The sequence below is a fragment of the Glandiceps talaboti genome, chromosome 8, assembly GCF_964340395.1.
Source record: "Glandiceps talaboti chromosome 8, keGlaTala1.1, whole genome shotgun sequence".
In the NCBI taxonomy this organism is placed as follows: Eukaryota; Metazoa; Hemichordata; class Enteropneusta; family Spengelidae; genus Glandiceps; species Glandiceps talaboti.
This window is the reverse complement of record NC_135556.1, coordinates 10,206,680-10,275,007: the sequence shown is the minus strand read 5'-3', so window position 1 is coordinate 10,275,007 and position 68,328 is coordinate 10,206,680. Positions and strand designations below refer to the sequence as shown.

General features: G+C 36.9%; 8 protein-coding genes across 8 annotated transcripts in view; 3 read left to right on the top strand and 5 right to left on the bottom strand.

Moving 5' to 3' along the window:
- LOC144439169 (beta-1,4 N-acetylgalactosaminyltransferase 2-like) overlaps positions 1–125 on the bottom strand; it is a 1,630-nt gene extending 1,505 nt beyond the window's left edge. Inside the window, exon 1 of the mRNA XM_078128440.1 lies at positions 1–125. This exon is cut by the window's left edge and continues 327 nt beyond it. Within this exon, the coding sequence (XP_077984566.1) occupies positions 1–125 (125 nt within the window).
- Positions 126–12,849: 12,724 nt separating this feature from the next.
- On the bottom strand, positions 12,850–14,556 carry LOC144439168 (beta-1,4 N-acetylgalactosaminyltransferase 2-like). The gene has a single exon (XM_078128438.1). The coding sequence runs from the start codon at positions 14,554–14,556 to the stop codon at positions 12,850–12,852; it is 1,707 nt and encodes a 568-aa protein (XP_077984564.1).
- Positions 14,557–20,883: 6,327 nt separating this feature from the next.
- LOC144439167 (beta-1,4 N-acetylgalactosaminyltransferase 2-like) lies at positions 20,884–22,596 on the bottom strand. Its single transcript, XM_078128437.1, has one exon. It carries the CDS (start codon positions 22,594–22,596, stop codon positions 20,884–20,886), a length of 1,713 nt encoding a protein of 570 aa, XP_077984563.1.
- Positions 22,597–22,755: 159 nt separating this feature from the next.
- Positions 22,756–25,504, top strand: LOC144439166 (COMM domain-containing protein 8-like). The gene is made up of 3 exons (XM_078128436.1): positions 22,756–22,760; positions 24,753–24,900; positions 25,337–25,504. Exons 1-3 carry the CDS (start codon positions 22,756–22,758, stop codon positions 25,502–25,504), a joined length of 321 nt encoding a protein of 106 aa, XP_077984562.1.
- Positions 25,505–28,456: 2,952 nt separating this feature from the next.
- LOC144439165 (dual serine/threonine and tyrosine protein kinase-like) lies at positions 28,457–33,663 on the top strand. The gene is made up of 5 exons (XM_078128435.1): positions 28,457–28,501; positions 28,884–29,527; positions 30,126–31,495; positions 31,943–32,201; positions 32,569–33,663. The coding sequence occupies exons 1-5, from the start codon at positions 28,477–28,479 to the stop codon at positions 33,052–33,054; spliced, it is 2,784 nt and encodes a 927-aa protein (XP_077984561.1). The 5' UTR covers positions 28,457–28,476; the 3' UTR covers positions 33,055–33,663.
- A 4,755-nt stretch (positions 33,664–38,418) lies between these two features.
- LOC144439164 (dual serine/threonine and tyrosine protein kinase-like) lies at positions 38,419–42,822 on the top strand. The gene is made up of 4 exons (XM_078128434.1): positions 38,419–39,141; positions 39,321–40,705; positions 40,910–41,132; positions 41,537–42,822. Exons 1-4 carry the CDS (start codon positions 38,419–38,421, stop codon positions 41,948–41,950), a joined length of 2,745 nt encoding a protein of 914 aa, XP_077984560.1. The 3' UTR covers positions 41,951–42,822.
- Positions 42,823–47,949: 5,127 nt separating this feature from the next.
- Positions 47,950–54,420, bottom strand: LOC144439163 (uncharacterized). Its single transcript, XM_078128433.1, has 6 exons — positions 53,821–54,420; positions 51,084–52,549; positions 50,247–50,466; positions 49,321–49,510; positions 48,437–48,538; positions 47,950–47,963 (listed from the first exon to the last, which is right to left on the bottom strand). The coding sequence occupies exons 1-6, from the start codon at positions 54,418–54,420 to the stop codon at positions 47,950–47,952; spliced, it is 2,592 nt and encodes an 863-aa protein (XP_077984559.1).
- Positions 54,421–61,497: 7,077 nt separating this feature from the next.
- LOC144439162 (dual serine/threonine and tyrosine protein kinase-like) lies at positions 61,498–66,610 on the bottom strand. The gene is made up of 4 exons (XM_078128431.1): positions 65,960–66,610; positions 63,434–64,977; positions 62,810–63,029; positions 61,498–62,124 (listed from the first exon to the last, which is right to left on the bottom strand). The coding sequence occupies exons 1-4, from the start codon at positions 66,608–66,610 to the stop codon at positions 61,837–61,839; spliced, it is 2,703 nt and encodes a 900-aa protein (XP_077984557.1). The 3' UTR covers positions 61,498–61,836.
- Between the last annotated feature and the right edge of the window lie 1,718 nt (positions 66,611–68,328).

Below are 68,328 nucleotides of genomic sequence, written 5' to 3'. Positions count from 1 at the left end.
ACGATAAACCCATCGTGATTTTTCATCACCTCTGATACGATAGAAGACCATGGTGATATGAAATACAGAATGCTCATCAACAAGAAAAGAAGTGGAAAGGCAATATATAGAGGACTTCCCCTCATGATGACTCTGCCGGTTATACTGTATTTAAAAAGGAAAACATCGACAGAAAATGATTAGTGGTGATTTTCCGTTGGAAAGTGTATATGACATGAAATATCATGGCTAGACTATATATTCACATGCATTACCAGATAATCTGCTATTCTACAATCACTAGAAGAGAAATGTGGTAAGAAAGTCGTATACATACGTGACTGTGTGTTACAGCTTCGACAAGTCTCCTGAACAACAATTCACTATATACGTGTCTGTTGCGAACCCTCTAGCTCTCTGAAATCTGCAATGGTAGTTACCAATGTTTCACCTAAAATACACTTCAATTCAAAATATATGATGTATAGATTTTTTAAAGGAAGATCGAAATAAAATGCATATGTGTACTCCCAAACTGATCAACATTATTTACTACTTGTGAGAAGTACAACAAGTATCAAATTCTTGAACTCCTTTCACTACATCTCTACCTTCAGAAATCGATTGTGTTAATTTGAGACTTGGCTAACTCAGGTCAGAGCGTGTCTGTAGTAGACGATTGATAACTAACTTAAGGGGTTCTGATATTTCTAGTCGGACTGTTAACATAAATTCTATACCACTGATACTGCGCGGCTATAATGACTCTTACCGAATTGAAATTCCTGTCTCCTGTACATAGCTTGCCATGGCTAATGATAAATTAGCATCAGTACATGAACCACTAGTTACATTAGATTTAGATTTACAAGAAGAACAGGGTAATAAGTCAGTTTCTGTGGAAATGAATGAAGGCAAATTGAAGAAAATGATAACTTAATTAGAAACAGCAAACAGGGTTAGTTTATATACAATACATTTGTATGTGATTGTTAACAGCTGTCAGTCAACAGTAGATGAAAATGATAAAATGAGAAACTGAGTAAACAGATTAGTGTACACAACTGTTACATTTGATTGTTAAGCTGGCTCAGCTGTGGATGAAAACTGAAAGTACACAAAGTTATTATTATATACCATATACTATATACTTAATAATTATTATAAAAGAATTTAGTCATTTTTAACTGAAAATTATAACGTCGTTAGAAGCAGCAAACAGGTCAGTCTATATAACATTTGAGTGTTACAAGTGCTATGGATGAAAATAATAACATAATTAGGAGGTGGAAACCAGTCTAGTGTATGTAAAATATTTGATTGTTTACTCATCGGACGGTTATTTTAGATATAATAATGTTAGCTTTTATGCATCACATTCGCACGCATTGCTGTCACTAAACCAATGTATGACATCATTAGTACACAGTATACCCTGAAAACAATAGTAATGTGAAGCATCCACAAAATATTTAGACAAACACCAATTACAGTCACATGTAAAAGAAAAAAACAACACTCAAGACTGTAATAAAATGACTGCAGAAGCTTAATGAAACAGGTAGATAAACTCAGTCTTTTAGACTTTTGATGTATTTGTACATATAAACTTGATTTACTGATAAAAATCTGCCATTTAGGGTGAATCTTGTACTTCTTGCAAAAAATTGATTCATTGTATTTGAGATAGAGATAATTATTTTCCTTATCAAATCCTTATATTTGTCTCTTTCAGGCTGTGTTACAATTGAAGTCATAGAGAATATCTCCATAGCAACAGAAAGACTTTATTTTGAAGAAATGTTTTCCTTTTCTCTTTTATAAATTAGAAGAATTACAGTAATAGACAATGAAATGAAAACAGTTTCTGTTCTGTATTTTCAAATATAAAGATTTACTATAATTTAAGCATACATACATGTATACTCTCTTTTAAGTTTAGTCATGTTTTTTATTTGGATTTAAAGTGGCCATATGGATGAGGGTTGGGTTTTATTTTGGATTTTTAATTTATAAAACAATTTTATCATGGCTTCCTACTTGAATGTGAAACTAAATATTCCAAGTCCGTTTTTGTAACTCAATAAATTGAAAAAAAACCATAATAAATGTGTAAAATGTTTGTTATTGTACGTACAATAACAAACTTTTTACACTATTTTTTTTTAGCTTTTTGCAATGTATTGAGTTACGAACACAAACTTAGTCAATGTTGTTTCACATTGATTTTTCAAGTAGGAAGCCATGATAAAATTGTTTTATAAATTAAAAATGCAACATAAATACACAATCCCTAATAGTGTTCCCTCTAAGGTTTTGAGATTGAGTAACTTAAGGTGAATGAAAACAATGGAAAGGGTAACATGGGGGATAGTCCAGAAGGGGTGTATCCCCCTTTTGGCCGAAGGCCAGAAGCAAAAACATACGTTATTATTTACAATATGAAGCTAAAACTTTTTACCTGTTCTTGGATGCTGAATAGAAAGAAATAAAAGTCTATTACAACATTTCATTTTATCATTAATTATGCTTTATTTGTATATATATTTTCTGTTTCGTTCTTGATACTTGAATATAAAGTTGCACAAACCATGAAATTTGACTGTGAGGGCAGACAGAGACCTTGCACAAGTAGCGCACAAGTAAGCCTTAGCGAGGACACTGATTCTTATCCATATTGCCACTTTAAAGGCATCAAAATTATCTGAATAAACCAGTAGTAAATAGCGACTACAGTACTTGGTAGATCCTGTATATTTACTAAATTTGTTGGTGTATGTATTTACCAGTACATGTGTGAATGTGAGTTGTGTGGATGCCTATGTGGCTGTATTTTTGTTCATGTGTTAATCTGTTTGTTAAGAAGACATCTCAATAAGTTGTAGATGGATTTAATTGAAACTCTATAATTCTCTTTTTTTCCAATGGCCAAAATATTGGCCATTATTTTGATCAATTTTCCAATGCTTAAAATAATGGTCATTATTTTGGCCATTTCAAAAATAATGGGTCATTAATTTGGCCAAAGTTGATTTTCTTTGAAATGTGAAAAATCAGCTGACATTGTCATTAATCTGGAAGGTGATAGCAATAATTAGAACAACGACAATGACAAAATTCTGGAATAAAAGAACGTTTTATTTTTTATTGCCCAATAAAACAAAAACATCGAACAACCATATCGCCTAAAGTTATAGAGATTTGATAATTAATCCATTTAGGTGTTGGACTGCTCCCCCACTAGAGGGCAGCCTATCAACGCAGTGGCCCACAATCTTTATAGTATAAATGCCCCACACTACACTTATTTTGTGTAAACACATTGCCAATGGACAAAATTATAATTGACCTATTGTGATTTTGTACAAAAAAAACACAACAAAAATAAAATAAAATAAAAAGGAACACTTTTTATACCTTGTCACTAATGGTGACAGAGTAGAATGTAATAAAACATCACGAAACCATGAAAGCTATAGAAACATACACACGATTGGATGATATAATTTGCCTTTGTGTTCTAAAAAGTTGAGAAACCCTTAATAAAACTATACATACAATACCAGAAGACAATTATAATGTCACAGAAGGTATATGTATTACATATACATTAACATTATACCAGAATAGCTTAATAATGTTTTTAGTTTGAATCATTTTTCCTAAATCTTCCAAGTAAAATATCTCATAAACTTACTATATATTTCCAGAATCATGCAACTGTGAAGGAAATGATATCCCAGAGTACGTTGAAACTGTAGTTTAGTATCAGTCTTAAGTTAAGGTCTATGATATTGTGCTACCCTCAATTCAAAGCACCACTGAGAGCGCCACCACAGTTGACGACTTTTAGCCTGCTATGGAATTGTTCCAATTTCATACTTTTACAGATACTAGTAAAAAGCGGCCAAAAATCATATGCTAAAATGTAAACGAATCCCTGATACCAAATGTTGAGATACAGATATTCATTAAATGTAAAACTCATGTAACTGTTTGTACATTGCGAGTTTCTACAGACCGTCACTTGTGTCCAGTGATTTAATCGAAATGCATGTGCACGAGATTGACGGATGGGGCAAAAGAAAATACATTACAAGGATATAATAATATGAGGTACTAGGACCGCAAAATTCAGTTTTTATCCCTGAATACTTAAATTTCCTGATAACTATTTATATTTATTTATATTTATTTATTTATTGCATCCCTTTTGTATCAGGCGCCCAGTAAGCATGTTATGAGCAGCTGCACTAAACAGAAAATTAAAATACATACACTACGGAGAAATTAGAGAAGATATAACTAGTCACATATAGAAACAAAATAATAGAAAATAAAACAAACCAAAGAGAGACATGCCAGAAAACTCATAAAACGGATATGATAATTATTGATTTTTAACGTCTTTTAGTCAGTCTGACAGGTGTAATATCTATTGATTATACAATGTTGCATTCATTATTTACTTTCGAAAATAACGATCATTCTACAATAACGCAATAACCACCAATATTGACCATTCACTTGTCAAGAATATACGTACTTCGCCGTCTTCAGGTAGGCTACACCTATGATTTACGTTGCCGTCAATTTAAATCGGTTTCAAAACATTGTAAATAATGTTTGAAAGGAAGATATTGCGCAACCATATAGAAGTAAGCTGAAGCTACCAGATTGTTCCTGTATTTTCTGTACTTCTCATTGTGGGATTGGTGATGATTTGCGATGAAATCCGAACATGAGGCAACCCGAAGATACCCGTAAGCATCCAAGAAAAATTCCCAATGTCCAACTCGTTCGAATTGTGGATCGAACCCTATATTTCTGACAGATAATGTTTTGGCCATGAAAAAATTAAGCACAATGTTTGTCACGTGACACTGAGGATAATTCCGTAGTTTTCTGTGCACACCAGGTTTCCCGTATACGCAAAACCCCATATCACCATTCTTGATTTCCAGTGTTTTGTCGTAATTATACACTTTAACATGTCTTCCATAGCCGATGGAAAGGACGCCACCTACAATATCGATATTTTCTTCGTTGTTTTCCAATTTTTCGAGACACTTACTAAGATTAGTTAAGGCTGTGAATTCGAAATCATCATCTACCCACAAAAAATATTTGGTTCGTACTTGGCTTACTGCCAAGTTCCGTCCAGCGAACCACCCCTCTGCAAAAGGCATGGTGTAATGCTTGATGTTGTCACCATGGATAGCAACTGGTTGCTTTGAATCATCAGCTATCACTATGGTTACACTCGGATAGTACTTTCTGATGCTTTTGATGAGGTTAAGCACAGAATCTGGGCGTTCGAAAGTTTTAGTTACTATAGTTACCTTATTGGCGATATCGTCATCAGAACTGGTGTCATACAGGCGAGGTAAAGCGTTTTCTTTGATGAGAACGTTTATTTGAAAAGTGAGATTCAGAAAAGTAACGTTGATGACGTCACGATTGAATACGTCATAGTAGATATTGCGGTAATGGATATTGTTTAATACTTCGTTGATAGCTTGAGTGACGATATCAGATCGCAATCGGTCCATCGATGATTTTAGCATACCGACATTGAATGCCATTGATATCCTTAAATCACTGGTATGGTTGCCATCAATTCTGAGCCGTGCCAAACTAGATGACGTTGGCGAAATGAACATGACCGCTTTCCCATCACCGCATCTGAAGTTCAACACTGATTTTTTGTCTTGGAAACTAAATCCATGGATAACTGTTAGGCATTCCACGGCCATGGGATCGATGTATAACGATTTGATGGGAACTGATTTTCCAGGTTGGACGGTCAATCCGCCCGCAAGATAACCAAAAGGGGACATCGAAGGAATGTAAATCAAGGGTTCCCTTTTGATGTCCTGTTGTCTTTCCCATTCTATGAACTCTTTATGTCTTCTCTGCAAAGAGGTATTTTCGTATTTCCCGAACTTTTGCGGACCCTTTTGGCAAGAACACTTTTTCGTGAGAGTGTCTCCTTCGTATTGGATTATGGTAGGCGCTGTCTTTTCCTTCCACAGACGGCGACAAAAGTGATCAAAACCAACACTTTTCGTTTCTCCACCGGTTCGTGGCGCCGATGGGACGGTAAATCCAAGATGATATTTCTTTACCTCTGGTACGATAAAAGGCCATGGTGGTAGGAAATATAGGATGATCATCACCAAGAAAAGAAGTGGAAAGGTAACATATCGAAGACGTCGCCTCATTGTAACTGTGCGAGTTGTACTGTATTGAAAAACGAAAGCATCGACATAAAATTATTAGAGGTTATTTTCCCTTCAGAAAATGTATATGACGCAACATATCATGGCTAGACTAAATATTTACATGGAATAACAGATAATTTGTTATTATATACAATGGCTAGAAGAGAAATGTGGTAAGATAGTCGTATATGTACGTGACTGTGTAGCTACAGCTTCAACAAGTCTCCTGAACAACAATTCACTATGTGTCTGTTGCGAACCCTCTAGGTCTCTGATACCCACAATTATATATGGTAGTTATCAATGGTTTCACTTAAATACACTACCGTAACAGTTCAAATATATGATGTATTGTTTTTTTAAAGGAAAGTTAAAATAAAATTCATACATCTACAACTCCCAAACTGGTCAATTAAACATTATGTATTGCTTATGTAACAAATAGAGAGGGAGACCTCTAATGTTAACGTAACCCTCCTCCAATGTTACTCTCTCTCTCCAATCCGTACACGGGATCGACTTCGACTTTTGGGAAGTAGCTCAGACTACACATGATGTTCACGGTTAACCTGGATCATTTAGAAGTGGCCCAGTCAGGGAGCAGATTTACGCTCTTGTGTCTCAGACCGTCTCTTCCAAAGAAAGAATCCAAACTTTATTATTCCATTATATTCTTATAAACATAAAATATACAATACTCAAATGATTGGATGATAAAATAATCAGCACCGTAAATGAATAAAACGGAAGTGTTGCCGTCGCCTTAATTCAAATACGAGAAGTATTTTTTTTTTACTTTTTTTTCTCCACGATCAGTTTCTAATAATTATCATTGTTGTTTTTCTTGTAATGACAAACATGGTTTTAGCATCGATGAGACATCAATGGTTTGACAAAACGCGCACAAACAACCAAATAATTGACCTACTGCTTTGACCCCATCAATCGTCCTCTAGCTTTGGTGACACTGCTGACCTATTGAGCGATATGCTTCCAAAACGACATGTATGTGTCTGTTGCGAACCCTCTAACTCTATGAAAATGCAAATTCAAAATATATAATGTATTGATTTTTTAAAAGAAAGTTGAAATAAAATCATGCATGTCCTCCCAAACTGATCATTGACAAATACATATTGCTCATTGTTTGTGAGAAATTATGTCAAGGTGAGACTGGGTGAGCTAATGACAGAGCGTGTATGCAGTTGACAATAGATAACTAGCTTAGGGGGTGGGGGAGGTGTCAAATTAAAAAAAGTCGATAGATTTTTCTTATACTTTGCATACCTAAGCAGTGATATCTGAATATGTATAAAATGCAAATAAAATACTATGTCGACACCTTTGTTTTCAAGATAATGACCGTTTCCTGTATCTACACATATTGTTTTGGGTCAAAATAAGTAGATTTACAACAATTAACTACATCATAATTTTTGACAGTTAAAGATTGTCCCTGGAGCACTTAATGAACTCACATATTTTAGTGCAATGTGTATTATGTCCAGACATATTTGTTTGTAATTTCTTTTCATTATTTCATAAAATACTATGTTATTTTATCCCCAGCTGCTTTACGATTTTTAAAGAAAAATGGAAGAAAACTGCAAAAAAGGATAAACGTCCATGATAGATTTTTTTCTGTTGTATGTGTACAATGTATTATTCCAGCTATCTATCAATGACAAAATAATAGTGGGTCACCACCAGTGAGAGAGAGAGAGAGTTGCCGTTTCCATGTTGTACCATCCCTATTATCAAAAATAACATTTCACATGGATCTATTCAAATGGTATGATATTACTAAGGGAGCCTTCGGTATTTACAGGGGGGGGGGGAATCGAGAGTGGGTCAAATTTTACAAACCTGGGGAGGGTCATATTTTGCATTACAATGTTTTGGGGCGGGCCACATTTTACAATCCGTAGTTTTGTGACCAAATTGAAAATTCAAATATTGTCAATTTGTTTTGTGTGTTTTGAGACGTAAAAATGTATGAAAGCCCGTTAGGGATATTTACAGAATAAAAACATAAAAAATTCTCGAGATAATGAGATAAGTTCGCGAGATACATTCTGCTACGGTACATAACTTATGTGTGTTCATTGACGGCTGTGTGTAGACAAAAAAGGAAGACGTTATGTACATAAAGCAGAATGTATAGCCAACGACTACTATTACACCCAACGATCCTTCTGGTGAAACGGTCCATAGTGTAAATCCATAATGTAATATCAGACTTGTCTTTCATTTTTATGTATGGTAGCTCTCCAAGGTGATTGAGTACTCTACTTGGCGAAAGAAGAATGAAACTATATATATATATATATATATATATATATATATATATATATATATATATATATATATATATATATACATACATAAAAATGAAAGAAGACGAGTCTGATATTACATTGTGGATTTACACTACGGACCGTTTCACCAGAAGGATCGTCGGGTGTAATAGTGTAGTATTCGTTAGCTATACATTCTGCTTTATGTACATAACTTATGTGTGTTCACTGACGGCTGTGTGTACACAAAAAAAATTGACAACAAAGGTTACGTATTATTAAGTAAGAATTTGTTAGCGTGTCGGCATTCAAGTTCGTTGATTTGTCGGCAATTATAATAAAATATTTTTCCCACAGACATAGTTGACATCGTTTGGTAACATTTGAGTATGAGGAAGCCTGCTTGAGAACTGACCAGTGTATGTCGTAATTACTTTTGCTGTCTTGTAGGTGCCAAATGTATTTACTGAGCGCAGTGTCTTTCTTCTTGTGGTCAAGTTTAAATGAAGACTTGTGGTTGTTAAACCTGCTTTTGAATTCTGTGTCACTAACACCTATGTATGATTTGTGATCTTGGTTAGTGGTGACTGTTGCTTTTTAAACAACGCTTTTTATGAGGCATTTTCCTGCGAGAGGTCACTCCTTTGGTTTTCTGCAGTTACAGGTACTTTGTTGTGTTTGCTTAGCTTTTGAAAGTATGGCTTTATTGTGATCGTTGATTAATTTACCCATGTTGTCCATGCAACTATAGCTCACTTTAGTATTATTACGGTTGAAGATTTTATGCAGTACACTGGATATGGGGAAATGCTTGTCGAAGAGGTTGAGAAATTTTCTACCGATGTTTGTTGAAACGTGTTTACTGTAAGGTGGGTTGAACCAAGTTATATTACGGCTGCGATTCCGCTTGCGTTGAGTGTGTTTTGTTTGGTCAAATTTGAGGGTGTGATTATATCCTGCTTCATTGAGTGCATCTTGGTAGGATGATGTAGTGGCGTCGAATAGATGTTCATCACTGGAAATGTTGGATAGTCGTTGGTTTACCGAGCTGGGTATGGTCTTAATTATGTCTTTAGGATGGTTTGATTTCTTGTTGACGTAGTGGGTGGTGTTATTTGGTTTTGTGTACGGTCGGTATGACTCGTCACGCAAGTTGAAGGTGACATCAAGGAAGTTGACAATTTTGATACCTTGGTCGGTGGTGATTCTAAGGCCGAGTTTCTTAAATTCTGAAGTTAGCTGCTTGGCTTTTCTGTTGGCTTTCGATGGTGAATGGTTACGGAGTACAGCTAGGCCATCATCCCTGTATAATCCTACCTCATTATCAAACATATGTTTGACTTTACTAAGTAAGTAGATGCCTATAAGTTCGCAAGTTTCTGCTCCGTCATAGCAGCCCATAGTATTATCAAATAGGTAGGGCGGGTTAGACTTGTGCCATGGTGAATCATCGTGGAAAAGTAGGGTTTTCTTTGTATGCATAATTATTTCCTTTTCTTCGTTCTTGATATCTGTAAAATTTGATGCGAAGTCAAGTGCTTCATCTAGAAGTTTCTGGGTGATTGATGGGTAGAATTCAACTACATCAAACGTATACATATGTATATATATACACACACACGTATATAAGATAGTTTTTCGAGATAACGAGAAATTATGTCGAGATAACGAGATAGTTTCTCAAGATAATGAGATAATTTATCTTTATCTCGAGAATTTTTTTCATTTTTTTCTATTCTGTAAATGTCCCTAATGGGCTTTCATAAAAGTGATATGAGCACTCAACATTTATTTTTACGAGTACTTTACATGCAAAAATACAAAAATAAAAATACATATATTGTAAGAAAATGGTTTAAGAAAACGATGCATGTTGTTGAGTGTACCATCTCACCTTCTCACTCACACTGTCCGTGAATGTTGTTGTTAAAATATGATGGTGATGGTAGCAGTGATGATGATGATGGTGATGATGATGATGATGATGATGATGATGATGATGATGATGATGATGATGATTTAGTTTTGAATGTTATAGAGAACACGGACAGTGATACATGTACTGACTCAAGTAGTACCAGTGAGTCAGATTAGAGTGACACTGATAATGGCAATGGCAATACTGAAGGTGAAGGTGATGATGATGACAATGATATCAGGAAACTTTTGCAAGTTTTCCAGATCAGACAGAGTATGCACAACATGGAAAGCATGTTTTAGATATTCACTAGATTGTGTATGATTATAAGAGAAAGGCAACTAGTCAGCGTTTTACTGTTTTCATTTTATATGTACAAATATTGCTTTCTAATACAGAGTCAACATAATTTAATTTGTATGTATACATATAATGGGACAATTATTTAACATTCAGTATATGCAATTGTCATGGGTCATGTTTTAGAAAATGGGACAAAGGGGAGGGCCACTTTTTACAAATGGAGAATGGGGGAGGGAGGGTCATGTTTTACTTAACAGACCAAGTGTGAGTTCCTCCTGCCCTCCCACTTGTAAATATTGAAGGCTCCCTAACTATCATTTCCGAGTGGCCAAAATATTGGCCATTAGTTTGATCAATTTTCCAATGCTTAAAATAATGGTCATTATTTTGGCAATAAAGTAATGGGTCATTCTTTTGGCCAAAGTTGATGCTTGCTTTGCTTTTAAATGTGAAAAAACAGACGTTTTCTGAAATTAATCTTGAAGGTAATTGCAATAATTAGAACAACGACAATCACACAATTCTGGAATAAAAGAACGTTTTATTGTTTATTGCCCAATAAAATAAAAATATCGAATGACCATATCGCCTAAAGTTATAGAGATTTGATAATTAAACCATTTAGGTGTTGGACTGTTCCCCCACTAGAGGGCAGCCTATCAACGCAGTTGCCCACAATCTTTATAGTATAAATGCCGCACACTACACTTATTTTAAGTAAACACATTGCCAATTGGCAAAATTATAATTGAGCTATTGTGAGTTTGTAAATAAAAACAACAAAAAGAAAACAAATTAAAAAGGAACATTTTTTATACCTTGTCACCTATGGTTACAGAGTAGAATGTAATAAAATCATAATCTTGAGTTTATGATCTAAAAAGTTGAGAAAAACTTAATAAAACTATACAATGCCAGAAGTAATTGTAATGTCACCGAAGGTACATGCATTAACATTAACATTATACCGGAATAATTAAATAAATGTTTTTAGTTTAAATAATTTTTCAAAACTCTTCCAAGTAAAATATCATATAAACTCAGTTTTTGAACCACTATGTATTTCAAGAATTGTGCAAATGTGAAGGAAATGATATCCCAGTTTACGTTGAACTGTAGTTTCGTATCTGTCGTAAGTTAAAGTATACGGTATTGTGCTACCTGCAATTGAAAGCAACACTGAGTGCGCCACCACAGTTGACGACTTTTAACCTGCTGTGGCATTGTTCCAATTTCATAGTTTTACAGACACTAGTAAAAAAAGTGGCCCAAAATAATATGCTAAAAAGTAAACGAATTCCTGATACCAAATGTTAAGATACAGATATTCATTAAATGTAAAACTCATGTAATAGTTTGTACATTGCAAGTTTCTACAGACCGTCACTTGTGTCCAGTGATATGATCGGAATGTAATCAATTGTCATGAGATTGGCGGATGTGGCCAAAAGTAAGGATATAATAATATGAAGTACTAGGACCGCAAACTTCAGTTATTACCCATGAATACTTAAATTTCCTGATAACTATTTATATTTATTTATTTATTTATTTTTTTTTGCATCCCTTTTGTATCAGGGGCTCACTAAGCATGTTATGAGCAGCACTAACAGAAAATTAAAATACATACACTATGAACAAATTAGAGAAGATATGACTAGTCAAATTCAGAAACAAACAAAACAAAACAAAACAAAACAAAGCAAACGGATAGACATGCCAGAAAAGGCATCAAACGAATATGATAATTATTGATTTTAACGTTTTTAGTCAGTCTGACAGGTGTAATATCGATTGATTATACAATGTTGCAAAGTTTAGTAAAAAGAACACTCTAGTAGATTGTTCTGACCTGGAGCGTTATACTACTGTACCAGTGAGTGCCCCGCTGAACCTATCACAGACCCATCAATAGCATGATTTTAAGCCCAGGTTAAATTCACAATTTGCATTCACACAAAATTACATGTATGTCATTAACGATTGATTTATAAGCATTCATTATTTACTTTCGAAAATAACGATCATTCTACAATAACGCAATAACCACAATACTGACCATTCACTTGTCAAGAATATACGTACTTCGCAGTCTTCAGGTAGGCTACACCTATGATTTACGTTGCCGTCAATTTAAATCGGTTTCAAAACATTGTAAATAATGTTTGAAAGGAAGATATTGTGCGATCATATCGTAGTAAGCTAAATTCACCAGACCGTTCCTGTATTTTCCGTATTTCTCGTTGTTTGATCGGTGATGATTTGCGATGAAATCCGAACATGAGGCGACCCGAAGATACCCGTAACCATCCAAGAAAAATTCCCAATGTCCAACTCGTTCGAATTGTGGATCGAACCCTATATTTCTGACAGATAATGTTTTGGCCATGAAAAAATTAAGCACAATGTTTGTCACGTGACACTGAGGATAATTCTGTAGTTTTCTGTGCACACCAGTTTTTCTGTATAAGCAAAACCCGTTATCACCATCCTCGATTTCCAGTGTTTTGTCGTATTTACTCATTTTAACATGTCTTCCATAGCCGCTGGAAAGGACGCCACCTACAATATCGATATTTTCTTCGTTGTTTTCCAATTTTTCGAGACACTTACTAAGATTAGTTAAGGCTGTGAATTCGAAATCATCATCTACCCACAAAAAATATTTGGTTCGTACTTGGCTTACTGCCAAGTTCCGTCCAGCGAACCACCCCTCTTTGAAAGGCATGATGTAATGCTTGATGTTGTCACCATGGATAGCAACTGGTTGCTCTGAATCATCAGCTATCACTATGGTTACACTCGGATAGTATTTTCTGATGCTTTTGATGAGGTTACCCACGGCATTTGGGCGTTCGAAAGTTTTAGTTATTATAGTTACCTTATTGGCGATATCGTCATCAGAACCGGTGTCATACAGACGAGGTAAAGCGTTTTCTTTGATGAGAACGTTTATTTGAAAAGTGAGATTCAGAAAAGTAACGTTGATGACGTCACGATTGAACACGTCATAGTAGATATTGCGGTAATGGATATTGTGTAATACTTCGTTGATAGCTTGAGTGACGATATCAGATCGCGATCGGTCCATCGATGTTTTTAGCGTACCGACGTTGAATGCCATTGATATCCTTAAATCACTGGTATGGTTGCCATCAATTCTGAGCCGTGCCAAACTAGATGACGTTGGCGAGATGAACATGACCGCTTTCCCATCACCGCATCTGAAGTTGAACACTGTTTTTTTGTCTTGGAAACTAAATCCATGGATAACTGTTAGACATTCCACGGCCATAGGATCAATGTATAACGATTTGAGAGGAACTGATTTTCCAGGTTGGACGGTCAATCCGCCCGCAAGATAACCAAAAGGGGACATCGAAGGAGTGTAAATCAAGGGTTCACTTTTGATGTCCTGTTGTCTTTCCCATTTTATGAACTCTTTATGTCTTCTCTGCAAAGAGGTATTTTCGTATTCCCCGAACGTTTGCGGACCCTTTTGGCAAGAACATGTGTTCGTGAGAGTGTCCCCTTCGTATTCCAACATGGTAGGCGCTGTGGTTTTCTTCCACAGACGGCGACAAAAGTGATCAAAGCCACCACTTTTCCTTTCTCCACCGGGCGGGACTGTAAATCCATCGTGATTTTTCATAACCTCTGATTCGTTATCAAAAGCACCACTTTTCCTTTCTCCACCGGTTCGTCGCGGGACGGTAAATCCATCGTGTTTTTTCATCACCTCTGATACGTAAAAAGACCATGGTGGTATGAAATACAGAATGATTATCACCAAGAAAAGAAGTGGAAAGGCAACATATCGACGACGTCCCCTCATTGTGACTGTGCGAGTTGTACTGTATTCAAAAAAAAAAAACCATCGGCAGAAAATGATTAGGCCGAAAAAATAATTGTTTGGTTCCAGTTACCCGACCCCACCCAGCTTTTCACGGCTGACCCTAAACTTTTTTTGAAGTCTCACAAGAAACACTGGATGCGAAAACTGTCATCAACTCAAAAGGACACTCTAAAATTGTTCTTCTAATCTGTAATGGCTTTAATCTGATAGGATGAAGTAAACACCATAGAGACCATTTGAAAAACAAAACTCACAAATGAAAAAAATGTATAATAATAAAAGTTATACGGTAGTTGTTTAAAAGCATTATGTAGAGGTTTGACCCACCTCTTTGAATGCACGTACGACTTTTGACCCCATATTTGAACAAGGTTGTTTCCAAGGGTTGTTGTCAGTCATCTTTATCGGATGTAGGCGCTCCTCCCCGGCCCCCAGGCAGCCAATGAACTATCGATGACTGAAGCATGCACGTTTCACGTGAAAGGGTATGAAAAGTGTTCAAAACTCATGATATTTCTGTTTGTTGCTAAAATGTAGACTTTAGACCCTTAGTTTTTGAATTTTTTGTAGCATTTGTTGTTCTAATTTTTGTCCACCACGGTACATATATACCCATTACCCATCCGAGTATTCCCCCCGGGATATTTACATGCTTTACCAGATAATTTGCTAACATATACAATCACTAGAAGAGAAATATGGTAAGAAAGTCGTATACATACGTGACTGTGTAGTTACAGCTTCGACAAGTTTCCAACCACTGTCACTATGTCTCTCTTGTGAACCCTCTAGCTTTCTAAAACCCGCAGTTATGGTAGTTATTAATGGTTTCACCTCAATACACTACAGTTCAAATATATGATGTATTGGTTTTTTAAAGGAAAGTTGAAAAGAAATTCATGCATGTGCTTGTGAAAAGTACAACAATAAATTCAAGACCTCTTAAACCTACATCTCTACCTTCAGAAATCCATAATAGATCGATTATGTTAAGGTGAGACTGTGTCAGCTCAGGTGAGAGCATGTCTGTAGTTGACAATATATAACTAACTTAGGGGGTTTTGGTATTTCTAGTAGGGTTTTAACATATATTTCATACCATACGGCACGGCTACATTGAAATGGTATGATATTACTAAGAGCAAAGACCAGCACAGAGTTACAGCATGTGTCTGAGTGATGTGAAGGGGAGGGGAAGGGGTATCCACACCATATTTTTGCATTGCATTGTCTTACTTTTTCATTTTAAATGATTGCTACTTTGATCACGTAATAATGGAAGACCTAGTCTAGTTCCTATACAGTATCGTTACAATTTATACCTTCACTCACAGTATAGTCAATACCCTGCTGAAAGGTGTTAATTATGGTTCATCCCCATGGCAAGGAAAGCTCGAACAGAGCATGTCACTAGTAATAAAGGGCTGTGGTCATCGCTCATTAAATATTCATATGGTACAGCTGTTTTGACTATGTCTAATGTCCAACCAGGACTCCATTGACAGTCCCTTAAATTATATGATGTGGGGACCCATCAACATAATCATGTTTATATGAACACAGCAGGAGGGAACACAGGAATGTGTGCTGATTGAGGGCATTTGACGAACAACAGGCTGGTCGTCTAGACTATGGAAGACCCTAACCCCATATTTTGCCACACAATCTCAAAGTTTATGGGCTCAACTGGATGTTTATTGCATGCTTTTTATTTTTATTACAGTTTACAAACAAATGTAGCCGATATGTATGAGTCCAAAAAATGTCATCATAATTCACTTTGATGATATGTCCTTGTCAATTACATAATGACTGACGACTTTACTGTGACTTCAAAACACAGCATAGTACCATTGTCATGATACATGTAGTGATCTGAACAAAAAACACATAGATTTTCCACAATGGGCATATTTATTAAATCCCTGATATCATGAGAATGGATTCTTGAGACATTTTCTGAAGTCACACTCATCGCTTCGATCTGCTATGTTTTCTGAGCAAATGTAACATAATGACAATTTGGGTAAGCTGGTCGTACAGTGTGCTGGTATATAATTATTAGTTCTGTGTAAATATCAGTCAGTCAGTCAGTCAGTCAGTCAGTCAGTCAGTCAGTCAGTCTGTCTGTCTGTCTGTCTGTCTGTCTGTCTGTCTGTCTGTCTGTCTGTCTGTCTGTCTGTCTGTCTGTCTGTCTGACTGTCTGTGTGTCTGTCTGTGTATGGATGTGTGTAAACGTATAAGCCAAAAACCACTTGGCCGATTGCAGTGAAACTGGGGGGGGGGGGATTACTTTAGGTGTCAAGCTGGGGTGTTCAAATCAAAATGTTCGCATCACAGGGGTGTGATGTTTGAAAAAATGCTATTTTTTGGTAATAGGTTTATGGGATGGTGCAACATGGCCCATATGTAAGGTAACGGCAAGATTGTATGAACTGTCAAGTTACTGAGCGATCTTCAAAACATTGCTGGCATTTATAGTCACACATGCACAAGAAGGTGTTCATTTATATCTTTGATATAACTACTTCTCAGGTTTCAGGGAAAATGAATGTGTAATTTATATCTAGTTATGAAATGAATATTGGTATCACATAGTTTTAAAAGCGCCTTCCACTTGTGAGCTAATATTCTATTCAAATATGGTCATAATACAAAATAATGGCGTTATTAGGTATTTACGAATATTCAAAAAATACCGTGTCGGCGTAACCGCGGGTGTTTGCAGCGAAAAACAATATCGATAAATTGGATGCAAAAAATCGGTGACGGTATTTTTTGTTTAAACATTAATAGTAAATAAGTTCATGAGCAACACACAAACATTAACATTTAGGAGCGTAGTCTTATTATAAAATTGTATACGACGGATAGAAAATTATTGTGCATAATTCATGTCTTCCTCACGCTCAGAACATATTTTCAGTCTGAGGACAAATGTCTAAAACACCTTTATTTATTATTTTTTAAAACTAAATTTCGTGCCATATACCATGTTTTCCTAAACTTAAGTACGGAATGTACGTACTGTCATGGTGTTAGCACCCGAAAATACAATGTTTAGTATATATGTCTAGGTATTTAGTAGCTCTGGAAATCGGAGTGAACGGAGCGCATATTTTCAGCTATATATTCGGCGTTAACACAGCTTTGGAAATATATTCCCCGGGCAATATATCGCTACCAATTATGACCACCACACTGACAATGTTCTGCTATTAATCAATTGCAACTGGTTCCAATTATAATGATAGATGCGTACCAAGAGTAGTTAACTGACATATTTGCTGTGAAAGATGCTTTGCTCGAAGGTTATATAATCTACTCCGATTCTTCGTTGATTTCTCAAAATGTGATGTGTGATAGTTTTGTGACTGTTTGTCATTTCTTCGATCTTACAAAATTAAGAATCATGGGAATCAAATAAATTCGATGACTTCTGTGACATTAGGCATCCCGCGTCCCTGTTAAAACTCGGCGTCGAGTACCACAAACCACGTGACAAAAACTTTAGTTTGTTTGACATATATTGAGGAGTTACGCATTGATTGACCCTAGCCTGCCAATATCATTAAAAATACAAAAATACAAATGTTTAGGGAACGTATCAGATATCGTTCTCCAAAAATCTGGAAGATTTTCGTCCTTGCAGGATGAATTCTAAAAGTCATATGCCAAGTCTTACTAATACACAACCGTTAAAACACAACAACTCGACGAATTAGCACGGTATCCAACGAAGCGATGTCTCCTGGCGAATGATTCGACCTCAAGGTTCGATGAACTTTTTATCACAAGAATTCCTATGATAACCATTAGTTTCTCAGAGTCACATTATAATTTTAAATACCATTTTGTTTTTAGAGTTTACACTTTCAAGTTGTAATCATTGTTTCAAATTATAATGTCTAGTTGTTATAATTTCAGATTCATTGTGGTTCTCACATACCAGATAATAAAATCTTCCACCAGAGTTATGATTTGCAATTTGCATTGATATTCAGAGCTGGTGTTTTACTCTTTAGACTAGGGACATGGCTGTTTGACTCGACATATTGGCTCATGTTTTGGCGACAGGCACTGTCAAGCCAGTCAGCCAATTCTCTGGGTAATACTGGTGTATAGATTTAGAAATATAATTGAAGGATACTTTTAGTTTTAGCGGAGTAATTCCGAAATAAGAGAACAATATCTTTTTTCTGAATAGAATTCTTGGATCACGTGGTTATCAAATGTCACTGTATGTACAGAAATGAGCGAGTTGCGCAACAAAGTCACAAAGTAAATCATACAATACCATCATCACGTATAGTGTTTCATACATGTGGATTTACTTCCTTTACATACATGGCCAAACCAAAGCGATGAGTGTGTTTTAACTGTGATAAGAATGAAGAAAGACTGAACATCAGCTTTCCGAAGTTTTGGATTTATAACTGAGATTTAGATCCATGGTTCAACCGATTGCTATTCACATAAAAGATTTTATGAACATTGGAGGGAATTTGAAACCAGAAATGTGACAGGACGTTGTGGTAGTGCCAATGGATGACGTCATATCAGTTGGATGCTGTGTCCAATCAGTTGACTTCTGTTCTATATGGTCACCCACACCCCATTGCGGAAGTAGGCAAGCCCGCAATGGAATCTGGGTAACCGAGACTAATTAACTGCTAGTTTTCCGGAGTTATTAGCATACACCCATTGCAATAATCATAAAAAATAGGTTCATAAATACAATTTACAATGTCAAATAGATCCCTCCTTTAATTCAGGGCGAGTATGTCCGCTACCAGTATGATTGTCACTTCATGGTCTTGGGAAGGTTGGCGTCTGATATGATCGAAGCACTGACACTACAGGGTATGCAAGTAATCTGGAGTGTTGGAACATGGTGCACAACAAAACCAAAGCCTGAATCGATTGATTGATGTGATTTCAACATAAAACATTTTTATTCTGGTTTCAATACTTTCATTGTGATATGCACAGTGGTACACATGTATAGACAAAATGTCTCTAAAAACAAATATTAATGTAAGCTAGGCTAGGATTTATTACAGTTTGTGTTACTTGCGCGGAGTTTTAGTGCACACAATGAAGTATATTTGAAATATGTATGCTGATACACTGTGATGAGGCTGTAATAAAGTTTTTTTAAAGACTTTATTCATAAGTGAGCGTGTATTGATTCACACTGAGCACATCTTGAATCATGAGTGTTCGTGCCTCACCACGAAGAAAAAGGTCTAAACCAGTATCTCCAGATATCAATTAACGTTCACCAAATATTATTGTAATATACCATTCACCAGTAAATCTTGTGTAAATTCACCAATATCAAACATACAATTTTGTCATAGTTTGACTAGCCTTAGTGAGCCCTCAGTAATTACAGGGGGGGGGGTAGGGCCGGGGAAAAATTAGGCACGGACTGTTGTGTAAAATGTGACCCTTCCCCGACTCCGTCGTCCAAATAAGTGACCCTCCCTCGATTTTCTTTTCTCTAAAACATGAGTGACCGTCCCCTATTCAAAACATGAGTTATTAATGCTGTGAAAGGACTTGAGTCCCAGAATCAATGGTATTAGGACTTCATTGTTCATTCCACTGCTGCCACCAACGTTGAAAGTTTGAAAGGCATTGGATAATTTCCCACGAGTACCGTCATGTGGATGTGTGTGAAGGCACTGCATTAATAAATACCTGTGGTTGGATCTCATTGGCTGAGCTGAAGGCCACAATTCAACTCCCAATGATTAGATTGACACACTTCTGTCATTAATTGTCTAGATCAGATATCAGAACACACACTCAACTAACAATATTTAATGGCTTTATAAAATGCTGAAGTCTGGGACATGCAAGAAAACCCATAAAAAGAATATAATATTATTGACTTTTAACATCTTTAGTCAGCAATAGTTACTGCTTATACAATTTTGCAAAGTTTAGGGAACAGAATAGATTTAAATTTTCCGACCTGGAGCGTACTACTGTACCGGTGAGTGCCCCGCCGAACCCATCAATCAATAGCATGATTTAAAGTCGAGGTTAAATTCACAATTTGCATTCACACAAAATTATGTCATTCACGATTAATTTATAAGCATTCACCATTCATGTTCGAAAATAACAACCATTCACCAATAACGCAATATTCACCAATTCACCATTCACACATTTAAAAAAAGATGGGTTCACCGTTCACGCGTCAAAATATTAACGAATCACGTAGATAACGCGTCAAGAATATACTCCCCCGTCTACAGGTAGACTACACCGATGATTTACGCTGCCGTCAACTTAATTGAGTTCAAAACATTGTAAATAATTTTTGTAAAGGATATATTGTACATTCCTGTGTTCGTCAGTGGGATCCACCTGTCTGTTCCTGTATCTCATGTATTTTTTAGGCCTGGAGGGGCGATGATTTGCGATGAAATCCGAACATGTGGCGACCCGAAGATACCCGAAACCATCGAAGAAAAATTCCGAGTGTCCAACTCGTTCGAAGTGTGGATCAAATCCTATATTTCTGACAGACAACGTTTTGGCCATGAAGAAATTAAGCACAATGTTTGTTACGTGACACTGGGGATAATTCCGTAGCTTTCTGTGCACACCAGATTTTCTGTATACGCAAAACCCCATATCACCATCCTCGATTTTCAGTGTTTTGTCGAATGTACTCATTTCAACATCTCTTTCTTTGCCGATGGAAAGGACGCCACCTACAATATCGATATTTTCTTCATTGTTTTCCAATTTTTCGAGACACTTACTAAGATTAGTTAAGGCTGTGAATTCGAAATCATCATCTACCCACAAAAAATATTTGGTTCGTACTTGGCTTACTGCCAAGTTCCGTCCAGCGAACCACCCCTCTGCAAAAGGCATGGTGTAATGCTTGATGTTGTCACCATGGATAGCAACTGGTTGCTCTGAATCATCAGCTATCACTATGGTTACACTCGGATAGTACTTTCTGATGCTTTTGATGAGGTTAAGCACCGAATCTGGGCGTTCGAACGTTTTAGTTACTATAGTTACCTTATTGGCGATATCGTCACCAGAACCGGTGTCATACAGACGAGGTAAAGCGTTTTCTTTGATGAGAACGTTTATTTGAAAAGTGAGATTCAGAAAAGTAACGTTGATGACGTCACGATTGAATACGTCATAGTAGATATTGCGGTAATGGATATTGTGTAATACTTCGTTGATAGCTTGAGTGACGATATCAGATCGCGATCGGTCCAGCGATGATTTTAGCGTACCGACATTGCATGCCATTGATATCCTTAAATCACTGGTATGGTTGCCATCAATTCTGAGCTGTGTCAAACTAGATGACGTTGGCGAGATGAACATGACTGCTTTCCCGTCACCGCATCTGAAGTTCAACACTGATTTTTTGTCTTGGAAACTAAATCCATGGATAACTGTTAGACATTCCACGGCCATAGGATCAATGTATAACGATTTGAGAGGAACTGATTTTCCAGGTTGGACGGTCAATCCGCCGACAAGATAACCGAACGGGGACATCGCAGGACTGTAAATCAAGGGTTCCCTTTTCATGTCCTGTTGTCTTTCCCATTCTATAAACTCTTTATGTCTTCTCTGCAAAGAGGAATTTTCGTATGGCCCGAACGTTCGCGGACCCTTTTGGCAAGAACACGTTTTCGTGAGAGTGTCCCCTTCGTATTCCATCATGGTAGGTGCTGTGTTTGTCATCCATAGACGGCGGCAAAAGTGATCAAAACCATCACTTTTCGTTTCTCGACCGGTTCGTGGCGCCTGCGGGACTGTATGCCCATCGTGATTTTTCATCACCTCTGATTCGTTATCAAAACCACCACTTTTCCTCTCTCCATCGATTCTGGGCGGGACGGTAAATCCATCGTGATTTTTCATCACCTCTGATACGATAAGAGACCATGGTGGTATGAAATACAGAAGGATCATCAGCAAGAAAAGAAGTGGAAAGGCAACATATCGACGACGTCCCCACATTGTGACTGTGCGAGTTATACTGTATTCAAAAAGGAAACCATCGACAGAAAATGATTAGTGGTGATTTTCCGTTGGAAAATGTGTATGATGTAAAATATCATGGCTAGCCTATATGTTTACATGCATTAACAGATAATATATACAATAACTAGAAGAGAAATGTGGTAAGAAAGTCGTATACATACGTGACTGCGTAGTTACAGGTTCGATAAGTCTCCTCAACAACAATTCACTATGTGTCTGTTGTGAACCCTCTAGTTCTCTGACACCTGCTATTATGGTAGTTATCAATGGTTTCACCTAAATACACTACAATTCAAATATATGATGCATTGATTTTTAAAGGAAAGTTGAAATAAAATTCATGCATGAACTCCCAAACTGATCATTGACAAATAAACTCATTGCTTGTTAGAAGTACAACAAGTAACAAATTCTCGAACTCCTATTACTACATCTCTACCTTCAGAAACCCATAATAGAACGATTATGTTAGAGTGAGAGCTAGCTGAGGCCAGCGTGTGTTTCTAGTTGACGATAGATAACTAACTTAGGGGGTTCTGGTATTTCGTATAGGACTTTTAAGTATAGCATACTGTGCGGCTACATTGAAATGGTATGATTTAATACTAGAGCAAATCTACAAAGTGTTTTGCATGTTGTTCTCAATATATACATCACATGCTTGCTGTGTATTATAGAACAGCATTTGTTAATATTAGTACAACCACCGTGCGTGACACGTCGGTGAACTGAGATTCTAGAAAAATATCTGTCTTGTCTATGTTTGTTTACAACCCTCAAATGTGATTGGGTGACCAAATATTTGATATTAGGCTAATCGTTGCATATCGGTTCAAACTATATTAATGCAGTCGTTGTTTCTCCTAGTGCACCTGTAGACTTGAAGGGCTAATGCTATTACACTATTTCAGCTATCCCAACTGCGATTTTGATTTTGGAAATTCAAATATTCAAAATGGCAGTAACGATAGATGAAATAGTGTAGCTGCTGTAGCATTCTTTAGTTCTTCAAGTCTACAGGTAGGCTACGGTTGTCCGGGTGTTCATATTATGTAGGCCTAGTAATACATGTACTACGAATAATCTGGTATAGGAAGGTGGTATGGGTAGATGTCTCTCACAGTCGTTCAAACAAGAGATTAGGCTGGGGTCAGCGAGGCGAATGTATTTGTGTATCTCTCTCTCTCTCTCTCTCTCTCTCTCTCTCTCTCTCTCTCTCTCTCTCTCTCTCTCTCTCTCTCTCTCTCTCTCTCTCTCTCTCTCTCTCTCTCTCTCTCTCTCTCTCAGTGAATACCCAAGCAAATGTGTGTGCCTGCCAAAATATCCCTGAATAGGTAAGTTAAAGTGTAGATAATATAACAATACAGTTGTATAATAATGTAGACTCGCTTAAAATTGGGGTATTGAAGACAATTTTCAAGTACTCTATGGCTTTCGGCTTGAAATTTTATGCCATTAAATGGCCTCCTACAGGTCCTTATTTTTTTTGAAAAAGTGCTTACCGTGGGAGGGGGCGTCCCCTACGATATTCTCCCCACTAGCCATCATGGGAGTGTTGTTTCTGCCCAGAATCAAGATTGATGTGATTGAATATGTGTGATTCGAATCTGATGGCTTTGTGAAATATGTTAGAAGTGATGCTCTTTCCTATAGAAATCAGTCGACATCAAACGATTCTGGCTCAACAAAAGTCTTACTAAAGATTGCTTCTCTTCACTCACACGACCCTTTTCTTGTGTATCAAGCACATTTTTGAAGGTGACTGATAAAATCTATATATGTAGATAACATTGGACACATAATTATCTTTTGACTGAAGGATGGCCATATTTGTCTGAAAAAATATACTTTTAGTACACTAGTTGGATATGTCTTCGACGAAGAATTTTTTTTTTCTTTTTGGAAAGATTGTCATAAAGGAAGACGTCCCTTGATAATGAGAAAAACACAACAGATTTGTAAAGCTGAGAGCTGAGATATCCATTTATCAACAACACTCTCAATTTACCAGAATTCTGGAAAATTCTTGGTTTGCAATGACCTGGAAGTTGAAATTAGCAATAGCTCAGAGATGACCCCCAAAAAAGTTGGCATACCTGTATTCACATTTGTTTTTATTTAATATATTTCAGTATTGTAACAGAAAGTGTTCCTACAGACCATCAGAAGATAATTGTAAATTGCTATAATGTACGAAAAGATGAGATCAGAAGAATGCTTTTAGAAAATACAGCAGCTATTTCACAAGCACATTTCACAGATTTTGACTGGAAACTAAAGGTAAGGGTAGCATAGATGTCAAGCCAGTGTATGCAGTACCATTAGATGTTATTCCCCAATAGTTTTCTTCATTCAGTCAAGGAAAATACGAGTGACCTAGGGAGCTTTGTCACTATGAGTCGAAAGACTCGTACTGACAACCCTTAACTCACGAGTATTTTCCGACTGAATGAAGAAAAATATTGCAAAATAGCATAATTATACCAGTGCCAGTAATATCGAAGAAAAATAGGTGAAAGTAATGGTAATTTTTAACATTTTGACTCATATTTTGAGCACAACAGAACCAGTGACGTAGAAACACGTTGTTGTGACATAGACGCGTGTTGTCGTGACGTAGAACGACCAGAGTATATATTCCATATTTTTGTTCAAAATGGCCTGTGCATGATATAATGTCTCTTACCGAATTGAAATTCCCATCTCCTGTACATAGCTTGCCATGGCTAATGATAAATTAGCATCAGTACATGAACCACTAGTTACATTAGATTTAGATTTACAGGAAGAACAGGGTAAGAAGTCAGTTACTGTGGAAATGAACGAAGAAGAATTGAAGAAAATGATAACTTCATTAGAAGCATGTTGTTGGGGACATCTCTAGCACTGGATTCCAAGCCTTCAAAAACCGGTCGCATGGTTTCCTTCTGACTAGGTCATAACTGATTGTTCTTTTATTTTGCTTCATTTGAGCTGCAGTGAACCACTTGCTTGGCCTACTGGAACATCACTTATGTTTTGGTGGGCTATTGTTAACATGTGCATATTATATACAAAAAATTAGCAAACAGGTTAGTGTATACAATGTGCATTTGATTGTTAATTAGCTGTCCGTCAGCTGTGGATGGAAAATGATAACACCCGAGGCAGCAAACAGGTTAGTGCAAACAACATTTGATTGTTACAAGCTTTAAGCTGTCTGTCAGCTGTTGATGAAAACTGAGACCAAGCAAAGTTAGTGTACAGTATGTAATATAATATATATTTAATTGTTACAAGTATTTGGTCACTTTTCGATGATAATGATAATAGAAGCAGCACAAACAGATTAGCGTTACCAGTACTATATTTATTCATTTTTGTATGAAAATGAGGAGCAATTAGGAGCAGAAAACCGGTTTAGTGTATACAATATATTTGAATGTTTACTCATCGGCTATTTTTCGATGTAATAATGTTAGTTTTAATACCACACGTTGCTGCCACTAACCCGATGTACGACATCATGATTGCGCAATGTACTCTGTAAGTCACAGTAATGTGAAGCATCCACACTGATGAATATCTCGGTCTAAAATGTAGAGAAACAGCAATTACAGTCACATGTAAAAGTAAAGAAGCACATACATGACTTTAATAAAATGTCTGCAGAAACTTACATTTTGCAATGTATTGAGTTTTAAACACAGACTTAGTCGATGTTGTTTCACATTGATGTTCCAGTAGGAATCGAAGCCACGATAAAAGTTGATTTATAAATTAAAAATAAAATGAAAACCCGATCCTCATCCATATGGCCACTTTAAAGGCATCGCGGAGTCATGGTTAGAGTGGCCGGCTTTGAATCTGCAGGTTCAAACCCCATATTGCTGCCGTTTGTTGCTGAGTGGTTAACGTCCTTGGGCGAGATTTGAACCATGATTGTGCCTCAGTCCATCCAGCTGTATAAAATTTGGGACCTGGTAGGATAGAGTTTACAATGTGAATCATTTAATCCTACGCGCATTATTTTCATCACTTTCCAATGGTCAAAATAATAGCTATTATTTTGGCCACTGGAACAATATTGGCCATTTTATTTTGGACAAAGGTAATTCTTGCTTTGATTTGAAATGTGAAAAAACAGACGTTTTCCGAATTTAATCTGGGAGGTGATAACAATAATTAAAACAACGACAATGGCAAAATTATGGAATAAAAGAACAATTTATAATTTTAATGCTCAATAAAACAAATATCCTATGATAGTAATCAATTTAGGTGTTGGACTTTTCCCCCACTAGAGGGCAGCCTCAGTATCAACACGGTTCCCCACGATCTCTATAGTACCAATGCCGCACACTACACTTACATGTATGTTGTGTAAACGCATTACGAATGGGCAAAATTATAATTGCGCTATTGTTATTTTGCAAAAAAAAAAAATAAACAACAAAAAAAATAAAACAAACTAAAAAGGAACACTTTTTATACCTTGTCACCTATGGTTACAGAGTAGAATGTAATAAAACATCACGTAACTATTACAGCTATAGATACATACAAACGATTGGATGGCATAATTTGCCTTTGTTTTCTAAAAAGTTGAGAAACCCTTAATAAAACTATACATACAATACCAGAAGACAATATGTAATGTCACTGAAGGTATATGTATTACATATACATTATACCAGAATAGTTTAATAAAAAATATTGTTTAAATCATTTTTCGAAAATCATCCGAGTAAAATATCTTATAAACTCAGTTTTTGAACCACTCTGTATTCCCAGAATCGCGCGTGCGAATGTGAAGGAAATTATATCTCAGTTTACGTTGCAACTTTAGTTACATATCTGTCTTAAGTTAAGGTCCCATGGTATTGTGCTACCCGCAATTGAAAGCACCACTGAGTGCGCCACCACAGTTGACGACTTTGAACCTGCTATGGAATTGTTCCAAATTCATAGTTTTACAGACAAGTGCAAAAAAGTAAACGAATCTCTTATACCAAATGTTGTGATACAGATATTCGTAAACGTAAAACTCGTGTAATAGTTTGATTGTACAAGTTTCTACAGACCGTCACTCGTGCCCAGTGATATAATCGAAATGTAATCAATTATCACGAGATTGACGGATGTGGCCAAAAATACATTACAAGGATATAATAATATGAGGTACTAGGACCGAAAAAATCTGTTACCTATTTCGTGATAACTATTAATTAATTAATTAATTAATTAATTAATTAATTAATTACACCCCCTTTATATCAGGGGCTCACAAAGCATGTTAGGAGTAGCACTGACATAAAATTGATACATATGCTATTATGAAATTATAGAATATATGACTAGTATTTATAAATCACAAACAGAAAAAAACAACAAAGCAAACAAACCAAAGGGAGGAAAGAGATAGTTTACTATTGACTATAAACAACAATGTTATTGATACTTTACAAAATTCGAAAACATGGCGTCAGTCACTGACGAATGTACACTATCAGTCACCTATGACGTCAGGTCAGGTCAAAAATGTTGTTCTCAGCTATCAATCACACTCTTATTTGCATATCTATTCAACATTTGCAGGGCAGAGAGAGGTTTAAGCTTGTTCCACTTTTACAGGTGAGGAAGCTTTGATCACAGCGAAATCGAAAAAAAACCCCAATCAACTCCCATCCATATTGTTGTAAAATGGAACGGTCCAAGTATTGGTTGCTCATGTGTCTATGGTAGTCGTGCATCGCACATTTTATATGGCTGGTAATTCGTGAAACGAGTAAGCCGTATAGCGTACACTCGGTATCGGGATTGTACGATAGACCCATAAATTTCGTCACCTCGAAACCTGCTCTCGTAGAAATTGCAATGGCGGAGACTAATAAGCCTGTCGGTACGTATACCATTTTACATTACATCGAGTCTGAGTATTGACAACACACTGCAAGTAGTCGCAGTCTACTTGCCTCAAATATTACTGTAAACTTACGCGGTCTTTTAAAATGGCAGCACGCTATTGTAAGAATTCTCTTCCTAGCGTCGTGAAATAAAATCGCCACATTCGTCAAGTGTATTTGTATTGGTTGGTTCTAGACCCCATAAAAAATACCTTGGATGCTGGAATTGTTGAATAGCTAGAATATGTGTGGCCAATCTTAAATGAAGCAAGCGAGTATATACAGTATTCATTCAACGTCAACGTTCATAGATGATGGCCCTGGTTAAAATCAAGTTGTAAATAAAAATTAATACAGACAACATTTCTTACTTCACAGATTCTCCCGTCAATACTTTAATCAACAATTTTGACAAATTCAATGATTGGAAGAAAACTATAAAGGGGGCTTATGATGAAACAAAAAGTTGTTTCGACGATCTTGTTAAAGTATGTGCACCACAGACACAACCGAAATTGAAGAAAGCATTTCTAAATGAAAAGGATCGGTCGCTGCTAGAATTATTCATCCAGAAGCAAAACGTTCCAAAAATTTTGGTTATCGGTCACAACAATAGCGGGAAGACGTCGTTCATCAATGAGTTATTGGGTTACCGGGCACTACCGACCTCAGATATTTCGACAGCAAGCAGAACCGTGAAGCTTCAGCATAGCGAGACGCAATATGCCCAAATAGTTGACTCAAAGAGTAAAAAAATTAGATATTGTGAGCTTAGTCCTTCACAAACCGTTCCTAACGACTTTATTGTATTACCCGAAGAAGACGGCAAGGTGAAACACACTGAAAGGACATCAGTTGAGGTCGGTCTTGATCACCAGCTACTAAAAAGTGGACTGGTATTATGCGACGTCCCAAGCTTCGACAAGAGTAATATTCTAGACCTAGTAAACCACGAGAGTGTCCAAGGAGTGCTACCACTCGTTATGTACGTTATTGATGGAAACTATGGCGTCCGTTTATGGGTGAGTAGTACACTGGAACTAAACCATATTAAAAATAAAATAACCAAAGATATATTCTCTAAAATTTGCGTGATAACTTAGTTTGAATCTTCAACAAAGGCTCAGTTTTAAATCTGTGAAAACTGTACAAGTTGTAACTGGAGTATAATTTTTCGTTCAGACAACCATAATATTCACTGAAAAATTGTTAAAATACCAACAATTAGACATGTGTTAGTCAGTGGTTGATATTATCCATAAGCAGTACATAACGGGTTGAAATCGGGATCACTGTTAAGGGCGCTGATATTTGGATACGAAGCCAAACAATCAATTTGAGTTGATTTATCGTGACGGTGTATAGAGCTACACGAAATACATTTATTCATAGATGATGTAATGCTCTTCAGGGTGTACTATAGTAATTTCCACAGCTACACATTTTTAATGAAAAAAAAACGTTCCAGGAGCAGCTTTAAGCTTTAGCTGTCTGTCTGTCTGTCTTCATTTTATTCGAATCAAAGCAAATCAGACGAACAGGAATGTTGATATGTGTGAACCACCCTTCCATCATATAACAATAGCTAAGTACTGTTCTGCTCATGTTTACTTTACACAGGACCAGGATATGTTGTGTTCACTTTACAAATTATCACCTCAATTGAAGATATTCTACATCTGTTCTAAAGTTGATATTGACAGAGTGGCTGAAGAAATGGACCAGCCGTCAGAGGACGAAGAAGAAGATGACGAAGATGACATTACATTCTCCACCGATAAGATGAAACGAACATACAAAGCACTTGTTGCGTTTGGCTTCTTTAATGACAAAGAAGATATGCATTCTAATACATATTTTCATGGCGTGTCAGTCAGAGAAGTGGCTACTTCTAGAGAAAATGGTTCAAAATCAGGTCGTTATGCTGATGATTTTGACAGAATAAAGAGAGACTACAATCAGCTTGCTATGGAATTGTTGAAACGGCGTTCGTACCGCGTGGTCTTGCCTCTTTACAACGCCCAGGCTCGATGCTGCAAAGCCCTCTTGGTTCCCAGCCTACAAACGAGGGACGTCGTTGAGTCAAAATCTACACAGAACTTAGAGTTACTGAAATACCACGTTCAAGCAGCTCGTAGACTTGTGGACAGTTATACAGTCGATATAGAGGCAGCGATTAGTGCTGCCATTGCGGTGAGTATGCCACAAATCATCACGACAGCACGAGAGATGCAGTTCAGCCCTATTGAAGTTCGTACATTTGTCCATAAAGACGAAATGATGAGACAACTTGAAGACCAAGTTCGCAACATGGTCACCATGAAACTGACGCAGAAAATCAAAGAGAAATTAACAGAGGCAATTAACATAGATAACTTGGTTGCTGAAATTAGTCAGACACTGAATATCGTAGAACCGACTGGACTTCAACATATTTCGATACAACCACAGTTTGACGGAATACAGGATAAAATAAGATGGCAGATTAACAATCATATTGTTTCCAATCGCCTTAAGAACATTCTGAAGAAAGCGAGCCATCTACTTTCCGGTACTACAGTTGATGCAAAGTGGAGAGAAGACATCGCAAAAGAGGCGCTTCACAGAATAAAACCATCAGATATCAGAGAAATAGTTTGCAACGAATTGTATCAAAAAATTGACGAATTCCAGGAAGATGTGAAAACTTTCATTCAATGTGTCGATGACTTAGCTGTGATAAGTACGGTTGGATGTGATGCCACAAGAAGCACCCCACCGAAGTTAAGGTCCCTCTGTCTTCACCATTTTCGAACGGATGCCCTGATACACAGCATTCAGAATAGAGTAGTGAAACTGAACAAGACAAACGACCTTTTCGATGAAGGGGAAAGAACTCGAGTATTCTACCAAACAAAATGGCCGTTATCGGAGGGACCAGTCGGACTGCGAATTGGAAAACGAACACAGAATATGAGCAAGGATGTCGCTGTACTATTGGCCATAGGAAGGTATGAATAAGTTCATATATATTATTGTCGTTATGTAGCAATAAATATGTGGTCTGGTGACACTTCGATGCATTAATATGTGGTTTGGTGACACTCCGATGTATAGAGTATTTTCACATAGATGTGTGTCCAATATTTACTGTTTTACAACAATGAAAAGAAAGGTGTGATGTTTCGAAGTATCGGTTCTGAACAGAAACTTTGACAACAAATTTGAAATTACAAATGTACTTGTTTTTGTTGGGAACTCATACGAGGTCTCGTTTATGAATAAATAAATACAGATTTGCATATTTTATGAAAATGCGGCACAAAACTAGCACTCTTTTGGAAGATCATTCCACACGCACAAATTTCAATCTCATAAAACCAACAAGATAGTTCAACTGCATTTCATTGTCACCCACTGTGAAAAATTAATCATCTTATATTTCTCCACAAAAAAAGGTTCGATGGAAGTCCACCATCTGCAAGTGTATTGCCTGTCCTGGCGATGGCAGACGTCGAACTTGATAGGAATAAATGTGTTGCTACTGTGGTCCCACGAATGGACGGCGATCTGTGGTCAGAACTGCAATCAGGAGGCTTGGCGGAGAGTTTCACTATAAAGGAACGACTGCAAATAGCTTGTGATATTGCCACTACGTGTAAAACACTGTCGGCAACTGGTTTTCCTGTACAGGACTTACGCGTTACTAATATACTGGTAAGTGTATGTATATATATATATATATATATATATATATATATATATATATATATATATATATATATATAAATATATATATTCATCGTTGCTTATTAACAGATGGTGTATAGTTTCACGTTTGACATCATTGCTGGTGATGATGAAACGCGAAGAAGAAGACTTTGTTGAAATACCGTACACCATGTTTTATCGACGGTCGTATAACAAGAATATAATAATGTAGATACATGTAAGTGCTTACTTTGTGTAGTCAAATTGCTTCAGGTTGATATCAAAACAAAACATTTATTAAACCGAATGCCAGTTCTGCCTAAGGTTGAAAATGTTACGATAAAAAAAGACGTTCTCAATGTGTTTATTACAGATAAAGAAATCTACACAGCTTAGACAATGGAAAGGCGTAATAAACACGCTTAAACCACGTGACGACAAAATCTCTTACCCTGATCACAAGCCTCCGTTTCACATCGCCCCCGAAGACTACAGGGATGACAATAAGGGCTACCGAAACGACAACGATAGCAGCAACGTGTATGCTTTCGGGGTGTTGCTATGGCTACTGATTGCGGGAAAGTTCATCAGACCGTCGTATGCAGAATCTATAGAAAAGTTACGTGTAGCTGTTGTAAATGAGCATAGAGTTCCTGATACCACCGAGTCACTATGCAACACATTGGCTGACAGAAAGGAGAAGCAAATAATTATTCCCTTGATTGACAGTTGCTTGTCGTATGAAAAGTCACAGCGACCAACATGGGACAAAATCTGTGCTGACATCGCGCAGTGTATCAATATACCAATTCATCCCCAGTCCAGTTCCCCTCTTCCTTTAAAGGTGACTCGAGTATGAAGTGCATTGGACCAAATATGTGCTTATATCACGTGCATGCATGCAGTGTATCACAAGTTAATCGTCAATCAAGCCCCACTTCAATTCAAAGTGTCTTGAGTATAACCAGTGAAAGGCAATACGCATGCGCAGCTCGTTGCCGATGACGGATTATGAATTGTTTGAAGGTGAAATACATGACTGTAATCACAGACAAGTAAGAAGAGTGCTGAAATGAACCTAATAAGACTACTATCATAGTACCATCGCGTTGTTGTAAATAATATGATTAATTTTAAATCACTTCGGCCATGGTTACACAACAATGTGACAATTTTACTTTTTGCATTTTAGGATTTTTTTTATTAATTGCCCTAAGGTTGATATACAAGTTCTCGCCAAGTTTTAGAAAGCGAAAATAAAGTACGGTTGTATTCTTACTTACTCATTCTAAATATGCTATCCACTTCTTTAGAAAAGGGAGTATAGTTTGATTTTTCTTAGCAATGAAGTTTTCATACTGATAAACTATTTTGACATGATAGATAAATTCTCTTTCAACCAGTTTACACAAATAAATGTCCTTAACGCTTATTAGCTGAATAACAAGGTTGGTTTATGTTCCACTGGATCCGAGTGAATGGTGCACTATTTACTGGGTGGTGTACGTGACAATTTCGTCGACAATGGTATCACACATTGTTACAACGGTCCACAGTCTCAACGGCAGTATTATAACGTTTTTATGTGCTTTGCGAAATTCAGTTTCTTCAAATAGATTACTTATTTGGTTTTAACGGTGTTAACAAATATATATTACTGCAAGCTCTCATCTGTTGAGGTTACTGTATCAAAATGGAACTTAAACTATTGAAACACTATGCACAATTGAACGGTATATAAGTGAAAACCAAACTGGTCCACACCCGTTGACTTATTCACCAGTCTGATGTGCTGGATTGAGCGCATGACTCAACACTGGAATCGTGTGACAAAAGAATGAAATGCCAGATGTGAGAAAGTTGAAAACGAACCCGTCCTTGTTGAAATCAGGTTTACACTTTCTGTTATAGATCGCGTCCTTAACACCACGTTTAAACCAACGTTGGTGCTAGTCAAGTACTTTAATATTATCCCTTGCCAGTACGTGACCTGGGCACTGTTTGAAACTTCTGAATTTGTGGTACTTAGTCGCCAGTGTTCCGGTCCGCGAACCGGGCCTGTACATTTATCTGTGGAAATCCTTGCAGCTAAACCCTATCAGTCCTAATTTAGCACACCTATATGACACCAACGTTATAATTCATTATTTTTCTGTAAAGAGCACGAATACTTCTGGTGGTCAAGCATGGGTGGTAATGAGAAATGTAGACAATTTGAATTGTAATAAATCTTGTAGGCCATAAATAAAGTGGGGTAGGGTGGTGGTATATTTTTCTCTCGATGGTCGAACAAATCACATCATATGCGACAGAAAATGTTATGTTTTCAATCAGTAGGAAAGAGTGAGTGAGTGAGTGAGTGAGTGAGTGAGTGAGTGAGTGAGTGTGTGTGCACGCGTGTGTTTATGTACTTATGTACTTATGTATGTATGTATGTATGTATGTATGTATGTATGTGTGTATGTGTGTGTGTGTGTGTGTGCGTGCGTGCGTGCGTGCGTACGTACGTACGTACGCACGCACGCACGCACGCACGCACGGATGTATGTATGTATGTATGCATGCATGCATGCATGGATGGATGGATGGATGTGTGTGTGTGTATGTGTGTGTGCGTGCGTGCGTGCGTGCGTGCGTGCATGCATGTATGTATTGTGTTGTGTGGAGCAATGGTGTATACCCTGACTTCAAAATTGCCATTATAGCACCAGATAACACGTATTCATTATAATAATACATGTACGTACTTCATTGGTACATGTGTGTCTTGTCATGCATCTGTGTTCGGAGATCTTCAGTTCAGCAACCCACACACACGTTTGATGACCATAATGATAAATGAAACTTTGTCTACAACGTCAGTTGATTCACAGTGATCTCTACATGAGCAGGACGCCTATGCCTTTCTATGAAAAGGCCGTGTATTAGCTTGAATGCAAAATGAAGTTAAAAATGGTCGCACACAGTAATTTAATAGTTGGACAATAACAACAGTACAGTTGTGCTGTGTTATCAATGTACAGTTGTGATAGCATAGTTCTGCTACTCTGCATCGCTTAAATGGTCATAGGTCACGCACCTGTGCCACTATTTTAACCTAAATGTTAAAACACGTCTTATCTGTACCTTGAAATGAGTAACATATTTCAACATAGAATTCACTGGTTTATGTATATGTATTCCATATTGTGTGTATTTCCACATAACTGGTTGATGTATATGTATTTCCATATTGTATGTATCTCCAAATAACTGGATTGTGTATATGTATTTCCATATTGTGTGTTTCTCCACATAACATGTTTATGTATATGTATTTTCATATTGTATGTATCTCCACATAACTGGTTGTGTATGTGTATTTCCATATTGTGTGTATTTCCACATAACTGGTTGATGTATATGTATTTCCATATTGTATGTATCTCCACATAACTGGTTGTGTATGTGTATTTCCATATTGTGTGTATTTCCACATAACTGGTTTATGTATATGTATTTCCATTTTGTGTGTATCTCCACATAACTGGTTGATGTATATGTATTTCCATATTGTGTGTATTTCCACATAACTGGTTTATGTATGTGTGTTTCCATATTGTGTGTATTTCCACATAACTGGTTGATGTATATGTATTTCCATATTGTGTGTATCTCCACATAACTGGTTGATGTATATGTATTTCCATATTGTGTGTATTTCCACATAACTGGTTGATGTATATGTATTTCCATATTGTGTGTATCTCCACATAACTGGTTGATGTATATGTATTTCCATATTGTGTGTATTTCCACATAACTGGTTGATGTATATGTATTTCCATATTGTGTGTATCTCCACATAACTGGTTTATGTATGTGTATTTCCATATTGTGTGTATCTCCACATAACTGGTTGATGTATGTATATTTCCATATTGTGTGTATCTCCACATAACTGGTTTATGTATATGTATTTCCATATTGTGTGTATTTCCACATAACTGGTTGATGTATATGTATTTCCATATTGTGTGTATCTCCACATAACTGGTTTATGTATGTGTATTTCCATATTGTGTGTATCTCCACATAACTGGTTTATGTATATGTATTTCCATATTGTATGTATCTCCACATAACTGGTTGTGTATGTGTATTTCCATATTGTGTGTATTTCCACATAACTGGTTTATGTATGTGTGTTTCCATATTGTGTGTATTTCCACATAACTGGTTGATGTATATGTATTTCCATATTGTGTGTATCTCCACATAACTGGTTGATGTATATGTATTTCCATATTGTGTGTATTTCCACATAACTGGTTGATGTATATGTATTTCCATATTGTGTGTATCTCCACATAACTGGTTGATGTATATGTATTTCCATATTGTGTGTATTTCCACATAACTGGTTGATGTATATGTATTTCCATATTGTGTGTATCTCCACATAACTGGTTGATGTATGTATATTTCCATATTGTGTGTATCTCCACATAACTGGTTGATGTATGTATATTTCCATATTGTGTGTATCTCCACATAACTGGTTGATGTATATGTATTTCCATATTGTGCGTATCTCCACATAACTGGTTGATGTATGTATATTTCCATATTGTGTGTATCTCCACATAACTGGTTGATGTATATGTATTTCCATATTGTGCGTATCTCCACATAACTGGTTGATGTATATGTATTTCCATATTGTGTGTATCTCCACATAACTGGTTGATGTATATGTATTTCCATATTGTGTGTATCTCCACATAACTGGTTGATGTATGTGTATTTCCATATTGTGTGTATCTCCACATAACTGGTTGATGTATATGTATTTCCATATTGTGTGTATTTCCACATAACTGGTTGATGTATATGTATTTCCATATTGTGTGTATTTCCACATAACTGGTTGATGTATATGTATTTCCATATTGTGTGTATCTCCACATAACTGGTTGATGTATATGTATTTCCATATTGTGTGTATTTCCACATAACTGGTTGATGTATATGTATTTCCATATTGTGTGTATTTCCACATAACTGGTTGATGTATATGTATTTCCATATTGTGTGTATCTACACATAAATGGTTGATGTATATGTATTTCCATATTGTGTGTATCTCCACATAACAGGTTGATGTATGTGTATTTCCATATTGTGTGTATTTCCACATAACTTTTTTTATGTATTATGTATTCCATATTGTGTGTATCTCCACATAACTGGTTTATGTATGCGTATTCCATATTGTGTGTATCGCCACATAACTGGTTTATGCATGTGTATTTTCTCTACAACTTGGTGTCAACGGCAATTTTGAGTCCACCAAGTCAGGTGATTGAATCATTTATTCAATTTGTCTAACTGGTCTACTTCATATCTCATAGTTATATGCTGCGATTAAACATGTCTATCTTCAGATGAAATCAAAATAATGTCGAGAAATGTTCGGATCTAATATCCCATTAATGCAGAATATTTTGGTTGACACGATGATATCGGACACTTTGTGACTATGGAGGTCAGTGATAGGTGACATTTGACATAAATTCCACCAACCATGACTAGGATTTTGTCGAATCGAGAGAGAAAATCAATCAAAACAAACAAATAAACCAGTAACCAACCAACCAACCAACCAACCAACCAACCAAACAAACAAACAAACAAGCAAGCAAGCAAACAAACAAACAGACAATCAATGTTTTGTATTATATTGCGTTGTCATAGTGCATAGTGACGTCACAGTATGTGCGATAGTAGAAGGAAGTTCACTGGAAACCATAGACCATCCACGAGGGTCTATGTAGAAACATATAAATAATGACAATGAAATTATTTACAGGAGTTAAAAAGAAATGTGAGCATTGTAATAATTTTGGTTTATTGAAGAAGTTGTAATTTCATCACTACATGAAGACACATGATTTTGGTATTTGCATCGAAAACAAAATACTTCGTCACTTACAAGTCAACGTAGGTCCCTATAATCGTGTACATGATTTATTGCCGATAAAGTAAAGTACAATCGATTCCTGACATAGTCAAACTCTATAGAAGTCACTGCACTGCGCATGAGCCACAACCGTGACCTATTCTCAATAATTATTCTCTGTACGCTCTCTGCTGTGCGCAAACAGCGAAAACGCATTGTAATGACAGTAGCAAGTCCGTGTGTATCAGAACCCCCTTTTTGTCTCAGTTGCCTCGTATCAAAATGGCTACTGCTACCATATCAAGTTCTTGGAGTAGTGAAGGGATAAGACATAGATCAGCGGGAACCGAACCAAAGGGTGTTGTAACTAAAATCGTGTCACTAAAAGATGAATTTTCAGCATTTTCACGCGATTCCAAGACTATACAGCACATAACACAACAGACCCAGGGGAAATACCGGGAAATGAAACAAGCTCTCTCTGAGAAATTGCGCAAATCAATGAATGATTACAACGTTAGCTTCCTCAGCAGAGAACACGTGGAGAAAATTGACAAAGTTAAACATGGACCAAATCTAATCGTCATCGGACAAACTAATTCTGGAAAGAGTTCCTTAATAAACGAGTTACTTCAAGGTACGGTGCTTACAATGCGACAGATCCCGTGTACAGCACGGCTAGTCAAAGTTAGATATGGTAAACCACAGCGAGTAATGGTGGTCTCACAAACTGGGAAGGTCTTAGAAGAGAGAGCGCTGAAGAAAAAGGCAATTCCAAAAGATCTGGTTGAACTAACAGAAGAACAACGCCGTGATTCGAACGTAATCGGTAGCTACGTTTTGGCAGAAATTGACAACGAATTTCTAGCGAGTGGGATAGAAATAGTGGACTCTCCTGGATTGCAGGAAAACGAGAAACTGGATGAACTGGTACTGAACGAGTTGGTGAAAAGTGTGCCCTTTGTTGTTTATGTACTTGACGGCAAGAACCAGTTTACAGAACAGGTGAGATCGGTAGATTTGTATTTGTTTTTGATAACTGAATAATTACCAAAACAGTCTTTTTCTTTTTAAAAAAAATCTTGTTTTTTTTCAGAAAAAAACCCACCTAAAATGTATATCAATAACCGCTCGTTAACACAAATTATGTCGCTGACACACAACTTTCATTTTGTAATTGTTAGGATCGAAGTGATATCAGGAAGATACACAGTAAATCTAGCGCCATATTTTATGTTGTTACCAAAGTTGATCGTGACCAAGACGACCCAAACGACGAGATGTCCGTAGTAGCTGAAAAGAAGAACCGTGCTTACAACAGCTTGGTTCGGGAGGGTCTTCTACCAGATGATGTACCCATGGAAGAATGCGAGTACTTCCATGGCATCTCAAATTGGAAGGTTAAGGAATATCGCAGAAAGAAGCAGACGGGTCCTAATCCATTCGTCAATGATTTCTTGAGATTTCAGCGGTGTCTCTGTAACTTTGTATGTACGTCTTTGAATGCCATCATTCTAAGCGCGAGTAATATTCTTCTGACTTCACACACTGGTTGTTTGAACTTCTTCATCGACGCCGCAACGAAGGCAAAAGAAAGAGAAGATCGCACTGTTGAACAGGCTAGACTACTAAAGAGGTGTGCAGATATTGAAGACAAAGTGTTTACGGAGGCACAGGAAAAGCTGAATGGCGAGAGATCAGAGATGAAATCGTCCATTAAGAGTGTGATGAAAACTCAGGAACACAACATCATTTCACGAGTCAAAAAGTACAAGTTCAGAGATATACCAGCCGATCAAGTTGTCAAGAAGGGGGCCATGTATGAAAAATGTGTCACACAAATTGAAGAATTTGTCTTCGACTGCATTGGTGTCAACGTTGTTTCAAATCTTCGTAAACGGTTTGAAAAACAAGACAAAATCTTGACAAAACTGGCAAGAAGCATTGCACAGATAGGCAGGGATACTGGTGACCCACGAGTGGCAGCTGTATTGAAGAACTGCACTATGGCTTCATACAAAGCAGAAACTATAAAGTTTGTAAAAGATCAAAACACCTCTTTGCTGTCAAAAGTGAAAACCTGGTTGAAAAATGTCTTCGTCAACCCACTACGAGCCTTCCGTTCAGAAATTAAAATCGACGAGAAATGGAAGGCCACTGTCGCGGAGAAAGCCCTGGAGGGAATTGATATTAATAGTGTTACTGATCAGTTGATTGCTCAGGCTACAGACCATCTCGAACATTGTCGATGCCAGTTCACGAAAGCCACTGAGAACGTCGCAGCATTACTGAACTCTGTTCATGTATGCAACGAGGAAGACAAAACACAACTTCGTAAATTCGCCCCAGACGTAGCGTCCCTCGAACTCGCTATGTACACAATCATCGACAGAAGAGAATTTGGAATGCCCACCCTTGATGGAAAGAAGATTGGTGAAGGTGGTCAAGGAAGTGTATATGAATGTGGGAGAATGGGTACACCTGCCATTGAATGTGTGGTGAAAATTGTGAACATGAAACCTGGTGCTCATATCAACACAGACGTGGCCATGGAAGTACACTACACAAGGTAAGGAAATATTGGATGTAACAATCGTGAAATGCGCATTGACGAATTGCAAAGACGAATTGCTGTTTTGGTGTTTTCTCTCTCTCTCTCTCTCTCTCTCTCTCTCTCTCTCTCTCTCTCTCTCTCTCTCTCTCTCTCTCTCTCTCTCTCTCTCTCTCTCTCTCTCTCTCTCACACAAAGTGTTATTAATATTCCAAACTCCAGGTCCATTGAACATGAACGGATATTGCCACTCTTGGCTAGCATCAAAGTTGACGACACTCTATATCTGATTACTCAGCGGATGAAATGGGATTTGCAGAAAGCACTGCCCCATTGCAAACGACCGAGAGATAGACTGAGAATAGCACTTCAGATTTCTGAGGGACTTGAATACTTACACAGTCGAGGACTTGTCCATAGAGATATCAAGACACCAAATATTCTGGTAAGTCAATGCCACGGCACATTTAGCCTCATTTTGGCTTATCTCTTAAGGACTCGACCGAGACTGAAGGCCTTCTGATACAAATTGTCAAGATTTCATTTGGTGTTTCTATATCGTTGGAAATTTAAGTGCTGGATATAAAGAGAGAAGTTGGTCGAGGAGCATCTTCAGTTAGTCTACTCAACTGGTTCTCAACATCTAGATTTTGTATTTCCGGCCGCATTAAAGACAAACCTTTGGAATAGTGTCGGGTTGTAGTTTTGAATGCATCTTGCTTTGAACAGGGTCACTTACGTTCTCTAGATAATGTAGAATTTATTTAACTTGAAGTTAAGCAGGTTTTGATATATCAAGTCACCATACTTATTTTACATGAATGTAATTTGTTTCGTTTTGTCTTTTAGTTAGATGACCGAGGCCGTGTGAAAATAGCTGACATGGGCCTTTGTAAAGCAGAGGCGTTGATGAATGCCTCTATTGTGGGTTCACCCCTTCATATGCCACCCGAGCAAATGCTTGGCATGCGTTACGACAAATCCGTGGATGTGTATGCCTTCGGTATACTTCTATGGTTTATTTGTGACGGTACGGGACAATTACCGACAAAAATGGTAGCAGGTATGATGGTGTGTCCTCAATTGATGAGCGCGGTGGGTTGCCGTCCAGAGAAACTACCCCACTTTGACGAAAGAAGTTGGAAACTGATGGAAAGTTGTTGGACGGGAGATTGGTCCGAGCGACCGACTTTTACACAAATCACCGAAGAACTCCGATCAATATTGGGCCTCCGTAGTTCAAAAATGGGACAAAAGAACTAGTGGGTCAAACAGTACACCCAAAAATGAATATCCAGAAGATAATTTCCAACATTTTGTGTGTGGTTTCCCAACCAAAGTGAAATAACTGAAATTACCTGAGACTCTGAGGTACATTTTTCATTCAAATATGTATTTTTGTTCCAAAATTGAAAGAAAATATATAATATGATCACGATTTAAGAAACACAGTCCGAACCTCTATACTTTCCAAAACTTGCAGTAGTAACATGTTTTCTGGCCATTTAGTAGTGGGGTCGCCACTAGGCCATGTGATTCGCGAGAACATTTACCAGGAAATGACATAATGAGAACGTTGAGAATGTAATAATGACACAAATCCTGCCAAATTACCAGAATTAAAAAAAAAACTCTCTTGAACGGCAAAAGTTAAAATTTAGACCAAACATTCACACGTCTTCGATTATATCCTTGGAGCATGTCAGTTCACTGACAGCTAAATGATTATCGAGGAGCTCGAGAGAACTGTAAGAGCTGATAAATTTGTCTGAGGATTTCCACTAGGCCATATACGTCATAAAAGCTTAAGAGTTCAAGAGGTCAACACAGACAGGTGAACTTGTTGTAAGTACCAGGCAGCATTTTACAATGGCATGATCTCATCGATCGATCAAATCGGCGTCAATAGGGTCGACAAAAGTTGTATGTTGCCACATCAGTGATTGGGATTGTATGGCAATTTTGCACAGGACATTCGAGATGAGAAGTTGAACTTTGACGTCGTTTATAATTCATTGCAAGTGAGACGGCCGCTGTATTTTGTCACTTGAATATCAGTTATTTACAACGGTACACTAAGTCTTCAAGTATTTACGACGTCACCAGACATTCTTTCATCAAAACATTTATTAGGAATAAACGAATATTAAACATCAAGAAATGTTCAATGTACTTCTTACTTTTCTTTCAGAAAGCGTGAATAGAACTATATCTACAATGGCCAAGTTTCTTTGACGAATGTTTTGCTTGCAGTGGCCTACTTGTAGTCTTGAAGGATGGCTGACTCTACTACTATTTCAGCGATCCTAACTGCCATTTGTGACGCGTTTTTTTTCTTCAAATTTAGCCCATCCTTCCTTCAAAACAACAAGTAGGCCATGTTTGCATATATCGAATATACGTCTAGAAATGTTGGCAATGATTTACAAGGAGTTCACTGGGTAGTGGTTACTTACATGAACGAACAAATAAAGTTGTTCAGGACAGTTAAATATGCCTATATTTAGATATGTATGTTTTGGCCGAGATGTACAACAGAACAAAAATATGTGTTCTCATTGAGTGGCTGCCAATTTGTCTCGTTATTTGACCCCTGACTTCAATGATCTCTTGACTAACACAACGCATGACCCCCGGATCGACGATCCACCAAAGGTAGCCTTGTTTTAACGATGCAAATTTATTAGCTTTGTAGCATTTGATTTGGGTCACAGTGTTTGATCTCAGACTAAAAAGATCTTCTATTGTTTTTGACTGTACTTAGGCAACGTTAGCCCAACCGCCCCGGGACGAAGGCATACATATTTTGCCAAGACTTATTTTTGACAGATATGAATTGACAGCTGTCTTATTATCACAATTATTAACCTACCTGTAGACTTGAAGGACTAATGCTATTAGGGCTACACTATTTTAGCTATCCTAACTAAAATCTTGACATTTCTTTTAATTTTCGCCTGAAATTAATAAAAAATCTAAATGGCAGTTAGGATAGCTGAAATAGTGTAGGCCTAGTAGTATTAGTCCTTCAAGTCTACAGGTAGGCTACACAATTATCTATCTGGATCAGTGAAGTTATTAGTGGGTCGACATCTTTAAAATGGTCGAATTGAGAGAGAGAGAGAGAGAGAGAGAGAGAGAGAGAGAGAGAGAGAGAGAGAGAGAGAGAGAGAGAGAGAGAGAGAGAGAGAGATGTACACATATAAAAATAAATGGGAATTGATAGGACTGAGTTGAAAAAGAGTAATACTACATACCGAGGTGCTACTAGGATCGTATAAATTCATTTATTTCATATACATTGTGACAATGCTACGATTTATCGGTGCTTGTGATGTAGGAATCCCTGAAGCCCACGACGTAATGAAATAAAACGACGAATAGACTCTTCCCAAGTACTGGAATTTCCCCCAATTCAGTTATTAGCCTTAAAACAGAAAGAACTTTCATTTTTATATACAAATGTTATTTTCAGAATCACGACACGCTTTCTTCCGTTTGAAAATGGTTAGTTTCACTCGCGCATGTATCTTTTTCTTCTAAAATATAAATTGCATCGAAATGTCACTTGTAACTATTCCAGTAGTTGTACTTTCATATGTGAGCACATGTAGCCTTGGATTATCGAAAGTGAAAGTGTAGAAGCCACTAAATTACTCTACTGATACAGGTAAGTCTGAACCGAATTAGTTAACTACATTCCGGTGTTTTGTAAAACTACCCCCTCCCCACAAACTATTAAAATTGTGTTTACAGTGTTGCATGTCGATTTGATAAGTTATATGGTGTCTTGTAGGAATATTGTTTATTTCTAATATGTTAAATCAGAAAACAATCGAGTATACTTTTTGTAAACATGTAAAATGTTCATGATCCAACAAAGTTATAAAGTTACATCATAGATTTCCTACACTTTCAGTAGCGTGAGGATTTAGCTTTTTTTCGTTTCTTTTTTTACTTTGTACTTTGTTGGTCCGAGGACATTTGATTTTAAATCATGCATATTCATTGAGTCGCACAACAAGCACATAACACACCGCATCACGATTTGTTTGTTACCTCAATGGAGTCTGGGAGCTCAGTCTGTTTACCTCATGCTCTACCTTTAAGACTGGGAAAAACTGTTTGGGTGACCCCCACAATTGACCTACTATATAACCCAAAGAAATATGTAATGTATATGACATTCCTGTCGTGACCAGTCAGTATCTGTATCCTGTAGATAAGCACCATTTGCATTAATATCAATTCCCCAAACTATTTGGTTAGCTTACCCCACAAAGAAACAGTTCTACGAATATTCGATCGTATATAATAGAATTGACTTCTATTTGTATACTCCATTGATAATGCTATGATGTAGTACGTAGTGTTATTATTATTATTCTAAGCATGTACTGTAACAAGCTAGACTATCATAAAGTATTTTCCATGTACTAGAATTCAACGAATAAGCATTAGTCACACACATAGAAAGAGCTTTCACTTTCGATTCACTTTTACTGTACATTGACAAGTTTTTAATTTTATTTATGTGGCTGAACCTATCTAACCTCGAGATATAGGAAGTGACAGTGTAGACGACATAGAATTACCCAACTCTTGTATGAACGCAAATTGCTTAGGTGTTGTTTACTGCATTCCACTTCGTTCTAAAACAGTCATCTGTCTGCAGTGACCTTGCCAATTAATAAATGGCCACCCTGACCATTTGTGTTTTGTTTCACGCATGACAATACAGAAATCAGCATCTAATCTAACCAGATCTTATTTAAAATCTTCATTTCCTCTTATGGAGTTCACTCTTGGCATATAGATGGGGATTTGATATTTATTTTATTTATTTATTTTATTTATTTTCACCAGAAATTGTACAAAGGGTACATAACTGAAAAGAAAAGGAGCAGGAAAAGCAAATAAGTCAATAAGCTACAAGTTCTGACAAAATTACTTCCAGCTAATAATTACACTAAGACTAAACGAAAACACACAAAAAGAACAAAATATTCCTGGTGAGGCCCATGGATATAATCCACTAGGGACTAATCTAGTCCATAGTCCTAAGTTAATATATATATATATATATATATATTTATTTATTTATTTTGGAATTTTAATGTGTAAAACTATTTTATAGTAGTTTCCTATTTGAAAAATCAATGTTAAACAATATTGACTAAATCTGTGTTTGTTTGTAACTCAGTACATTGCCACAAGCTTAAAATGTGTAAAAAGTTTGATATTGTACGTACAATAACAAACATGTCAGATATTTGTTATGGTTTTGCAATTTATTGAGTTACACATTTATATTAATTTATATTGATAAAAATATTGATTTTTCAAGTACGAAGCCATGAGTAATATTGTTTTATTAATTAAATATTAATTAAAAAATTAAAATTAAATACCCAAGCCTCATCCATATATGGCCACATCAAAGTGTTAAAGAAAAATTTGATAACGCATAGTGCATCTGCACTTATTTATTAGTAATTTTAGCTTTTCACTGCAGAACAGCCATGCAACATATTATTAAACCACGTTTTCTGTTATATAATTTCCTCGATCCGAAAGCAGTTATTAGCCATGAAACCAAAAACGCTTTCACTTTAAACTGTAGTCTTTATAAAATTATATACATTTTCGTTTTAGCAACGGTTGTCATTATTTTCGTCCATTTTGCCTTGAAAATTCACTTGTACGGTACTAGTTAGTTTCATCGACATGTGTGGGAATGTGGTGTGACTCTAGGGTCATCGAAAGTTAAAGTGTGATGTATTTTTCATCTTCACAATTACCAAACTCTAAGTATGAACACAGGAGATTTAGTCTGTGTAATTCTGTTGACATTATCGTCCGCCTTATGTAACCGTGTCAGGTAGTACATACCGATGCCATCACTTGTGCAGGGTCTTACAGAAATATTGACTTGTTTCAAGTGACACTACCAACCCATATAAAGTGAACTTTACTAGACTTGATAGAAACCTACACATCTTATTTGATATGAAATTTTCTCTTGCTTTCGTAAACAAAAGGATCGAAAAGGTTTCTCTAGACCATGCTAAAGAGGATTCCTCAATGAATGAATGAATAAATGAATGAATGAATGAATGAATGAATGAATGAATGAATGAATGAATGAATGAATGAATGAATGAATGAATGAAATGAAATGAAATTTTTTTTTTCATTGTGAACAATGGATGAAATTGTAGTTGCATAAATACCCCAGTTGGCATTATTACACATGGTCGGTTGTAATGTGAAGACTGTGTTTTCTCTGGAATGTACTTTTCTGACAATGGTCACTATATTTTTTCCAAAGACACTCATTATCTATTCTTCAGATTTTAATATTAGTTGTTTTCATGATGTAGACTAGCTATTAATGATCATCTGTGAGTCAACGAAGGTGACATTTGACCCCACCAGAACAATTTTCACTCTACACAGATTAAACAGAACTGTATCAGCATACAGTCTAGTTGTAACGCATGACCAGACTTAGCCACCATTTTCAGAGTTTATATCTGAATTTTTTAGCACTGTTCTTATTATTTTTACAGTACCATTTAGCGTATGAGTATTTTATGTATTTGTGACATACAAGTCACATACTAAACATACTATTTCGATACAAGAAAACGAGCTGGTTGCCTTGGTAATTGAGTAACCATGACACTGGCTGACAACTTATGCTCTGATATCCATCGTTACACCATATTTACATATGAAATGACACCATTTTAAAGATTGTAATTTATATTATACTGATATCCACACTATACACACTCAATGACTTTCCAATATACTTTTCAAAAGTGAAAGTTTAGTGTAATATGTGACATTAAAATACCTTATTTGTTAATAGTGTATTATATGCCTGCTAAAACTACTGTACTGTGACCCAGACTGTGTGACCTACACAGGTGCACATATTTTGAGTTTCCATTGTCATCAAATGTCTGTCGTGCCTGACATACATATGACCTATTCTAATGTAGTATTATTTCCAAATTATTGCTCAGAAAGTGTCAATTTGCTGGGAATACTATCCTTCAAATTATCATATATCTGGATTAGAGTAAAATATCTCAAAATAATCATAAAAAAACAAAACGTGGAAATATTCATAAAGAGTTCAATTATATTGTTACTATGTACACAGTGTGTGACACCCACAAACGTCAACATACTTCTAGTCAAAAACCAACAATAGATGTAGATTAGATACATCCCCACCCCCTGAGGAAATACTAACTTTCATACTCTGTTGATACATAATGGAAGACATAGTGACACTGAACCTAGAAACGTCTTCTGCATTTGTTTGTATGACCAAATAGTTAATGAAAATCATTTAAACATTTATTATTTTCCTATTAACAGCGCTGTAATACTGCCAATTTATTGGGTCACATGCACACTGCATTGTAACATTACACCATGCATGCTTGCATACAAAACATGAATAGTATTATTTCCACGTACGTCCTTTTCGCTGAAATGTCTCGATTTCATTTTAATTGGAAAAGGAGATTAGTGGCAAACTATTTTAAGTTTTAGTTCCAGTCGTCTGAATTGTCATCTTTTTTTTACTTGAGTCAAAGCCGATGAAAAGAGAAACAAAAAACGAATAAAAAACCCTCTGGCTTTTTGCCATCATCCACATAAAATCAAGTGGAGATATTGTTTGTAGGGTCTGCAATGTCAGTGACCTTTGGACTATTTCTACTACATTACCTTCTTGAACACATGAGTCCTCAAGACTTTTGTGTTTCCCAACAGTGGCATTAATTGTACTAAACCATCGCATTGATATTTCAGCCACTGAACCCCGACACACTGCAGGATTACAAAAAGTACACAGTTAACTAGAAATGTGAAATTTAGAAATCAATATTCTCGGCATAAATTATATGTCTTTGGACACTTCTGACAGCAGTCATGTGAATTACTTGTACACTGCGAGTTACTTTGACACTGGAAATCTGACATGGGTCATAAGACCATTGTTAGAATGTAAACACACTGATTGATTGATTTTTGTTCCACAAGGTTGGTAAATAGTAATTATGACCTTCTCTAGCTCTAGGTCAAGCTGTTGTTAATTTTGATTACTTTCATGTGAATTATTGAATAAATTCTACATAAAGTTTTGACTCCTGAAAAGACAGGCATCTTTTGCTCTAATATGTTTGTGGATAGTGGATCTTATTTGTAGAGATAGAATATCGGTTAAATAATTCATCGCATGCTTACTTCGTGAAGGTGAGATACTGGTCGAAATTTATCATTTATAGACAAGCGATTCTATGGCCGTCACTACCCCGGATGTTGAGCCAGGAGGTGAGTCAGGCCAGATGATCCAAGGCAATTAACAATAAAGTCAATAATGTTTTGAATAATGTGACGGGGCAAGGCTTTATATAATATTGTATCAATAGTTATTTACTGATCGTGTAATTTTTCAGTCGTGCAGTTTCACAGTTTTTGTCAGTACCGCTGCTTACTTTTATCTGACACCGTTCACGTTGTTTGAAGTTTTTCTAACTTAGATATGATATGCCCAATGGCGGTGTTGTCATCAAAGCACGACATAATTATCTCCCAGAGGTCCTCTTTACAGCCACTAGGTTTCTGGATATCCAATTTACTTAATAGCTGTTCCACTACTTCGCCCGTGTCTCCGTCCTCTCGATGACACCACAGTAATAGATGTCCGAGTTGTTTGATATCACTCGAGGCATTTTCACCACGTAGGATTTCATAGTTACCCTCCATAGTATTGATGACAGCATGGCTGTCGGTTGTCAACTTTTGTGGAAATGAAGAAAAGAAAAACGGTTACGAATAAAGCGAACAAGTAAAACCTGGTGTAAAACAAATAAAAACTAGTGTAATGTACATAAAATTTATGGAATAGTAGTGGCCTGCATAAAAAAATAATGCGGAATATCATCTGTTGATATAAAAAATTTCAAGTAAGGTGACAAGGTAAATGCGCTAAGAATGGATGTATGGATGTCTGACTGGATAGAAGGAAGAATATATTGATGTGTGGGTGGGTGGGTGGGTGGGTGGATGGATGATGGATGGATGGATAGATGGATGGATGGATGGTGGATATATGGATGGGTGGATAGATGGATGGAAGTCTGGATGGATGGAAGTCTGGGCGAATGAATGGATGGATGGGTGGATATGTGGATGGATTGATGTGTATGGATGGATATATAGACATTTAAATTGATACATAGATAGATAGGTAGGTCTGGTAGGTAGGTAGGTAGATAGATAGATAGATAGATAGATAGATAGATAGATAGATCATTAGATAGATCATTAGATAGATAGATAGATAGATAGATAGATAGATAGATAGATAGATAGATAGATAGATAGATAGATAGATAGATAGATAGATAGATAGATAGATAGATAGATAGATAGATAGATAGATAGATAGATAGATAGGTAGGTAGGTAGGTAGGTAGGTAGGTAGGTAGGTAGGTAGGTGAAGTGAAATTAATGGCTGTGTATCAATACATACCATCACAGTTTCTGGTTTTAGATTGTGAAAGAGTACACCATTTTTATGGATAGCTTCAATCCCCTTTGCGATATCAAGTTCAATTTTAAGTTTTTGTTGGTATGATGAATGGGCATCCTTCAGGGTCTCGAAACTCTTCTGATGTACAATATATAAAGTGTCTGGATCTGGTAACCACCAACCATTAATACACAGAAAGTGTTCGTTGGGCTTTAGTAAACTATAGGGAAAAATAAAATGCAGTCTGTTATCGGTATCGCTGCATATATCTGTACGACCACTAACTTAAAGGTCCCCAAAAAGAAAATATTTTCGGTTCATTTATATAAATCAATCTTTGTGCTCAAAATAACACAAAATACATCCTCCAAAAAACACCCATCCAACCAACCAACCAACCAATCAACCAACCAACCAACCAACCAACCAACCAAACAAACAAACAAACAAACAAACAAACAAACAAACAAACGAGCAAAGAAACAAACAAAGAAACAAACAAAGAAATAACACACTTTTCAATTCATATCAAGAAATCAATATTCACAAATTTATAACGACATGAAATGTATTACCCAACATGAAAGTAATATTAATCAGCACAGCAAGGAATTCAAATAATCTCGATTTTTTTTCAATGTCGTTATTTTTCTTTAACTTGCTTTGCTTTGGCGTTTGCATTTGTCAACTTATTGAGTTATGACGTCACTGATCATGTTAGGGAAACAGTTGTAAGGTTAGCACAGTTACAAGAATAGCACAGACATAATGTGTTAATATACTTACACCGAGTAGTACAGACTAATAATTGTCTGTATCCAGATATTGCCTGCTGACCTTCTAATTTCCCGAACAACGTACTCCTTGCCATCATCTGGTTTCCATCCACCGACACAGTGATACACGTTGCTATACTGGCCACTGCATACCAAATCTCCAAGTACCATAACACCACGTTTCACTTCATGTTCAATGCTCCTGCTTTGAACTTCCAACGTAGCAAGCTCTGGAACCATCTTGGACATAATCGCTAGCACTTTCTTGAGATCAAAGAAAACGTCCTTTCTTAAAGATAGAATAACCTTCATTGATGTTTGAAGACCCACCTGATAGACTTCAACAAGTCGTTTACATCGCTTAATAATGTCATCTACTATGTCTTTGGTGAGTTTTGAAAGTAGAGCTTCACATATTCTATCAGCATCTTCTCGCGATGGGTCTTTCAAAGGGTTTTTGGCGAAGAAAGGAAAGGTTGTATTAAACATAAAATCAACATCATAGATTTCAAGAAGCTTCCTTTGCATCGTTTTCTTGATGGCAGATAAGCAACCCACAGAAATAATTTCAAAAGCTGAAATCACTTCTAAATCCTTTCTCTTCAGGATAGGGTCATCCAAAATACTCTCGATGCGGTCGAGTTCAGTTCCAAGGTACTGGAGAATTTTAGAAACAAACTTCTCTAACTTTTCAACGTGATTGAGAAGGTAATTTACGATGCGATTACGCATTTCAAAGCCAAGTGATAGATACTCTAAATACTTCTGGAATTGATCGGGAATTTCATGAAGTTTGTGACGGACATATTTCTCGATATCTTTAAGGAGTATATTTAAGTGAAGGCTAGCAGCAGTTAATGGAAGACTCAGCAACATGGTGTCGATACAAGCACGTACCTCGGCCGTCGAGACTTCAATCATTTCATTAAGAATTGATTGCACCGACTTCCTTTCTCCTTCGATGAAGACGCTAAATGAGTGGATTAGATTTGAGGTCACGTTGGCGACGGCTTTCCATGCATCATCTATCTTAGCACGAGCCTTATCAATTGTAGAAGATGAAGTTGTTCCATACTTGGAAACGAGTCTGTGACATATCAATTCAGATCTCAGTTTGATGATAGCACGATCAGTTGATTGGCGGAGATATTGGTCAAGGTATGCAGCTAAATTTAAATTCAGCGAATTGAAGCTTGATCGGAATCTATCTGTGTCATCAGGTGGCTTACTGTCCTGGTTCACACGTACGCTCTTCACGATCTTCAAAGACAGGCAGTGGAACACATCTACATGTACATTTGGTAGATCTGCATCTGACACGGTTAGAGAAATGCCGTTTTCCGTCAAACCGTTCTGCACCTTTTTAATCTTTTGGTCACATAAGGTCGAGCACGGTTCTGTGTCAGAATCTGAATCTGAAGAATCATCCATCATTGAAGCCTTGATGTCTTCCTCTGTCTTATTACACACGTAGAAGAGTTGCATTTCGGGATAGTTTTCTCGGAAGAATTGAATTGTCTGGAGATCCTGCATTCGAAATTATGCACACAAATAGTAACTTGGAGGAAGGATCAGAATTTATGGCAGTTTTGGGATGAAGGCGAGGTAGGGGCTGCAGAGAAATATCTTGGTCATTTGTTACGTAGAATATCTCCCTTAGGGCTGGAGAAAATTTAAAGCTACCCCATATCATCCTTTCTTGGTCTTTGATTGGGTCACTTCAATGACCCAAATATCAAGACACACTCTTTCAACTCGCAAGGATTTTTTGTGTCCATTTGCTCTGCCTCATCCCAGTCATAAATTCTGCTCTTTCCCAAATACCACCTAAACAATTCGCTTTTTTTAGGAAACAGTCATTATTTGATTCTTGCTGGTGACATATATCACTTAAGAATGTCTTAAGTTCATTTCAGTTACAGATTTTAGCATAGTGTACAATGATCACTTTTCAGGTGCGACTAACGAGCAGATTTGTGTTTTTTCCCTAAATTATATGTTGTCTTAAACCAAACATGATGTTTTTAACAGAATCGACCCCAACCCTCACAAAAAATTGTGGTGAAGGGGTTTAGCTGTTCTTATGTGCCCTCCCACTGGTAGTGAAGGATATATGCTCTCCCTCCCTCCCACTGGTTTCACCTTGCCCTCCAGCCCGCTAAATATTATGAATCTTTACCCAATCTCCACCAGGAAAATGTCTGTGCTTTCCACTATACCAAAAATTCATTTTGGCGTACACAATGTGCGTTACTTTACAGACATCATCATGTTTTCTCCTCCCACTTTCAAAATCAGGACTCCCCTCATATGATTCTTCCTTGTTTCCTCCCCTCCCGCTACAGATCGAAAAAAATTACCCACCCACTGACAAATTGCGTAAGAACAGTTTTTTGCAAAAGCAGCTTCGTTGACCACACCTGACTTTAACGAAACTGTCCAAATGCTATACAACTCACAACTACAATTGCACGTACGAATATAATCATCTAGCAAGAACTTTAACTACCAATAATGGAGTCTTGGTTTACAAATGTCACACTACATTGTTTTGTTGAATCTCTGAGATTATACTATTATAGAACACTGGGTTTAAGATACAATGTGAGTTTTGGTGGATTAAATGTACCGTGTAAGCCTCACATAAACACAACAACATAATTTGACCCAATTACCAAATGACTTATTACTATGTTTAACTGACAAGGATATATAAAAATCACAATTTAATAAATTCAACTATGTTAGTTCAGGAGAATATTGCATATTCATGTCAAATTATATTTGATAAGGCTTACCTCGGGTCTAATAGACATATTTCCGTCAATCACATAGACAAGAACAGGCATGACTATATGTGGATATATGGTCCCCATCACTGTCATAGCAGATTCTTTGCTTTCTACAGCGGGAAGATCAATGAATTCAACGCCAGACTTCAAAAGGGAGTTTGACGAGCCAATCTCAGCTATATAGTCGACCAAAGACTCACCACTCTTGATGCAATCTCCGACTACACGTTCAACTGGTGATTGGGGATGTCGTGAACATGAGAGTATTGTCTTTGACCCATCAACTTCAGTGCCGTCAATGTTTAGCAGTCTAACGTAGGGTTGCTCACTGTATTTAACGGAGACGATACGAGCTTGTGTAGAAGTATCTGAAACAGGTATAACATCCTCACCAAGCAATTCATTGATTAGGGAGCTCTTTCCGCTATTAGGGCGACCAATAACACCGATGGTTATCACCGCAGGCAGAGCACTATCCAAAGATATGCGTATTTCCCTACTTTTTCCGAGGAGCAGGCGGATATCATTTTCTATCTTCTCTGAGTTTTCGACAAGTGTTTGAATATTTTGCATTCTACGTTGACGGGCTTTTAGAATGGCCTCCATCTTTGATGCTTGTGATATTTACCTATAATATAACGCGGAAGAGTTTTCAGTATTGTGCACTTTGCACTATGACCCCCTAAAACACGAACACACAGAAACAGGACCCCGGTTATACAAATTAAAATTAAGACAAGCGAAGCGACGACATAAACGGTAAGACTTTAGTAATCTTTTAATACTTTTATATTGAAGGTAAGCCAAAAACTTACTATTGTAGTCAAAATCATGCCATTCATTGACATTTGAGAATAAAAACCAGGTAAATACTGTTAATGTGTCGGACAAATAACCCGTTGCAATATAATTGTCATGAATACCACTCACTACTCTCAGACTAGTTCTACACGCCCACATAATTGTAACAAAACCTTACTGTAGGGAAAAGAAGGGGATCCGGTGTAAAAACATCAGTGGTAAAATTGAATAGCTTAATCGATGGTCGCAGATAGTCGTTCTTCAATATCAATGTTTTGACGTCAACACCTTGCTTTAAAGGATACGCTATAGAACAGTAAGGTTCAGTGAGTGCCTAGTCTGTCACTCCTCTGCACAGGCAAAGACTCAGTAACTTGTAACTCCAACTGAGTGATTTATGTACAACTTTGGCTTAATAAATCTAAAGATATCTGCTAAGTCACAAGGCTGTAAAACACAATTGTTTTCAAGAGTCTGATCCTGATAAGTTAATATTTCTTTTTGAAATAGATTGACTATCATACTTAACCTACAGTGCAGTCAGACCGACATCAGACGAAGGTAAAATGGAGCCGGTGCCCTCGTTGGAGTCAACACTTGCCATGCACGAAGCAGATACAAAACAACTACAGCTGCTCTACGATTCTGCAGTCAAGTGCTACGATAACGTGAGAAAGAGTCTATCACAATACCTGTTAGGGAGCATCAAAGAATGGAATGGGAAATTTGAAAACGAGGAACTGAACGATGTATTCGAACAATTGCAAAGACGGCCCAGTTTAGTTGCTGTCGGCCAACCCAATTCAGGGAAGAGTTCTTTGATTAACGAACTACTTGGAGGAACCGTGCTAGCTGCTAAGCAGATACCGTGTAGAACACGCATGGTTAAACTCAAACATGGCGTGAAAAACGTTGTACGTGTAATGTCACACTCTGGTGAAACCTTAAAGGAAATTGAAATGACCAAAAAGTCTATTCCACTGGACGTGGTTGAATTGGATGAAGATGAAGGAGAAGCAGAAGCCTGGAATAAGTTTGTTGACGTGGAATTACAGAATGGGTTCCTCGCAAATGGATGGGAAGTAATAGACTTCCCTTCTACAGCAGATGAAGTTGTCAAACTCGATGAGCTCCTGGTCCAAAACATCGGTGGTGTGTACCCAATCTTGATATACGTTATAGACGGTAATAATCAGCTGAATCACCAGGTGGGTGTTGCATGCATTTTTTTAAATTTAACTATTTGTTCATCGTTAATTAAACTAACGCAACTCTCTATTAATAGCCCTAGAAAAGTCTGCGCGCTTGCCAATATATTGATTTCCATTTTTAGAATCAAGCGTCTTGAAAAAACCCACAGGTATGCGAAATTATAAGAATAAAGCCGTTTTGTGCACATTTACTGTAGATTTTTATGACAATTGTATTAGACATAACAATTGGTTCATATAGCTGAAATGGCGGCTGATCGAGATAACCCATGGCATGATTTTGAGATTAAGAGGTTATTGAATAGATTACTCCCACGTGTTATTCTTACCTTACAAGATAATATTCTGTATCACAAACAAGTTGAGAACGTGTGTTTTGTTTTGTTTTTAATTAGTGTTATGTAAATTAAGATAATCGATCTACAATAGTATGGTTAATATTTTTTAAGTTGGGCAAACAGGACTTGGTATTAAATATGACTTGTCCTGAACCCACAGTGACGTTTACATCCTTCGGTGAATTCCGTGCGGTTTTGTCTTTTAAATGAATATCTACCATGATAGTAAATGTTCGAACATAATTCCTACTCCTTTACGGTAGAATGTTTTATTTTATACGTACGATGAGATGAGATGAGATGAGATGGGGTGGGATTGGGTGGGGTCTAATTCCATATTAGGGCCGAGAAATCTAAACCATGTCTGTTGTTGTTGTTGTTGTTGTTGTTGTTGTTGTTGTTGTTGTTGTTGTTGTTGTTGTTGAGTTTGGCTGTAAACTACAAAACAGGTCACCCACTTTTATTTTCTTCGAACCTTTTGTAGGTTAAAAAGGAGTTGATACAATTACATAAAGAACGTAAGTGGGATGTCATGTATGTTGTTACCAAAGTCGACAGCACAGAAGACGACGATGGTGGTGGTGATTTGTCCTCGGTGCACTTGAAAGGAGAAAGTGTCCATGGCGATCTGGTAAAAGCCGGATATCTCCCAGATAATGAGACAGCCAAAGAATGTAACAATTTCCATGCTATCTCAAATTGGAAGGTAAAGGAATATAGAAGGAAAAAACGTGAAGGTCCGGATCCGTTTGTTGATGACTTCCACAAGTTCACACATTCTTTATCCAAGGTCACTATATCGTCACTGAAGGTCAGACTTGATAATGCCGGTACGTCGCTTACACAAACATTTAAAAGTCATGGGAAGATCCTCGAGACTCTTGCCATCAAAACAAAAGGAATCAATGATCATTGCAACAGTGTAAAAGTCATTTCTGATAATATGGACGAGAACGTGTTCGGGAAAGAGGGAACAGCTTTAAAAGAAGACCAGAACTTCAAAAACCAGATTGAAGAGCAAGTAGGTATTGCTCTACACACAAAACATTGGTTTGAAGATGAACAACCGTTAGATCTCTCACCACCAAGTCGCAAGGAGGTGCCTCAATACACAGCCTGGATAGAGACCCAGGTAATTGATAAAGTGGGTGAAGAAATACGAATGGTGACGGCTGACTATTTCAAGACAGTCGACAGTTCTCTTGATGACTACTCCAAGAACCTACAGGAAATCAATAAAATTGGTATAGGGGAGGAGCTTGTATTTCCTAGTGACTGCAGGATGAACGAGTACAATACATGTACAGATTCTGTTGTTCAGTTGCAACCAGTAACGTGGTGGCAGAGCTTCACCTGGAGGATACATGATTGGTTTCATAATCTAGTAAGTAGAAGAGGAAATGTGGCTGCTGAAAGACGCAGGAATGAAACCACAAGAAAGAGAACTGTGATAAGGATCAATCCTCGTCTTGTAGCAGAGGAAGTGAAGAAAGAAGTCCTACATCATATCGATAAATGTCAGAAAAAATACACTGAAGCAAGATTGGAAATAGAAAGACTGTTACAAATCTGTAAAGAAAGAAACTACCAGGATCTACAATGTTTGAAGGATATGGAACGGAAAACAAACCAAGTAGAGTTTGAAGTTCATGCAGTCGTTGATAAACGTGTATATGGACTCCCAAACCTTGGTGAAAAGATCAACACCAATGAAATGTCATCTTTGTATGAATGTAAAGGCGAAGTTCATAACATTCCATGCGTTGTCAAAGTTCTTATTAACAGAGAAGGTGACAAGTTCGAAGATATTGCCAGAGCAGTAAATTTTGTAAGGTAAGAATCCCCTGTATACGTTTTCGACAAAATTACATTCTTACTCACTGGTGAACTTCACATATAGTTTTATATGACAGAAATACATATGAGCCATTTGGAAGGTAGTCTAGGGTAAGGTGCCTTGTTCTCTATACGTATCACTGCATAGCAATACACTGTAACCTATTCTACTGGTTCTGTTTTTCAGATGCTTACAATCCGAGGAGAGGATACTGCCAATCTTAGCAACTACAATGGATGAGGACAAATTGTATCTTACCTATCCCAAGATGAATTACAACTTAGATGAAGCTTTACACAAAAATGGTGATCTCAAATATCGATTGAATGTAGCTTTAGAAGTGGCAAAGTGTATAGCATACCTACACAGCAACGATATTGTACACACTGGAATTAAGGCTGGGAATATATTGGTGAGTTCAATTTCGTCATGAAGTTATGCATTTTACATTCATATGACCACCACCACAGTCTCCATCACCATCATTAACGTGAATATTGCCATCATGCGAACAATTATATAGAAAAAGTTCCCGATAGAATTGATTTTACATCGAAACAATGGAAAACAGATTTTAATACTAAGCTTTTGAAGCGAGGTTTATTTCCTCAATTTCCCCCCGTATTTTTTGCAATGAAGTGATCTCCTTAGTTTCACCTGAATTTATAAAATTCCTATAAATTCCTATAAAATTCATATAAAATTCATATAATTAATATTTTCGTTACATCAATTATCATGTTAATTATCTTTCCACTTAAGACCATTTTTGTGGTACCTTTACTTGTAGTTTGATGGCGATGATCACGTTATGGTCACTGACATTGGTCTGAATGGTCCAACTAAGGTGATTGTGTCTACAGCCACAGAGGATAAATCACCAGATGTACCACAGCATGATCCTAATGGTACACCAGGAGATGTGAACTCCTTTGGCAAGCTGTTGCAGTACATGTTAGAAGAAAATACATCCGCTGACAAACTAGGCGAAGGGGAAAGTCAAAATACTGACAAAGGAGGTGAAGAAGAAAATCAAAGTGCTGACACACAAGACGAAGACGATGACGAAGGGAAAAGTCAAAATGCTGACAAATTCGTCGAAGAGGAAAGTAAAAATACTGAGAAAGGAGGTGAAGAAGAAAGTCAAAGTGCTAACAAAGGAGGCGAAAAAGAAAAGCAAAGTGCTGACACACAAGACGAAGACGGAGAGGAAAGTCAAAATGCTGACAAATTAGGCGAAGAGGAAAGTAAAAATGCTGCTGACAAATTTGGCGAAGAAAATCAAAATGCTGACGAGTCTAAAGCAGCAATAAAATCAATGCCAGATATATTGCAGAGTCTTATTCGGGAATGTTGTCACCAAGACCAAAAACAAAGAATAACAATGTGCAGTGTGGTGCAAAAACTTGAAAATGAACTACAAACTCTAAATGCAGACGAAAAGTAATTCTTTAGTACTAGCATTGCAGCAGTATTTTGAACATGGGTAAAATGGGTCAACATATATTTCATGTAATATATATTGTACATGTAACAGAGCAACATGTGATTGTTATGGGGTCATATCTTTAGTCTGTAAGCATTAAAATACTGATATGATCTTTGACCTTTCTAACCTTACGATAACCCCATGAAGTCAATTACAACAACCGAGGTATGACCACTAATATGTTGACAACGACTGCTGGATGAAATGATAACAATATTGATTACATGGCATTCACATGTTATGCCAAAGATTCTTTTGTTCTATTATTCAGACAGTAATGAAATTTATAAGACGGGTTGTAAAAGTCATCAACAAATAATCACCCTGCAAACTGCTCAACGCAAAATAACAAGGATATGAAATGACAAGAGCTTCCAAATTTTATCATCGATAATTTATCAAAGATAATGTCGCTCATTACAGCCATACCAGACATTTTTCATTTCTGATAGTGTCAGATTGTTTCTATAAAGTGGCTTTGTTCTTATTTTAGATGAAAGGCGGAACACAATCAGATGTGTTTATGGAATATGTTAATTTGTTGTTGTTTTTTTGTTTCTTAAGTTTAATATATCCAATAAATGAATATGTTGGATGACCACCTTGAGATTTTCCCAACTGCACGACGATTGAAATAAAAATTCATACAATCATTTTCCGTCTTGGAACGCTGGTACCCCTTTGAACTACAGTAATAGATTATTTCCATAGCTCCCTGTCTAACTACACTTATTCTATATTCCAGGTGTGTTATATAGGGTTCCTTTTGGTGCGTGTGAATTTTAGAACTTTTTACACGTAATACCGTCAATCTAGCGCGGTTGTCATTCTATTTCATAACATTCAAATATAGTCAGGTATTAATCAACTATGTCGAGCCATGAATACCTTGAAAAAGAATTTTTATTCGAGACGTCGGATTACATCTATTTATTCAGACTGTCTCGTTCCTGTTGCATTTCTTTCTACATACATACATACATACATACATACATACATACATACATACATGCATGCATGCATGCATGCATGCATACATACATATACATACATACATGCATGCATGCATATATACATACATACATACATACATACATACATACATACACACATACATACATACATACATACATGCATGCATGCATGCATACATACATACATACATACATACACACATACACACATACATACATACATACATACATACATACATACACACATACATACATGCATACAGACAGACATACATACATACATACATACACACACACACACACACACACACACACACACACGATCTTGTAAGGAGATTACTTCAAGAAAAATATGTAAAATGTATATGTTAAAGAAGAAAGATATTTTGTTGAAAAACGGACACTTTTGTTTAACATCTTTGCTGGTGTCGACGTTTGTTTTTTCTCTTACAATTGAAAAGACCAGGTAGTCACTTTTACCAGAAAATAAACACAATTCTAATTTCACGTTCTAAATCTCATGTATAATCTTTATTCTTGTATTACATCATATTTCATTTAATAGCGATAGTCCTTTGACCAGTGGGCTATAGAAAATGAGATTTACTTTATTTTACATTGCAGTCTTTATGATGGAATACGTAATATATACTTATATTAACACAGAAAAAACACCGAATACATCACACTGTCAGACAATGAGAAATTAAAGTACTTGGTGACAAATCAGGTTAGGAATACAGCAAAATTCATTGAAGCAGCCTTTTTAAGACGGAATGAAATGTTGTATCTTTGTTAAAGAAAAAAAATTATCACACTGTATGTACAATTACTTTTTTTTACTATAACCTCTCTATATTGTCAATGTATCCTTTTTTTGTTCAAGGTGATTTATAATCCCAATGGGCTGGGAGGTATTGTATTACCTCATGTCACTATAATAAAAATTACTTATTACTTACTTACTTACTTACTTACTTACTTACTTACTTACTTACTTACTTATAGCTTATTCTCAAGTTTTCCCCACAAGCTTTATTTACATGTGACGATTTGAAAAAAAACCCTCAAGAAAACAGGTCAACACTAATTTTGTATTTGCACTCTTGGTATGGTAGACAGTAAATGCCAACATCTCAATACCCATCCCCATTGTCCTACCCCAATGCTTCTTTCTAGCTGAATAAGTTCTCTTTTAAAATGAGATGTAAATAGTTATAAGGCATTATTGATTAATTGTTTGATCAGCTTCATCAAGTTATGGACGGCCAGTGGTTGAGATATAAACTTATTCATAAACTTGACCTCTGGTTTATAGTTTTCTGTTTATAGTAAAAAAAATATGTCAGTCCACGAGTGTGATGGAATTTTCTCAATATTCCCCTACAATATCCTCGATATCACGAATCACGTCATCAATTGTAATTTGTTTGTGTTTGGCGGTGCACTTGTCGATCAAACTCTGAACTCTATGGTCGATAGCATGTGATCCCCACACATTTATTCCTGGTTTCGAGGCAGCACTTTGTGGGATCTTCGTATCTTGTAACCAGAGTGCTAACTCTCCAATTTGATGAATATCCACATTAGCTGCCTGTTCTCGAAGAATCTCATAATTCCCCTTGCATGTGTTGATCTTAGCCCTCTTTGTAGCCGTGAGCTGGAATACAAAAGATAAATGTATAAATATATTACTATAGTAGATAGGGTAGGCTAGGATAGTAGTATGTTTGGATCAGGTGGTAGGACAGGTGGGTTGGTGGAAAAGTTGAGGAATTCGAAGATGTGATTTACATAATAGATGAAATGGCATTAAATGAATCTTAGTTATGGAATTCACTGTCAGGAATTTGATAACACATAATAAGGTGGGGACGGCACAGACAGACTGGACTAGCAGATGCACTCATCTTTGGAAAGAAGAGTGGTATAAGTATGAACAGGACGATGTAAGGTGAAAGTGATATTAAAGAGAGTTGACTTTGTACTGTGATGAAATAGGAAGGGATCGACTTACATTTTGATGATAATCAGGTAAGTTATGTGAATAAAACGATGAGATACCATGGAGTATTGTCAAAGGTTTGTGGAATGGGATGTGATGATAGTGATATATAGCCACTAGATAAGGTAAGGATGGGATGGCATGAAAGATGATAAGATGGTGTGGCATGAGGAATCAACATGGCGGTAGTAAGTCTGCAAGGTTACTCAGCATTCGTAACACGTTATCCCAACAATCTGCCCTTAGTCTTCAATGAACAAATGCCTTAGATTCACTGAAGATATTAAAATGTGAAAATTTGCAAATTGATTAACTCTTCTTCAGTGTAATTGTCACCTACCAGGATGTTCTTTGGCTTGAGGTCATTGTAGATGTATCCACTCTCATGGATGGCCTGTATTCCTTTGACAACATCCAGTAAGACATCTAGGCACTCCTTTGCAGACAGGCTCACTTTATCCAAACTAGATTCTGCTTTTTCCATGACGATATTCAGGATGTCTGGTTCTGGTAATGTCCAGCCACAAATCCTAGTCAAGTAATCACTTTGGCAACAATTTCTGAATCAAGAAAAAAAGAGGACATAACAGTCAGAATCATCGATAAAAGAAGACAATATAACAACTCAAAGACTTACCTTATTGGATGAAACCATGGACGTTGGAGAGAGTCTCTAATCGTGAATACACGTGAGCAAACGATAATTCACGACAATACATACACAATCGATCAACGGATGCAATTGCCTGTCTATGGCGCCAGCTGATTCTGATAGCAGTAATCTTCTTCAAAACAAGAGAGCAAAAACGATAGCTATCGGAGTCAGCCAGTGCTGTAAACAGTCTAAGGACGCCACAATGTACATTGACAAAACAGACTGTATCGGTGACACAAACATCGCTTGAAATGAAAATATCTGAATATTAATTTGCATTTTGTACCCTCTGATAAAGTTTGTACTTACGATCCATAATACAAGCTAGTCAGGTTTCTTCGCCAGGTTGCAGCATCACTATTCTGCACAACTCGGACAACATATCGACCTGGGTCTCCCAAAGGCCAATGTCCTTTATAGTTGTGAATAGCAGCGTGGTCGCCATGGAGTAACTCCATACCAGTCGCCAATGGACCTCTATACTTCAGGCCTTGATTCTGGATTTCTAAGACGGCGAGATCTGACACTATGTTCAATACTTTAGTTCCTAAGAGTCCCCGACTCTGCTCCAGAACCTCTCCCATGAATGCTTCAAGTTCAGCGATTGTGTTTTCAAACAGAGTATGGCACTCATTCATCTGGTCATTGCAGGCATTGAGGATACTATCACGAAGATCGTCTGTATGAACTTCTGAAATCAGTCTTTGGGACAACTGGTCTACTTTAATGTCTTGGCTGGGATCTTCATTGAACAACTCAACCGCTAAGTCGACCATAGGTAATACGCCAAACGTTTGTAGAAAGTATACTATAGTCGCCTCCTTCACTGCTATCAACAAGGAATTAACCAGTTTTGTCAGGGATGAGCTGGTAACTTCACTGTAATCTGACCCACTATCAATGAGTTGGTAGACAGAATCTAGATTTCTCCTCAAAGTAGGGTTATTGAGAACCTCCATGGTTTCCACAACAAGTGGCCACAATGATGATGTCACTTCATTGTCAAGTAATCTCCCCACCTCGCTCTCAACATGATGTATTACACTGTTGGCGATGAAATTACGTGCTTCATGGCAGGCTTTATGTAAACGTTTAAACTTGTCGTTGCAGAGGATACCTACGCCATACTTTTTAATCACTTCTGGATGTATGAGGAGGAGATCAAACGCTACAACTTTCTCTTTACTCGAGCTCAGTGTGTGATAGGCTAGTTTCTCTTTGGCCCGCTGCATAGAGTTTTCAACTATTTTGTGGATGTCTTCACTTACATCTTCAACAGCTTTCTTTATTTTGGTGAACAACTGATTTTCACACTGTCTTGCAGTTTCCAATGTCTTTGTCATTTCTTCCCCCTCTTCAGTGAGTGATGACTGTTCCGAGGAAAATGCTATGAAACATCGACTGTGGCATCTTTCTAAGATCCCAACAACAGTTGACAACACTTTCTTGTAGTACCCATCCAAAGTATTAGCCAGGCTTTTCTTGAAAACTTTAAAGTTTTGAACAAACCCATTATCAGCTTCTCCATTATCCCTGCTACGTACCAGTCTTACTTCTCGTATGGACAAGGCATGAAAACTTCTTCTGTCAGCCCCCTCTACAAAAGAATGTCTTTGGAGTTCACGAAGTATGCGAGCTCTCTTTTCTATTATCAAAGGATGGTCTGTGGGATGACTGTGTGTTTGTCGTCCATGTGTACCATCCTCGTCGTCATCATCATCGTCGTCATCATCCTCATCTGAGCTTGCAGCATCCATTTCATTCGCAACACTATCAACATCGGCTTTACTGCACACATATAAAATGGTTGTTTGGGGGCATTTCTCTCTGAAGAACTGGATACTGGCTGTATCCTGTTTAAAATAGAACAAATACAAGGTTTATATTTACACAATATAATGCTACACGCACATCCACCCCATGTACATACACACACACATATATATATAATTTATGTACATATATGTATATTTATTTATATGTGTGTACGCAAGCACGTATGTATGTATGTATGTATGTATGTATGTATGTATGTATGTATGTGTGTGTCTGTATGTATGTATGTATGTATGTATGTATGTATGTATGTATGTATGTATTGTACATTTATGTATGAACGGATGCCATACATGTCTGTGTGTGTGACTCTGTCTGCTTGTCTGTCTGTCTGTCTGTCTGTCTCTATCTATCTATCTCTCTCTCTCTATCTCTCTCTCTCTCTCTCTCTCTCTCTCTCTCTCTCTCTCTCTCTCTCTCTCTCTCTCTCTCTCTGTGCGCGCGTGTGTGTGAAGTGAGAGACTATCATGGTAGCTTTTACAGACTTGGATGGGTCTCCAGTGGAATGGAGCACGCCAAACACACTATATTCACTCTGTCTTTACTGTCCAGCTGCTAGGATGAAACTAACTATACATTAGGCAATACCCACATGACCCACCTCGGAATGGTATAGTATTTACATATTATTGTACATACACTGTACATTAGAGTTTTATGATTTGTACATGTGTGCTCCACATTATCTGATATCTTATATTCATGCACACCTATAATGAGTTTTTTTAGTACTTTACAGTGGTTCTGTGTAAAAATAGTATTATCATCATGAACCATTTCTAACCCAAACATTTATATTTCTTTGACAGAACTAGACAATAAGAGCTCAGTAAAGTCAGTCTCTCTCTCTCTCTCTCTCTCTCTCTCTCTCTCTCTCTCTCTCTCTCTCTCTCTCTCTCTCCTGTTTAGTTAACATATATGAGGATTCGCAGGAAAACTCGAAATTATGATTATCGGTTATGTAAGAATTAAAGACATTTCAATGTAATAAATACTTACTTCGGGTCGAACACACAAATTACCATCAATGACATAGATCAGAAGAGGTATGGCTTTATTGGTCAATAATTTGTCAACTACGGCATCCAACGTTTTATTTTCATTTCGTCCTGGTGAATCGATTAATTCAATGCCACACTTCAGAAAGGGGTGTTTCAAGCCCACTTCTACAATTTGTCCTACAAGGGACTCATTCCCTCGATCTGCTCCTTTCAACACTGCAAAGTCCCTTAAAGTTTCATTTCCAACACCTTCTGTCTCTGCCGACTTCAACAAAGTTTTATACGACCCTTCTATTACCGTACCGTCCGTTTTCAGCAGACGAATGTATTCGTTATCAGCGTATCTGAGCCAAACAACTCGCGAAGTGCACGGTGTGTCAGCGACAGGTACTACATCGCGACCGAGCAGTTCGTTGATCAGAGAGCTCTTGCCACAGTTTCTCTCACCGACAACGGCAATGGCCGTTTTTTGTTGAATAGCATTACATATTGTTGTTTCTTCACCTGTGGTGATCAGTTTAGGTGGGGCAGACGTGTCTAACACTTCGTGAATTCGTTTCTCTAGGTCATGCGTACCTTGAATCACCGTTGAAAGCCTTTCAATACGTTGCGTGTGTGATTTTAGGGCCTTTGCAACGTGGTCGTCCATATTGGATTAACACACGACTTATTGTATGCATACCATACCTAGGTATAAATGTGTTTATAATTCACACGTATACTCCCTGAATTTTAAATGTTTCATCCCACTTGCACGGGGAGACGACCCCTATGCACCAACATCTGCCAGCTTGCTGGCAATGAAGTGATTTCCGGTGTTTGAGTGTCTACAATACATACATACATACATATATAACATATATGCGTGTATATATATTATACATATAATATATATTTTATCGTATTGTTATATTATATATTATATTTTATTGTATTTTATTTTATTTTATTATATTACAATGCATTATATATATATATATATTTATATATATATATATATATATATATATATATATATATATATATATATATATATATATTATCATCATCAAATCGTACATAATCCTTTATCTCTCTATAAAAATATCTGCAAGGATATGGTTTCTGTTGAAAGTTGATAGTTGACAATATTCTGATATAGAAAAAATTGATGAAATTCTACAGCATTTGATCAACTTGTATAGAATTTAAACAAAAAAATGAAAATGTTACTAAAATGTCCAGACTGAAATACCATCAATACGTTGGCAATTTTCTATATATGCAATTCCAGAACTAATTATGCTCAAATTCTATGGGATGTGTAAATAAAGACTCGTTTTCGGAAGTGATTAACAAAGACTGTTTTAATTAGAGTTGTCAAAGTTGTTTTCTGTCATCAACGTATTCAAAATTCCTGAACCAAATAACGGTAGTCCCATATTGCACCATTGAATTATTGAATATCATGACGTTGTTCTCGTGGTCCTGGTAGTGGTTAGTCTAGAGGCAATCTCATTAAAATCCAATGTAGATGTCGGCTAATCATTCATTGTTATTTTTGCTTGAATTGACCTTCGTATTACATGTTTATGATTTGAGGCGGTCATCAGGACCAAAACATAAACACGTAATACGAAGGTCAATTCAAGCAAAAATACCGATGTAAAATAACAATGAACGATTAGCCGACATCTACATCGGATTTTAATCAGACTGGTCTAGCGCCACCTTTCATCGAGTCTCAAGATCTAGATCTCTCTTTACAGAGTTAGAAATGATGTCATACCATGTTGGTATCCAGACTATTCATTTAAATGAATGCTGAAGTTCTTCACTCCAGAAAGGTAACATTGGTCTTAATATGTACAATGACTGGAGTGACTTGTAAGCCCTTTTGGCTGGGTAATTCCTTGTTTCGACTTGTTTGTATTACTATTATGTTAAGTGATTACTGTAATATATATATGCCACCCTAATAAACATACTACTACATTAATTGGATGCAGTTTATATTGAGGAGACATGATGGAGATTATGATAGGGCGTAATTTTATTGTTTTAAGTGTGTTAATTGAATTAGCATCCACCTAACTTGTGTCTGACTTGCCTGTGTATACATGTACTTGCCTGTGTATGACATGTTTGTATAACCAATCACCATCACGTGTGTCGGTAGTCCTGCTTGCATACCGAGTAAGTCGTCCCTTCCTTTGTTGAGGGTCATGTCAGTAATCTAGACCCGTGCACCGTCTCTAAGCAGGACTAGTGTCTCGGCTGCTTCAGATATCCAGGGGTAGTTAGGGGGTTTTCCATTCTCTACTATCTTTTATTGATGTATACTAAGTTATAGCGATAACTAAGTTGTACAAAGGTCTTAATTGTTGC

What these genes read in the sequence shown, in the direction of transcription:
- LOC144439168 (XM_078128438.1), bottom strand. Translation starts at nt 14,556, where the DNA reads ATGAGGGGACGTCGTCGATATGTTGCCTTTCCACTTCTTTTCTTGGTG.
- LOC144439167 (XM_078128437.1), bottom strand. Translation starts at nt 22,596, where the DNA reads ATGTGGGGACGTCGTCGATATGTTGCCTTTCCACTTCTTTTCTTGCTG.
- LOC144439166 (XM_078128436.1), top strand. An exon ending in ATTTTGACTGGAAACTAAAG is followed by an intron (nt 24,901 to 25,336) that starts GTAAGGGTAGCA and finishes TCCTGTACATAG; the next exon opens with CTTGCCATGGCTAATGATAA.
- LOC144439165 (XM_078128435.1), top strand. Translation starts at nt 28,477, where the DNA reads ATGGCGGAGACTAATAAGCCTGTCG. An exon ending in ACTATGGCGTCCGTTTATGG is followed by an intron (nt 29,528 to 30,125) that starts GTGAGTAGTACA and finishes TACTTTACACAG; the next exon opens with GACCAGGATATGTTGTGTTC. An exon ending in TACGCGTTACTAATATACTG is followed by an intron (nt 32,202 to 32,568) that starts GTAAGTGTATGT and finishes TGTTTATTACAG; the next exon opens with ATAAAGAAATCTACACAGCT.
- LOC144439164 (XM_078128434.1), top strand. Translation starts at nt 38,419, where the DNA reads ATGGCTACTGCTACCATATCAAGTTCTTGGAGTAGTGAAGGGATAAGA. An exon ending in AGAACCAGTTTACAGAACAG is followed by an intron (nt 39,142 to 39,320) that starts GTGAGATCGGTA and finishes TGTAATTGTTAG; the next exon opens with GATCGAAGTGATATCAGGAA. An exon ending in TCAAGACACCAAATATTCTG is followed by an intron (nt 41,133 to 41,536) that starts GTAAGTCAATGC and finishes TTTGTCTTTTAG; the next exon opens with TTAGATGACCGAGGCCGTGT.
- LOC144439163 (XM_078128433.1), bottom strand. Translation starts at nt 54,420, where the DNA reads ATGGAGGCCATTCTAAAAGCCCGTCAACGTAGAATGCAAAATATTCAA. An exon ending in GTTGTTCGGGAAATTAGAAG is followed by an intron (nt 50,467 to 51,083) that starts GTCAGCAGGCAA and finishes TTTTCCCTATAG; the next exon opens with TTTACTAAAGCCCAACGAAC. An exon ending in TATCCAGAAACCTAGTGGCT is followed by an intron (nt 48,539 to 49,320) that starts GTAAAGAGGACC and finishes GTAATCCTGCAG; the next exon opens with TGTGTCGGGGTTCAGTGGCT.
- LOC144439162 (XM_078128431.1), bottom strand. Translation starts at nt 66,610, where the DNA reads ATGGACGACCACGTTGCAAAGGCCCTAAAATCACACACGCAACGTATT. An exon ending in ATTTGTGTGTTCGACCCGAA is followed by an intron (nt 64,978 to 65,959) that starts GTAAGTATTTAT and finishes TATTTTAAACAG; the next exon opens with GATACAGCCAGTATCCAGTT. An exon ending in TCAAGCCAAAGAACATCCTG is followed by an intron (nt 62,125 to 62,809) that starts GTAGGTGACAAT and finishes TTTGTATTCCAG; the next exon opens with CTCACGGCTACAAAGAGGGC.